Source organism: Bos indicus, chromosome 7 (genome assembly GCF_029378745.1).
Source record: "Bos indicus isolate NIAB-ARS_2022 breed Sahiwal x Tharparkar chromosome 7, NIAB-ARS_B.indTharparkar_mat_pri_1.0, whole genome shotgun sequence".
Taxonomy (NCBI): domain Eukaryota; kingdom Metazoa; phylum Chordata; class Mammalia; order Artiodactyla; family Bovidae; genus Bos; species Bos indicus.
Genome location: NC_091766.1, coordinates 700036 through 772124, shown reverse-complemented (window position 1 = coordinate 772124; position 72089 = coordinate 700036).

The following is a 72089-nucleotide window of genomic DNA, read 5'->3' as shown; positions in this document are numbered from 1 at the left end:
ACATGTGCGTAGGAATATACACTGACAAAAATCCACCAAGAAGGTAATAGTGTTTATCACTGGATGATGAAATTGTGCCAAGTAATATTATTTTTCATACTTGTCATAGATACTATTTTGTTCCTACTCTTTCTGCTTTCGCCTGTGAGATGTCTCTGCCCACTGCCTGTGACTCTGCAGTGCCTCCCTCTGGCACAAGCACACTACCCAGCTCCCCTGACATTGAACTTGGCCATTGACTTGCTTAACCAGTGGAGTGTGAACACAAGTGGCATGTACAGTGTCAGAGGAGACACTTTAAAGCCGTTGTGTGGCTTGGCTGGTTCTGTCTTCCTTGCTATGTGAACTGCATGTCCCAGTGCGACTAATCCTTCAGCCTGCATTTGGAATGAAGATACACAGGACAGAGCCTGTTGGCCCACTGCCAATGAGTGAGAAATACATTTTTGCTGAGATTTGGGGGATCATTTGTTACTGTAGCATATCTCAATGAAAGCTGATTAATTCATTCCATAAGTAATATACATGAGATTTATAATCACAATACATATTACTCTCTAGGTATTTAATATTTTATTCTAAATCTTTGTATCTGTGCAGAGTCTGTGTGGTGACAACAAGCCTTGAATACTCTCACTAAATTAGATTTTGATGGGCCACAGGGTGAGTGATCAAGGTGAGTGATCACTATAAATTAATCTATAAAGAAAGTGGGTGCCAAAGAATTGATGCTTTTGAACTGTGGTGTTGGAGAAGACTTTTGAGAGTCTCTTGGATTGTAAGGAGATCAAACCAGTCAATCTTAAAGGAAATTAGTCCTGAATATTAATTGGAAGGACTGACGCTGAAGCTGAAACTCCAATACTTTGGCCACTTGATTGGAAGAACTGACTCACTGGAAAAGACCCTGATGCTGGGAAAGATTGAAGGCAGGAGGAGAAGGGGACGACAGAGGATGAGATGGTTGGATGGCATCACTGACTTGATGGACATGAGTTTCAGCAAGCTCCAAGCGTTGGTGATGGACATGGAAGCCTGATGTGCTGCTGCAGTCCACAGGGTCGCAAAGAGTCAGACATGACTGAGCAACTGAACTGGACCACAGGGTATAAAATTTATTTGAGAATAATTTAAATAAAATCCAAGTGTTCTGAGACCTTTTGCCAGCTTGACCCTGTAAAGATGCTCAGAAGGAGTCTACTGGCCCTGAGTGAAGCTGAAGAGAAGCAACACCTAGATATTAGAGGTTGGCATTATTTGTGCTTGCCCAGTGTACTCCCCACTTATGGTAATTGTGCTCTCATGTTCCTGCAGGGAAGCAGGCATCCTCCACAGTCAGCCCAGGAGGTTTGATGGGCTGAATTGCTTCCCTGACTTCAGGGCTACATGTGTAACCTAGACCTGGCCAATCAGAACAGTGAGCTTCCTGGCCTCAGTGACCAATTCAAGGAGTTATATAGCACTCAGCAACCTGTAACACTACTTTATCCTCCTCCTGTGCCAGCTCTGGCCAATGGCAATTGGGAAGAAGTAATGGGTGCCCCTTGTAGACTTGTACCCTAACACATCTGTCACATGGGATATGCTCTCTTTCGCTTTTCTCTGTTAACCATAAAACCTCACATTGACATGAGCCCAAAATGGAAGGAGCCTGGACACTTTGGTAACTACTCAGAGCAAAGCCCCCATTGTCTCAAAGACATTGGACTATAATATGAATAAGCAGTAAGTGACTTCAGGATTGACCTGATACCACGGCCAAGTCTAGCCTACTCTGACAAATACATGATGCAAATCCAGGCCAGACTAATTAGAGTCAACCCTGAGGACTGGTTTGGAAAGAGTCACTTACTGTCTTTTCCCTGGAATTGCTAAGCTAATATAAGATATAAAGCTGGAATGCTAAGCCGATCATTCATTCATTCATTCATTCCACAACTATTTCTCAAACCCCTAAAGTACTCTTCGCATCAGTCTAGGGCCATAGGCCAGGACAACGCAGTGGGGAACAGCAAGTCTGAGAATGAGGCTAACGGGAAAAAGCCAGGCTGAGAAAGAGAGGATTGGTTTACACTGCCGGATCCACCATCTGTAACCATCTGGTTACCATCTGTAACCACTTGCACTCCTTTTTAAAACCATTTTGAGTGGGGTTTCTGACACTTGCATATAATAATTCAAGGATAATCCTGAAATGAAAGCAAGGTTGCAGGTCTGTGTTATCATCCAGGTGGGCTGTTAGAGGTAAAGTACATATTTTGGCCCAGACAGAGCATGCCAGAGCAGTCATGTGGGTACACAAATGATACACTGTGCATAAGTGGGCATGCCCTGGGTCCCTGGAACACGTTTCAAGGATGGGGGAGGGAAGAGCAGTCTGGCACTGAACCTGTACCAAGGTTTGCTCTGGTGCGCAGCCACTGTGCTGACTGCTCAAGTCAGGTCCACCAGCACTGACCTTGCTCTTGACCTCAGGCTTTCAAGCTGTGCTTTTCTGGGCTCTCTGGCTGTGGGCTTGCATTTGACAAAAAATCTACAAGTCAAAACTGGAAGGGACAAAAATACAAGTCAATTCAATTGCAGCTAGCTTATGGTGCTCCTGTTGCATTCCATTTTCATGCTGGTTTGGAAAAACTCTGAAAACACTTTCTACATGTCAAGGACTTTATCCTTTCTCCCTTCCTTCTCTCTTTTTCCCCTTCCTTCCTCGTGTCTTTCTTTTATTTGGCAGTAACTATACATAATCTCAGCCAGGCCCTGTGCTGTGTAGTGACCCCTGAAAGGAAAATGTAATATCCTGCCTCTGGATTCACAGAAAGTGTGCTAGTTGTTAATGCTGTTTACTCAATATTTTTAGCTCTTCACCTTCTGTACAGATGATAGAGTCACACTTCCTCCCCTCCTTGTTTGAGTAGGTTTGAATGACTAGTGAGACAGACAAATGAGTCTGGAAATTTAATTGCTTATGTTCTTTCCTCTGTCATGATGACTATTAATATCTCAAATGGTGCCTGCTTCTTCAGCCTGAATCATGCAGACAGAAAATATGGAGCAGAACCCACATATAACCCAATGTAAATGTGAAATAAGAGAAAAAATAAACCTTTGTTGTTATAATTCACAGAGTTTAGGGTTCTTTGTAATTTCAGCCTGGCCTTCCCTATTCTGACTGATATTCACATTTGCCAAAGGATGTAATATTCAGTTGAATAACATTCACGACGGAGATCCTTCCCATAGGGTAGCTCCACAGGTATACCAAGAATATCTCCTCAGAAGACACTGGGTTTCTCCCTGGTTATAAGTCTTCTCTCCTGCTAGGGCCTCTGTCTGCCCTCTTCCGCTCTTCCCACAGCAGATTGCAACTGACTTCTCAGTCTGCCTGGGGTCTGACTTCTAGATGGAGAAGGCCTGGGCAGGGTTACTTGCCAACAGCTGGGCCTCTCTAAAGATGCACTTTTTCCCTGGGACTGCTGTAACAAATTGCCACAAACAAGCGATATTTATTCTATTACAGTTCTGGAGGCCAGAAACCCCAAAGCAAGGCTCAACAGAGATACAATTCCCCTCCAAGGTTCTAGAAAAGAATCCATTCTTTGTTTCTTCTAACTATTGGTGGTTGCCATCTTCCTTGGCTTTTGGCCATGTCATTCCAATATCTGTCTCTATGTTCATGTCACTTTCTCCTTTGTGTTGGCCTCTCTTCTTTTACAAAGTCATCTGTTATTGGATTTAGGGCCCACCCAGATAACATAGAATGAGCTCCTTGTCTCATGACCCTTAACTTAATTATATCTGCGAAGACTCTTTTTGGTAAATGAGGTCATATCCACAGGTTCTAGGGATTTGGGCATAGATGTATCTTTTGGGAGGCCACCAATTAAGTACTACATGTGTCCACAGTCCCAAGGAGGAGGGTAAGGGAATGTCAGAGCCTATGGCAATGACTCTTTTGTTTGGTTTTTACATTTTTATTATAATGGAATATTTAGGTAATATAAAGTAGACAGTGAAAAGTAAAATAAACAAAGTCTTAGGGATCTGTTCCTTGAAAGAGGAAGGGCCAGCATCTGCACTTGCTCTCTTCCTTCCACCTGAGCAGATGTGGTATCCAAGGCTGGAATGAGAATGTTCACATTATCTGGATGCTGTCTTTCCCCTACAACATGCTTCATATAACCTCTCCATCCATCCAAATAGTCTATAACTTATGCCTTAGAAATGATTCTGACCATTAAATGGGAGTTCATTACTACTTGGGTTATTTTAAGAATGCTTAATGATTTTTTCTAATTTTACAAGCAATAACATTCGTTAGAGAAATGTTGGAAGTGATCAAAAAGTGAGTAAGTGGCTTCCCAGGTAGCACTAGTGGCAAAGAACCTGCCTGCCAATGCAGGAGACATAAGAGATGCAGGTTCAATACCTGGATTGGGAAGATCCCCTGGAGAAGGAAATAGCATAGGTCACACAGACCCTATGGACTGTGAATAAGAAAGTGGATAAGAATAAGAAAGTGAATAAGAAATCTCCCCAAATCCTACTACCAGAAATAATTGGTAAGATTTTGTTAAATATTTTTCTCAGTGTCTTATCCAACCATATATTTATTGCATTGTATTCCAAAAACTAAGTTCTAATGAAGATGGAATAAGCACACTATTCTGCTTCGCCCACTAAATGCAATTAAAAGTGAATAAAATGAGTGGAGCAGCTGAGGACTCTAAAAAACAAATCAGATGCCCAGTTTCCAGCCTGGCATGTAGGGAGCTTGGAAGCCATCACTCTATCTGAATGACAAATAAAAACTTAGACAAACTGAAAATTCAAAAACTCTTCTTAGATCTGTCAGAGAAATGAGGTCATAGGGCAGAGTACTGTCTCCCCAATTGGACAGACAGGCTGATACAGTCATAAATTAGAGTAGAAACCCCAGAGTAGAAACCTTTACACAGAAACCAGTGTCTAAACTGCAGTTGATGAGTTGGAAGCTCAGTGTGGACAAGCCTGAGAGTTAAAAGCTCCAGGCAACCCAGTACTGGAGGGGGCATCCACACTTTTGTGAGTTTTACCTCCAGGAATTCTACTAGGTTCTCACGGTGAATATCAGAGAAAAGTCCCCTTGTGCTTCTTGCAAAGGAGGGAAAAGTAACCATTAAAAAATATGTCAGAGTGTAACTATTTTGCCAGAGCCTTGCCAATTGGAGTTATCTGATTCACCTGGAGGAACAAATATAACTATTATCATTTCCTTAAAGGTAGCCTTAGACCTGGGGGAAGGGAAATCCCTAACTCTGTCATTCTCTAGTCATCCTATCTTACCTGAGGGAGTGAAAAACTGAGAAGCACTTGTGAAGTTCACAGTCAAGGGGCATAGTCTCATTTAAAGACTGAAACCTAATCATAAAGCTATGGAACACTTCCCTTTCCCCTCATACCTTACCATTACATTACTAAAATCTATTTACCAGTGTTCCTTTTATCCATCAGGTCTGACTTTCAACAAAAAAATACAAGGCATACAAGAAAGCCAAAACAGAGTTTGAAGAGATAAAGAAAGCATCAGATATGGCAGAGAAGTTGAAATGATCATATTGAGAATTTTAAGCAATTATGATTAATATGCCAAGAGCTTGAATGGAAAAAGAGGACAACATGCAAGAACAGATAGGAAATGTAAGCAGAGAGATGGAAATTCTAATAATAAAAAAGAAATGCTAATGATGGAAACTGCTGTAACAAAAACGAAGAATGACTTTGATGGTCCCATTAGTGGACTGGACGTGATGAAGAAAGATTCTCCTTCTTAAGAACGTGTCAATAGGAATTTAAAAAACTGAAAGGGAAAGTAAAAGTAGTAGTCACTCAGTCATGTCCAGCTCTTTGTGACCCCATGCACTATAGCCCACCAGGCTTCTCTGTCAATGGAATACTCCAGGCAAGAATACTGGAGTGGGTTGCCATTCCCTTCTCCAGGGGATCTTCCGGACCCAGGGATAGAACCCAGGTCTCCTGCATTGCAGGCATATTCTTTACCATCTGAGCCACGAGGGAAGCCCAAAACTGAAAAGTAAAGAGGAAAAAGATAACATTCAAGAGCTGTGGTACAACTACGAGAGATGTAATATATGTGTAATGAGACTACCAAAGAGTGGTCAACTTGGTGGAACAGGAGGACCTGGGTCACTTCTCCCCACAGATACATCAAGAATACATCTACAAGTGGAAAAATTCTCACAGAGCACCTACTAAATGCTAGCAGAGGGCCCTGATCACCTCTAAGTATAAGAAAAGCTTCCTGTGTAATCAGGTAGGGCAAATGAGAGAAAGGGAAGGAAAAGAAAAAAGGAAAGGGGATGGAATCCTCACCACTTGAGGGATGGGAGCTGAAGGAAAGAAGTGGTTACTGCACCGGGGGAGGCTCCCCTCACCAGCAGTGAAATATGCTGTAATAAAGATAGGGGGTGCTTTGAGGGCTATTAGAAGAAAGTGCAATGGCCAGTCTTTGGCAGGCAGGATAGAGTGAGACTTGCACAGATTGTATGTATAACAACCCAGCATGCTCCAGCCTGAGACAGGTGTCCACCAGTGTGGGTAGGGACTGGGTGCTGGAGCGTGGCGTTAGCAGAGCAGACCTAGGAAGAAGACTGCTGTTGGCTGCGAGGAGACAGCTGAAGGGATGGAAGTAAGGAGCTCAGCTGCATGGAGACAGTCTGAGGGGACAGGAGTAAGGAACTCTACAGCCAGAAATGCTCCTGGAGGTGGTGTAGACTGCCTTGGAAGTCAGGTGCCACTGTTGTGTGGCACAGAAGGGACAGGGTCACCATCACAGACCCTTTCCTTACACAAGCACTGGGAGGGATTTCCAACAGAGGGAATCCCCTCCTGCTTGAGCAAGAATGTGCACTCCCGTTAGTTGCCACCTCTTGCCCTTGCCACTTAAGTGAGTAGGCATGCCCCAGTCAGTTGCTGCCTTTGCTTCCTCTTACCTGGGCATGGGCTTCCCTGGTGGCTCAGATGGTAAAGAATCCACCTGCAATGTGAGAGACCTGGGTTTGATCCCTGGGTTGGAAAGATCCCCTGGAAGAGGGCATGGCAGCCCACTCCAGTATTCTTGCCTGGAAAATCCCCATGGACAGAGGAGCCTGGCGGGCTACAGTCCATGGAGTTGCAGAGCTGGACATGACTGAGTGACAGCATAGCACAGCACCTGGACATGGAACAGACACCTGAGGCCACACACAGAGGTGGGGCTGAAACCACAGCTGAGCCCCAGGGGCTGTGCAACTAAGGTAGAGGAACTGGAATCTGTCCACACAGCTGCACAGCCAGTAGACTAAAACCCCATGATTAGTTTGGTATGAAAAGTGAAAATGAAAGTCACTCAGTAGTGTTCGACTCATGCCAGAATACTGGAGTGGGTACCCTTTCCTTTCTCCCGGGGATCTTCCCAACCCAGGGATCAAACCCAGGTCTCCTGCATTGCAGCAGATTCTTTACAAGCTGAGCCACCAGGGAAGTTCAAGACTACTAGAGTGGGTAGCCTATCCCTTCTCTAGTGGATCTTCCTGACCCAGGAATTGAAGTGGTGTCTCCTGCATTGCAGGTGGATTCTTTACTAACTGAGCTGTGAAGGAAGCCTGCCTGGTATACCCAATACCTGCGGAACATCTGAATGGATAATAAGTGCTCCCTCAGCAATGACCAGTCTAGCTGTAGCAGCTGTGGATTTTGGGGGCACGTGCATGAAGGAATTGTGTCAAGTCAGAGTCTCAGCTGTCCCAGGGTGGGTTCAGAGACTTACCTAGAGGTCTTGAAGGACTTCCTGGGGAGGTGGGGGTTGGCTGTGGCTTACTATGAGGACAAGGACAATGATAGTGGAGTCCCCAGGGACTTTGTGTTTGTTTTGTTATCGTTTTAATTTTTATTTTTCAAACATATTTTTATTTGTCTTTATTTTATTTTATTGTTTCCTTTTCTGTCTTTCTTGTTTTTGTTTTTTAGCTCCCCCCGCCCCCTACCTGGCCAGTTTTTGGTTGTTTTTTGGTTTTGTCGTCCTTTTGTGTGTTTATATTTTGTTTTCTTTGCTTTCTGCTTTTCTGTTTCCTTTTTTTCTTGCTTTGTTGATTTTGTTTTTACTGTGTGTTTTGGTTTTTGTGGGGTTTTGTTTATTTGTTTGCTTGTTTTATTCTTTCTTGTTTTCTTTGTGTTTTTGTTTGGTTAGTTTTTTTATTTTATTTTTATTTTTTTAGGGTTTTAAAAAAAATTTTATTTTATTTTTAAACTTTACAGTATTGTATTAGTTTTGCCAAATATTGAAATGAATCCGCCACAGGTATACCTGTGTTCCCCATCCTGAACCCTCCTCCCTCCTCCCTCCCCATACCCTCCCTCTGGGTCGTCCCAGTGCACCAGCCCCAAGCATCCAGTATCGTGCATCGAACCTGGACTGGCGACTTGTTTCATACATGATATTATACATGTTTCAATGCCATTCTCCCAAATCTCCCCACCCTCTCCCTCTCCTACAAGAGTCCATAAGACTGATCTATACATCAGTGTCTCTTTTGCTGTCTTGTATACAGGGTTATTGTTACCATCTTTCTAAATTCCATACATATGCGTTAGTATACTGTATTGGTGTTTTTCTTTCTGGCTTACTTCACTCTGTATAATAGGCTCCAGTTTCACCCACCTCATTAGAACTGATTCAAATGTATTCTTTTTAATGGCTGGGTAATACTCCATTGTGTATATGTGCCACAGCTTTCTTATCCATTCATCTGCTGATGGACATCTAGGTTGCTTCCATGTCCTGGCTATTATAAACAGTGCTGCGATGAACATTGGGGTACACGTGTCTCTTTCCCTTCTGGTTTCCTCAGTGTGTATGCCCAGCAGTGGGATTGCTGGATCATAAGACAGTTCTATTTCCAGTTTTTTAAGGAATCTCCACACTGTTCTCCATAGTGGCTGTACTAGTTTGCATTCCCACCAACAGTGTGAGAGGGTTCCCTTTTCTCCACACCCTCTCCAGCATTTATTGCTTGTAGACTTTTGGATCGCAGCCTGGTTAGTTTTTTTTTTTTTTTTTTATTGTTTGTATTGGTTTTGTTTTCTTTTCCTCTTTGTTTTGCTATCCTCTGTGTTTAATTTTTGTTTGCTTTACTTTCTTTTGCTGTTTTTGCTAGTTTTATTTTCACTATTTGTTTTGGTTTGGGTTCCTTGTTTGTTTTCTTCTTTTTGTCTTCTTTGTGGGATTTTTGTTTGGTTTTAATTGTTTTGATTTTTGTTTGCCTATTTTCTTTTCCTTTTTTTTTTTTTTTGGTTTGGCTGCATTTTATGGCTTGCAGGGTATTTGTTCCCCAGACAGGAGTTGAACCTGAGCCCCTGTGATGGGAGTGCTAAGCCCAGGCCCCTGGAACAACAGAGAATTCTTGGTCCCGGGGAATAATCAGCATGAGCTTTCCTGGAGGCCCCATCTTGGTTCCAAGACCTTGCTCCACCCAACAGCCTGCAAGTTCCAGTGCTGAGTGCCTCAGGTAAAACAACCAGCAAGACAGGGACACAGCGCCACCCACAGGCTGCCTAAAGTCATACTAAGCTCACAGACTCCCGGAAACACATCCCTTGAAATATGGCCCTCCCCACCAGAGGGACAAAACTCAGCTCTACCCACCAGAGTGCAGGTCCCAGTCTCTCCCACCAGGAGTTCACACATCCCTGAACCAACCTCACCCACCAGGGACAGACACCTGAAGAGGAACTATAACCCTGCAGCCTGTGGAAAGAAGACCGCAAACACAATAAGTTAGACAAAATGAGACAACAGAGGAATATGTTGCAGATGAAGGAGCAAGGTACAAACCTATAAGACTAACTAAACAAAGAGGAAATAGACAATCTACCAGAAAAAGAATTCAGAGAAATGATAGTAAAGATGACCTAATATCTTGGAAATAGAATGGAGGCACAAATTGAGAAGATACAAGAAATGTTTAACAAAGACCTAGAAGAACTAAAGAACAAACAGTGATGAACAATACAATAACTGGCATGAAAAATATAATAGAAGGAATCAATAGCAGAATAACTGAGGCAGAGGAATGAATGAATAAGTGAGCTGGAAGATAAAATGGTGGAAATCACTGTCATGGAACAGAATAAAGAAAAAAGAATGCAAAGAAATAAGAATAGTTTCAGAGACCTCTGGGACAACACTAAACACGTCAATATTTGAATTATAGGAGTCCCAAAAGAAGAAAAGAAAGAGAAAGGGTCTGAGAAACTGTTTGAAGAGACTATAGTTGAAAACTTCCCTAACATGGGAAAGGAAATAATTACTCAAGTCCAGGAAGCAAAGAGAGTCCCATACAAGACAAACCCAAGGAGAAACATGCCAAGACACATATTACTCAAACCAAAAAAAATTAAACACAAAGAAAAAAATATTAAAAGTGGCAAGGGAAAAGCAACAAATAACATACAAGGGAATAGCAACAAATAACATACAAGGGAATTCCCATGAGGTTATCAGCTGATTTTTCAGCAGAAACTCTACAGGCCAGAAGGGAGTGGCAGGATATATTTAAAGTGATGAAAGGGAAAAGCCTACAACTCAGATTACTTTACCTAGCAAGGCTGTCATTCAGATTCAAAGGAGAAATCAAAAGCTTTACAGACAAGCAAAAGTTAAGATAATTCAGCACCTAACCAGCTTTACAAAAAATGTTAAAAGAACTTCTCTCTAGATAGGAAACATAAGAGAAGAAAAAGAGCTGCCAAAGCAAACCCCAAACAATTAAGAAAATGGCAATAGGAACATAGATATCAATAATTACCTTAAATGCAAATGGATTAAATGCTCCAACCCAAAGACATAGACTAGCTGAATAGATATAAAAACAAGATTCTATAAATGCTGTCTACAAGAGACCCACTTCAAACCTAGGGACACACAGACTGAAAGTGAGGGGATGGAAAAAGATTTTCCATGCAAATTGAAATCAAAAGAAAGCTGGAGTAGCAGTACTCATATCAGACAAAATATAGACTTTAAAATGAAGACTATTATAAGAGAATACCAGAAGAAAGAGAGAAAGAAACTGAAGAAATATTTGAATCAACACTGATTGAAAATTTCCCAAATTAATGTCAGAGCCAACCACAGATCCAGGAAGTTCAGAGAAGAGCAAGCTGGATACCTGGCAAACAAACAAACAAACAAAATACACTTAGGCATATGTTATTCAAATTGTAGATAATCAAAGATCAAGGGGAAAAAATCTTTAAAAAAGAACTGCAGGTGGGGGGAATCTTACCTATAAGGAACAAATGTAATAATAAAATTTGATTTCTCTTCAGAAACTGTGAAGGAAAGAAGAGTGGAGTGAAATATTTAAAGTATTGAAAGAAAAATTCACTAACCTGGAATTCTATGTTCTGCAAGATAATCCTTCCAAAGTGAAGGTGAAATAAAGACCTTCTCAGGCATACAGAAATTAAAAAAGGATACATTTGAATCAGTTCTAATGAGGTGGATGAAACTGGAGCCTACTATACAAAGTGAAGTAAGCCAGAAAGAAAAACACCAATACAGTATACTAATGCATATATATGGAATTTAGAAAGATGATAACGATAACCCTATATGTGAGACAGCAAAAGAGACACAGATGTATAGAACAGTCTTTTGGACTCTGTGGGAGAGGGCGAGGGTGGGATGATTTGGGAGAATGGCATTGAAACATGTATATTTTCATATGTGAAACGAATCACCAGTCCAGGTTCAATGCATGAGACAGGGTGCTCAGGGCTGGTGCACTGGGATGACCCAGAGGGATGGTACGGGGAGGGAGGTGAGAGGTGGGTTCAGGATGGGGAACACATGTACACCCGTGGCAGAACTATGTCAACGTGTGGCAAAAACACTACAATACTGTAAAGTTTAATTAAATTTTATTTAATTAATAAATAAATTAAATAAATAAATTATTTATTTATTATTATAAAAAATATAATAAATAAATAAAATAAATAAATAAATAAATTAAATTAAAATTTAATTAAATTAATTAAAAACACTACAATTAAAATAAATAAATTTATATTAAAAAATAAAATAATTTGCTCTTATTCATGATTTAAAAACCATCAGAAATTTAGGACTAGAGGGGAACTCTTTCATCTTCTTAAATAATGTATACAAAAAACCCTACAGCTAATATTAGACTTAATGGTTAGAAACTTGAAGTTTGCCCATTAAGATTAGGAATAATCTTTAATCTTTCTCTGCTCTCTCTCACCACTGCTTTTCAACATCATATTGAAAGTCTTAGTCAATGCAATAAGACTAGAGAAGGAAATAAAAGGTTCACAGATTGGGAAGGAAGAAATAAAAATATCTGTGTTCACAAATTGTATGATTTTGTATTTAGAAAATCCAGTAGAATTGACAAGAACAGTCCTGGAACTGATAAGAAATTAGCAAGTTCGCAGGATACAAGGTTAACATTAAAAAAGTCAAACATTTCCCATCAAATTATTTCTTCCTAAATTTCTAAGGGTTTTTTTTTTTTATCCTATCATGAATAGGAGCAAATTATCTTAATTTTTGTATGCCTGAGAAGGTTTTATTTCACCTTTACTTTGCAAGGATTATCTTGCAGAACATAAAATTCCAGGTAGTGGATTTTTCTCTTGATACTTTAAATATTTCACTCTCCACTCTTCTTTCCTTCACAGTTTCTGAGGAGAAATCAACTCAGCAATGAACAAATGGAATTTGAAATTGTTTTAATTCAAGCAACCACACAAAAAGATGGTTTTACTATCATTAGATAGCTTACAGTTAGAATCGGACATGGACCAATAGATTGGTTCAAAATTCAGAAAGGAGTACGTCAAGGTTGTATATAATCACCCTGCTTATTCAACTTATGTACAGAGAACATCATGCAAAATGCTAGTCTGGATGATGCAGAAGCTGGAATCAAGATTGCCAGGAGAAATATCAGTAACCTCAGATATGCAGATGACACCACCCTTATGGCAGAAAGTGAAGAGGAACAGAAGAGCCTCTTGATGAAAGTGAAAGAGGAGGGTGAAAAAGTTGGCTTAAAACTCAACATTCAGAAAAGTAAGATCATGGCATCTCGTCCCATCACTTCATGGCAAATAGATGGGGAAACAATGGAAACAGTGAGAGACTTTATTTTCTTGGGCTCCAACTCACTAAAGATGGTGATTGCAGCCATGAAATTAAAAGATGCTTGCTCCTTGGAAGAAAAGTTATGACCATCCTCAGTTCAGTGGCTGTGTCCAACTCTTTGCAACCCCACGAACTGCAGCACACCAGGCTTCCCTGTCCATCACCAACTCTTGGAGCTTACTCAAACCCATGTCCATTGAGTTGGTGATGCCATCCAATCATTTCATCCTGTCTTCCCCTTCTCCTTCTACCCTCAATCTTTCCCAGCATCAGGGCCTTTTCCAATGAGTCAGTTCTTCTCATCAGGTGGCCAAATACAGGAATTCCAGCTTCAGCATCAGTCCTTCCAATGAATATTCCAGGATTGATTTCCTTTAGGATTGACAGGTTTGATCTCCTTGCTGTCCAAGGGACTCTGAAGAGTTTTCTCCAGCATCACAATTCAAAAGAATCAGTTCTTCCTCACTCAGCCTTCTTTATGGTCCAACTCTCACATCCATACATGACTACTGGAAAAAACCACAGCTTTGACTATATGGACCTTTGTCAACAAAGTGATGTCTCTGCTTTTAATATGCTACCTGGGTTTGTCATAGCTTTTTTTTTTTTTTTACAAGAAGCAAGGGTGTTGTAATTTCATGACTGCAGTCACCATGTGCAGTGATTGTAGAGCCCCCAAAAGTAAAATCTGCCAGTGTCTCCATTATTTCCCCATCAATTTGCCACAAAGTGATGGGACTGGATGCCATGATCTTCGCTTTTTGAATGTTGAGTTTTAAGCCATCTTTTTCACTCTCCTCTTTCACTTTCATCAAGAAGCTCTTTAGTTCTTCTATTTCTTCCATTAGGGTGGTGTCATCTGCATACCTGAGGCTATTGATATTTCTCCCAGCAATCTTGATTCTAGCTTATGAGTCATCCAGCTTGGCATTTCACATGATGTACTCTGCATTAAGTTAAATAAGTGGGGTAACAATATACAGCCTTGACTGTACTCCTTTCCTAATTTTGAACCAGTCTGTTGTTCCATGCCCGGCTCTAGCTGTTGCTTCTTGACTTGCATACAGGCTTCTCAGGAGGCACATAAGGTGGCCTGGTAGTCCTATCAATTTCAGAATTTTCCAAAGTTTGCTGTGATTCTCTCAGTCAAAGGCTTTAGTGTAGTCAATGAACCAGAGTAGATGGTTTTCTGACATTCTCTTGCTTTTTCTATAATCCTAGTGGATGTTGGAGTAGGAAATGGCAACCCACTCCAGAATTCTTGCCTGGAAAATCCCATGGAGAGAGGAGCCTGGTGGGCTACAGACCCCGGGATTGCAAAAAGTCAGACACAACTGAATGACTGAACAGTGGAAGTTGGCAGTTTGATCTCTGGTTTCTCTGCCTCTTCTAAATCCAGTTTGTACATCTAGAAGTTCTTGGTTCACATACTGCCGAAGCCTAGCTTGAAGGATTTTGAACATTACCTTGCTAGCATGTGAAATGAGTGCAATTGTGCGGTAGTTTGAACATTCTTTGGAATTGCCTTTCTTTGGGATTGGAATGAAAATTGACCTTTTCCAGTCCTGTGGCCATTGCTGAGTTTTCCAAATTTGCTGGCATATTGAGTGTAGCACTTTTACAGCATCATCTTTTAGGATTTGAAATAGTGCAGCTGGAATTCTATCACTTCCACTAGCTTTGTTTGTAGTGATGGTTCCTAAGGCCCACTTGACTTCACATCCCACGATGTCTGGCTCTGATTGACCACACTATCATGGTTATCTGGGTCAGTAAGACCTTTTTTGGTGGCTCACAGATTAAAGCATCTGCCTACAATGTGGGAGACCCAGGTTCGATCCCTGGGTTGGGAAGATCCCCTGGAGAAGGAAATGGTAACCCACTCCAGTATTCTTGCCCAGAGAATCCCATGGATGCAGAAGCAAAGTCGGACATGACTGAGCAACTTCACTTCACTTCACTTCATTTCTGTGTATTCTTGCCACCTTTTCTTAATCTCCTCTGCTTCTGTTAGGTTCTTGCCATTTTTGTCCTTCATTGTGCCCATCTTTGCATGAAATGTTCCCTTGGTAACTGTAATTTTCTTGAAGACATCCTCTACTGCACTTGATAAAGGCTTGAAAGTTAAAAGTGAAAGTCGCTCAGTTGTGTCTGACTCTTTGTGACCTCATGGACTATACAGTCCATGGAATTCTCCAGGCCAGAATACTGGACTGGGTAGCCGTTTCCTTCCCTAGTGGATCTTCTCAGCCCAGGGATCGAACCGGGGTCTCCTGTATTGTGGACCAAATCTTTACAAGCTGAGCCAGAAGGGAAGCCCAAGAATACTGTAGTTGGTAGCCTATGCCTTCTTCAGTGGATCTTCCCAACCCAGGAATTGAACAGGGGTCTCCTGCATTGCAGGCAGATTCTTTATCAACTGAGCTATCAGGGAAGCCCTGATAAAGACTTGAGAAGGAATATTAAGAAAAAAAAAAAAAAAGAATAGATGCAGAAATTGGAAAACATAAACTGAATGAAATAGGAGCACTGAATATGAAATAGAAAAAGTGAAACAAACCAGTTAAAAGTAAAAGATCATCATATAGTCTGGTTGCTTTTAAACATGTTTGTCATTAGAAATTTATCTGGAGCTTTGGAGACAAAAAGCAGTATCTGGGCATTTGTATTTTTCAAAAAATTCCAAGATAATTCTGATATGTATCTGGATTTTAAAAAGCGATTGCAGCTTTTTCTATTAAATGGCAGTTTTGGTGCTATAGAATTCTTTTATTTTTCTGTTGACCAATCATGATACAATGGTATTAAGTGAGTAATAGTTACATAATCATAGGAGTAAAAGATGTTTATAAGTTTTCACAATCAATAGGCAGACAAAAAATAGAAGACAATTACAATTGCAAGCCATAATGGGAACATAATTAGTCTAACAATATAAAATAACTATATAGAGTTGGGGGGGGGTGGATCAAGCAGAGTGATGTGGTTAAGTGGACGTGCATGTATGCCCAGTTAGTGTATGTTTTTTGGTTGGTGCACTTAATCCATTTACATTTAAGGTAGTTATAAATATGTTTGTTCGTATTACCATTTTCTTAAGTGTTTTGGGTTTATTTTCTGTAGATCTTTTCCTTCTCTTGTGTTTGTTGCCTAGAGAATTTCCTTTAGCATTTGTTGTAAAGCCTGGTTTGGTGGCGCTGAATTCTCTTAAATTTTGCTTGTCTGGAAAGCTTTTGATTTCTCTATCAATCTGAATGAGAGTCTTGCTGGGTAGAGTATTCTTTGTTGTAGGTTCTTCCCTATCATCACTTTAAAAATATCGTGCCATTCCTTTCTGGCTTGTAAAGTTTCTGTTGAGAAATCAGTGGGAACCTGATGGGAATTCCCTTGTATGCTATTTGTAATTTTTCCCTTGTTGCTTTTAATATTTTTCTTTGTCGTTAATTTTTGTCAGTTTGATTACTATGTGTCTCAGTGTATTCCTTCTTGGGTTTACCCTGCCTGGGACTTTCTGTGCCTCTTTGACTTGGTTGACTATTTTCTTTCTCATATTAGGGAAGTTTTCAGCTATTATCTCTTCAAATATTTTCTCAGGTCCTTTCTCTCTTCTCCTTCTGTGACCCCTAAAATATGAATGTTGGCTCATTAAATGTTGTCCCAGATGTCTCTTAGGCTGTTTTCATTTTTTAAATTCTTTTTAAAATATTCTGTTCTGTGGCAGTGAATTCCACCATTCTGTCCTCCAGGTCACCTATCAATTCTTCTGCCTCAGTTATTCTGCTATGGATTCCTTCTAGTGTATTATTCATCTCTGTTTGTTCTTTAGTTCTTGTAGGTCTTTGGTAAACATTTCTTGCATCTTTTTCATTGTTTTCCCAAGATCCTGGATCATCTTCACTATCATTATTCTGAATTATTTTTCTGGAAGGTTGCTTATCTCCACTTTCTTTCATTGTTTTTCTGGGGTTTTACCTTGTCCCTTTACCTGGGACATAGCCTTTTCATCCTGATTAAATTCTGTAAGATGGTTTTGGATCTAACTGTGAGATTGTGGTACTTCTTGCTTCTTCTGTGGACCCTCTGATAGAGGAGGCTAAGAGGCTTGTGTCAGCTTCCTGATGGGAGGGACGGGCAGTGGGAAAGACTGGGTCTTGTTCTAGTGGGCAGGGCCTTGCTTAGCAAAGCTTTAATCCAATTGTCTGCTGATAGGTGGGGTTGTGCTTCCACACTTTAGTTGTTGATCCAGCCGTGGGGTCTGCCTATTCTATCGTAGGGTTAATGGTGACTTCCAAGAGGGCTTACACCAAGTGGGTAAGGACTTCTAGGACTTCTGTTGCCAGTGTTCCCATCTCTGTGGCGAGCCCCTGTTAACCCATGTCTCCACAGGAGACCCTCCAACACTAGCAGGTAGTTTTGGTTGTCTCCTGTGGGGCCGCTGCTCCTCTCCTGTAGGTCTTGGAGTATGCAGTATTTTGCTTGTGACCTCCAAGACTGGAGTTTCTCTTTCCCCCAGTCCTTTGGAAGTCCAAGAATCAAATCACACTGGCCTTCAAGGTCAGATTCCTTGGGTATTCCCAATCCCTTTGTTGAATCCTCAGGCTGGGAAGCTTGACACCAGGTTCAGAAACTTCACAACAATGGGAGAACTTCTTTGGTATTTTTGTTCTCCAGTTTGTGGGTCACCCACCTGGCAGGTATGGGATTTGAATTTAATGTGACTGTGCCCTCCTACCATTTTGCTGCAACTTCTTCTTTGTCTTTGGACATGGGACATCTTTTTTTGGTGAGCTCCAGTGTCCTCCTGTCAATGGTTGTTCAACAGCTAGTTGTGATTTTGGTGCTGTCTCAGGAGCAGATGAGCATATTTCCTTCTACTCTACCATCTTGAACTGGAAGCCCCATAAGGGATTTGATTTAGGTCATACATGGATGTGAGAGTTGGACTGTGAAGAAGGCTGAGCACCGAAGAATTGATGCTTTTGAACTGTGGTGTTGGAGAAGACTCTTGAGAGTCCCTTGGACTGCAAGGAGATCCAACCAGTCCATTCTGAAGGAGATCAGCCCTGGGATTTCTTTGGAAGGAATGATGCTAAAGCTGAAACTCCAGTACTTTGGCCACCTCATGCGAAGAGTTGACTCATTGGAAAAGACTCTGATGCTGGGAGGGATAGGGGGCAGGAGGAGAAGGGGACGACAGAGGATGAGATGGCTGGATGGCATCACCGACTCGATGGACGTGAGTCTCAGTGAACTTTGGGAGGTGGTGATGGACAGGGAGGCCTGGCGTGCTGCAATTCATGGGGTCGCAAAGAGTCGGACACGACTGAGCGACTGATCTGATCTGATCTGATCTGAATGGCCTAGTAGATTTCCCTAATTTCTTCAATTTAAGTCTGAATTTTGTGATAATGAGCTCATGATCTAAGCGACAGTCAGTACCTGGTCTTGTTTTTACTGACTGTGTAGAACTTCTCCATCTTTGCTGCAAAGAATATAATCTATCTGATTTTGGTATTGACCATCTGATGATATCCATGTGTAGAGTCATCTCTTGTGTTGTTGGAAGAGGGTGTTTGCTATGACCAGTGTGTTCTCTTGGCAGAACTCTGTTAGTCTTTGCCCTGCTTCATTTTGTACTCCGAGGCCAAATTTGTCTGTTATTCCAGATATCTCTTAACTTCCTATTTTTGCATTCCCATCCTCTATGAAGAAAAGGATATCTGTTTTGGGTATTAGTTCTAGAAGGTCTTGTATTTCTTCATAGAACCATTCAACTTCAGCTTCTTCAGCATTAGTGGTTGTGGCAAAGAGTTGGATTTCTGTGATGCTGAATGGCTTGCCTTGGAAACGAGTTGAGATCATTTTGTTTTTGAGATTGCATCCAAGTACTGCACTTCAGACTCTTGTTGATTGTGAGGAATACTCCATTTCTTCTATGGAATTCTTGCTCACAGTAGTAGATGTAATGGTCATCTGAATTAATACCTAGAAGGACACACTATTCTATTTTGTTCTTCTATCAAGAATGATGAGGGAGGGGATATGTGTATGCTGTGCTGTACTGTGCTTATTCACTCAGTCGTGTCCAATTCTTTGTGACCCCATGAACTGTAGCCCACCAGGGTCCTCTGTCCATGGGGATTTTCCAGGCAAGAATACTAAGTGGGTTGCCATGCTCTCCTCCAGGGCATCTTCCCAACCCAGGGATCAAACCCAGGTCACCCACATTGCAGGTGGATTCTTTACCATCTGAGCCACCAGGGAAGCCCTGGTCATTTGAATTAAATTCTCCCATTCCCATCCATTTTAATTCACTGATTCCTGAAATGTTGATGTTCACTCTTGCTTTCTCCTGTCTGGCCACGTCCAGTTTAACTTAATTCATGGAGCTAATATTCCATTTCCCATGCAATATTGTTCTTTATAGCATCGGGTTTTCACCATGAGGCACATCTATGACTGGCATCATTTCCACTTTGGCTCAGCCTCTTCATTCTTTCTGGAGCTGTTTTTCCGCTTTTCCCCAGTAGCATATTGGACACCTACCGACCTGGGAGGCTCATGTTCCAGTATCATATCGTTTTGCCTTTTCATACTGTTCATGGAGTTCTTGAGGCAGGAATCCTGAAGTGGTTTCCCATTCATTTCTCCAATGGACCATGTTCCAACAAAATGTAGTCCATTGGAGGGTAAAAGTGGAGAGTGAAAAAGTTGGTTTAAAATTCAATATGAAAAAAACTAAGATTGAGGCATCTGCTCCCATCACTTTATGGCAAACAGAAGGGGAAAGAGTTGAAGCAGCGACAAGTTTTATTTTCTTGAGCTCCAAAATCAATGTGGATGGTGACTGTAGCCATGAAATTAAAAGATGTTTGCTACTTGGAAGAAAAACTATGACAAACATAGATATTATATTAAAAAAAAAAAAGCAGAGATATTACTTTACCAACAAAGGTCCATCTAGTCAAAGCTATGGTTTTTCCAGTAGTTATGTATGGATGTGAGAGTTGGACCATAAAGGCTAAGCTCCAAAGAACTGATGCTCTTGAATTGTGGTGCTGGAGAGTCTCTTGGACTTTAAGGAGATCAAACCAGTCAATCCCAAAGGAAATCAACTCTGAATATTCATTGGATGGTCTGGTGCTGGAATTGAAGCTTCAATACTTAGGCCCCTTGGTGAGAAAAACTGACTCATTGGAAAAGACTCCGATGCTGGGAAAGACTGAAAGCAGGAGGAGGAGGGGAACAGCAGAGGATGACATGGTTGGACAGCATAATCAACTCAATGGACATGAATTTGAGCAAACTCTGGGAGATTGTGAAGAACAGAGAAGCCTGGTGTCCCGTGGTCTGGGGGACCACAAAGAGTTTAACACGACTTTGCAATTGAACGGCAACAACATCAAAAAGAACTAAGTGGAAATTTTAGATTTGGAAAATTCAAGAGCCAAAATACGGAAATTCCCTGACTAGAAAAGGAGTCACTGAACCTGAAGACAGATCAACAGAATTTATCCAAAATGAACAACAGAGAGAAAAGTGTAGAAAAAAAGGAACAGTGTCTCCAGAACTTATGGAGCAATACCAAAAGGTCTAACATTTATGTCATCATAGTCCCAAAAGGAGAGGAGAAAGAATGTAGAAAATGTGTTTGAAAAATAACGACTGAAAATTCCCCCAAACTGGCAAAAGAAATTCAAGAGCTAAGTGATTTTCATTGTATATTCACATGTAATTCCCACAACTATGGCATTAAGTAAGTGAAGCAAAATCAAACATTTTAAAAATAAAGAAATTAAAGTAAAGGAAAATAAACTGACTTGTGCAGTGTTTAGAAATGCCATCTTGGCTAAGCCAGAACTGTTTACTAGAATTCCCTATCTTGTATGATATTGTATTTTTGGCCCAAACAAGAATTTTTTTTCAAGTTTTGGAAGGTGAAAGTAAAGCAGCACTTCAGAAATCTGTTGAGGCCATCAGCAACAAATAAAGAGATACAGGTGATTCTAAGTAGTTCTTGCTCTCTTTGGCTCCAGATTCATCTCATCTTCCCAAATGAAACTCTTGCTGATCAAGAGCAATTCAAGCCCATCAAATGTGTAGAGATAGAAGTCTTCCATAATCTTTTTAAAATATATTTTTAATTGGAGGATAATTGCTTTACAATGTTGTGTTAGTTTCTGCTGGACAACAACATGAATCAGCCGTAAGTATACATATGCCCCCTCCCTCTTAAACCTCCCTCCCCGCCATCCTACCCCTCTAGGTTGTCACAGAGCACGAGTTGACTCCCTGTTTTATATAGAAATTTCCCACTAGCTATCTATTTTACATATTATAATGTATACATTTCGATGCTACTCTCTAAATTCATTCTACCCTCTCCTTTCCCACTGTGTCTACAAGTTCATTGTCTGCATCTCTATTCTTGCCCTGCAAAAAGATTCATCAGTACCATTTTTTCTAGATTCTACATATATGTAATAATAGATGATATTTGTTTTTCTCTTTCTGACTTCATTCTGTATAACAGGCTCTAGGTTCATCCACTTCAGTTCAACTGACTCAAAATCATTCCTTTTCATAGCGGGGTAATATTTCACTGAGTGATGTTGTACCACAACTTCTTTATCCATTCATTTGTTGATGGACATCTATGTGGCTCCCATGTCCTGGCTATTGTAAATAGTGCTTCAGTGAACATTGGGGTACATGTGTCTTCTAAAAATTTATTTATTTTTAATTGGAGGATAATTTCATTACAATATTGTGTTGGTTTCTGCCATACACCAGCATGAATCAGCCATAGGTATGCATATGTCCCCTCATACGTGAACCTTCCTCCCACCTCCTACCACATCTTACCCCTCTAGGTTGTCACAGAGCTCCAGTTTGAGTTCCTTAAGTCATACAGCAAATTCCCACTGGCTATCTGTTTTACATATGGTAATGTATATATTTCCATGCTACTCTCTCCATTCATGCCACCCTCTCCTCCACACTGTGTCCACAAGTCTGTTCTATGTGTCTGCATCTCTATTGCTGCCCTACAAATCTTTCTAGATTCCATATACATGTGTTAATATAGTATATTTGTTTTTCTCTTTCTCAGTTACTTCACTCTGTATAATAGGCCCTAGGTTCATCCACGTCATTAGAATTTACTTGAATGCATTCCTTTTTATGGCCAAGTAATTTGTTAATGTTGTTCAGTCCCTAAGTTGTGTCCAATTCTTGTGACTCCATGGATTGCAGCATACCAGGTTTCCCTGTCCTTCACTATCTCTTGGAGTTTGCTGAAATTCATGTTCATTGAGTCAGCAATGATATCTAACCCTCTTGTCCTCTGCCACCCTCTTCTCCTTTTGCCTTAAATCTTTCCCGGCATCAGGGTCTTTTCCAATGAGTAGGTTCTTTGCATCAGGTGGCCAAAGTAGTGGAGCTTCAGCTTCAGCATTAGTCCTTCCAATGAATATTCAGGGTGAACTATATGGCTGAGTCATATCCCATTGTGTATATGTACCACAGCTTCTTTATCCATTTATCTGTCTATGGACATCTAGGTTGCTTTCATGTCCTAGCTCTTGTAATAGTGCTACAATGAATACCAGGTACATGTATCTTTTTCAGTTATGGTCTTCTCAGGATACATGTCCAGGAGTGGGATTGCTGGGTCATATAGTAGTTTTATTCCTAATTTTTAAAAAAGAATCTCCATGCTGTTCTCCATAGTGACTGTATCAATTCGCATTCTCACCAAAAGTGCAAGAGAGTTCCCTTTTGTCCACATCCTCATCAGCATTTACTGTTTGTAGATTTTTTATGATGGTCATTCTGATTGTTGTGAGGTGATATCTCATTGTAGTTTTGACTTGAATTTCTTTAGTTACAATAAGCCATGTTGAACATCTTTTCATGTATTTGTTGGCAATCCATATGTCTTCTTTGAAGAAATGGCTGTTTAGATTTTTTGCCCATTTTTTCATTGTGTTGTTTGTTTTTCTGATATTGAGCTGCATGATCTGCTTGTATTAATATGTTTTGGAGATTAATCCTTTGCCAGTTACTTCATTTGCAATTATTTTCTCCCATTCTGAGGACTGTCTTTTCATCGTGTTTGTAGTTTCCTTTGCTGCGCAAAAACTTTTAAGTTTAATTAGATCCCATTTGTTTATTTTTGTTTTTATTTCCACTACTCTAGGAACTGGGTCATAGAAGATCTTGCTACTATTTATGTCAAAGAGTGTTTTACTTATGTTTCCTTCTAAGAGTTTTATATTGCCTGGTCTTACATTTAGGTCTCTAATCCAGTTTTCTGTATAGTGTTAGGAAGTGTTCTAATTTCATTCTTTCACATGTAGGTGTCTAGTTTTCCCTAAAGACAAAATCCAGAAGGGCAAATTGGTTGTCTGAGGAAGCCTTACAAATAGCTGAGAAAAGGAGAGACGCGAAAGGCAAAGGAGAAAAGGAAAGATATACATATTTGAAACCACAGTTCCAAAGAATAGTAAGGAGAGATAAGAAAGCATTCCTCAGTGATCAGTGCAAAGAAATAGAGGATAACAATAGAATGGGAAAGACTAGAGATCTCTTCAAGAAAATTAGAGATACCAAGGGAACACTTCATGCAAGATGGATTAAATAAAGGACAGAAATGATATGGACCTAACAGAGACGATATTAAGAAAAGGTGGCAAGAATACACAGAAGAACTGTACAAAAAAGATCTTCACGACCCAGATAACCACGATGGTGTGATCACTCACCTAGAGCCAGACATCCTGGAATGTGAAGTCAAGTGGGCCTTATAAAGCATCACTATGAACAAAGCTAGTAGAGGTGATGGAATTCCAGTTGAACTATTTCAAATCCTAAAAGATGCTGCTGTGAAAGTCCTGCACTCAATATGCCAGCAAATTTGGAAACTCAGCAGTGGCCGCAGAACTGGAAAAGGTCAATTTTCATTCCAATCCCAAAGAAAGCCAATGCCAAAGATTGTAGCAAAATAGCAAAGTGATGCTTAAAATTCTCCAAGCCAGGCTTCAAGAGTATGTGAACCCATGAACTTCCAGATGTTCAAGCTGGATTTAGAAAAGGCAGAGGAACCAGAGATCAAATTGCCAACATCTGTTGGCTCATAGAAAAATCAAGAGAATTCCAGAAAAACATCTACTTCTGCTTCATTGACTATGCTAAAGCCTTTGAATGTGTGGATTACAAGAAACTGGAAAATTCTTCAAGTGATGGGAATACAAACCACCTTACCTGCCTCCTGAGAAATCTGTATGCAGGTCAAGAAGCAACAGTTAGAACTGAACATGGGACAAGAGACTAGGTACAAATTGGAAAAAGAGTACGTCAAGGCTGTGTATTGTCACTCTGCTTATTTAATTTATATGCAGAGTACATCATGAGAAATGCTGGACTGGATGAAGCACAAGCTGGAATCAAGATTGCCGGGAGAAATATCAATAACCTCATATATGCAGATGACACCACCCTTATTGCAGAAAGCAAAGAAGAACTAAAGAGCCTCTTGATGAAAGTAAAAGAGGAGAGTGAAAAAGCTGGCTTAAAGCTCAACATTCAAAAAACTAAGATCATGGCATCTGGTCCCACCACTTCATGGCAAATATGTGGGGAAACAATGGAAACAATGATAGGCTTTATTTTCTTGGGCTCCAAATCACTGCAGATGGTGACTGCAGCCATGAAATTAAAAGACACATGGTCCTTGGAAGAAAAGCTATGACCAACCTAGACAGCATATTAAAAAGAAAAGACATTACTTTGCCCAAAAAGGCCCATCTAATCAAAGCTATGGTTTTTCTAGTAGTCATGTACAGATGTGAGAGTTGGACCATAAAGGCTGAATGCTGAAGAATTGATGCTTTTGAACTGTGGTGTTGGGGAAGACGCTTGAGAGTCCCTTGGACTGCAAGGAAATCAAGCTAGTCAATCCTAAAGAAAATCAGTCCAGAAAAATCATTTGAGGAACTGATGCTGAAGCTCCAATATTTTGGCCACCTGTTGTGAACTGACTCATTTGAAAAGACCCTGATGCTGGGAAAGATTGAAGGTGGGAGGAGAAGGGGACAACAGAGGATGAGGTAGTTGGATGGCATCATGGACTCAATGGACATGAGTTTGAGCAAGCTCCGTGAGTTGTTGATGGACAGGGAAGCCTGGTGTGCTGCCGTCCATGGGGTTGCAAAGAGTTGAACATGACTGAGTGACTGAACTGAACTGAACTGAACTGAGTTTTCCCAGCACCACTTAATGAAGAGGCTGTCTTTTCTCCATTGAATATTCTTTCTTACTTTGTCAGTGATGAGGTGCCCATAGTTGTATGAGTTTATGCCTGGGCTTTCTATCTTGTCCCATTGGTCTATATTTTGGTTTTCGTGCCAGTACCATGTTGCTTTGTTTAATGTAGCTTTGTAGTCTGTAGTCTGAAGTCAGGAAGTTTGATTCCTCCAGCTCCGTTTTTCTTTCTCAAGATTACTTTGGCTATTTGGGGGGCTTTTGTGTTTCCATACAAATTGTGAAATTTTTTGTTCCAGTTCTGTGAAAAATGCTATTGGTAATTTCATAGGGATTGCATTGGATCTGTAGATTGTTTTGGATAGTATATTTTCACAAAAGTAATTCTTTCAATCCAAGAACATGATATATTTCTCCATCTTTTTTTGTTGTCTTGATTTCTTTCATCAGTGTCTTGTAGTTTTCAGAGCATAGGTCTTTTGTCTTTTTAGGTAGGTTTATTCTTAGAAATTTTAATCTTTTTGTTGCAATGGTAAGTGGAATTGTTTCCTTAATTTCTCTCTGTGATTTTTTTGTCTTTAATGTATAAGAATGAAAGGGATTTCTGTGTTTTGATATTGTATCCTATGACTTTACTGTATTCACTGATTAGCTCTAGTAATTTTCTGTGGCATCTTTAGGGCTTTCTATGTATAGTATCAAGCCATCCGCAAACAGTGAGAATTTTAATTCTTCTTTTCCAATCTGGATTCCTTTTATTTCTTTTTTTTTCTCTCATTGTCATGGCTTTATTCTTGTTTGGTTTCTCATTTGTGTCCAACTCTTTGCAACCCCATGGACTGCAGCACCTCACTCTTCTGCAGTCTTCAACATATTCCAGAGCTTGCTCAAACTCATGTCTATTGAGTTGGTGAATGCCATCCAATGGTCTTGTCCTCTGTCCTCCCCTTCTCCTCATGCCTTCTATCTTTCCCAGCATTAGGGTCTTTTCTAATGAGTGGCTCTTCTCATCAGGGGGCCAAAGCATTGGTGCATTGGCTTCATCATCAGTCCTTCCAATGAATATTCAGGACTGATTTCCTTTAGGATTCACTTGTTTGATCTCTTTGCAGTCCAAAGGACTCTCAAGAGCCTTCTCTAGCACCACAATTCAAAAGTATTGATTTTTTGGAGTTTAGCCTTCATTATGGACCAACTCTCACATCTGTACATCACTATTGGAAAAACCATAGCTTTGACTATCTGGACCTTTGTTTGCTAAGCAATGTCTCTGCTTTTTAATAAGCTGTCTAGGTTTTCATAGCTTTTCTTCCAAGGAGCAAGTATCTTTTAATTTCATGGCTGCAGTCATGGTCCAGGGTGATTGTGGAGACAAGAAAATAAAGTTTCTTACTGTTCGTTCCCATTGCTTTCCCATCTAAACTGATTGGACTGGATGCCATGATCTTAGTTTTGTGAATGTTGAGTTTTAAAACAGCTTTTTCACTCTCTTCTTTCACTTTCATCAAGAGGCTCTTTAGTTCCTTTTTGCTTTTTGCCATAAGGGTGGTATCATCTGTATATCTGAGATTATTGATATTTCTTCCTGCAATCTTGATCCACTTGTGATTCATCCAGCCTGCATTTCACTTGAGATACTCTGCATATAAGCTCAATAAGCAGGGTGACCATATATAGCCTTGACGTACTCCTTTCCCAATTTGGAATCGGTCTGTTGCTCCATGTCCAGTTCTAACTATTGCTTCTTGACCTGCCTACAGGTTTCTCAGAAGGCAGGTAAGGTGGTCTGGTATTCCCATCTCTTGAAGAATTTTCCACAGTTTGTTGTGATTCACACATTCAAAGGCTTTAGCATAGTCAATGAAGCAGAAACAGATGTTTTAATGGAATTCTCTTGCTTTTTCTATAATCCATCGGATGTTGGCAATTTGATCTCTGGTTCCTCTGCCTTTTCTAAATCCAGCTTGCACATCTGGAAGCTCTTGGTTCATGTAATGTTGAAGGCTAGCTTGAAGGATTTAAACATGACGTTGCTAGCATGTGAAATGCGTGCAATTGTGTGGCAGTTTGAACAATCTTTGGCATTGCCCTTCTTTGGGATTGGAATGAAAACTAATCTTTTCCAGTCTTGTGGCCACTGTTGAGTTTTCCAAATTTGCTGGCATATAGAGTGCAGCACTTTCATAGCATCATCTTTTAGGATTTGAAATAGCTCAGCTGAATTCCCTCATCTCCATTAGCTTTGTTCATATGATGCTTCCTAAGGCCCACTTGACTTTGCACTCTAGGATGTCTGGCTCTAGTTGAGTGATTACACCATCATGGTTATCCAGATCATTAAGATCTTTGTGTATAGTTCTTATGTATATCCTTCTTAATGTCTTCTGCTTCTCTTAGGTCCTGACTTCCAAAACTGTGCTGCATAATTATGGCAAATGTGGGCACTCTTGTCTTAATCCTGATCTTAGAGGAAATGCTTTCAGTTTTTCACCATTGAAAATAATGTTTGCTGAAGGTTGTCTTATATGATCTTTCTTATTTTAAGGTAGGTTCCTTCTCTGTCCATATTCTAAAGAGTTTTCTTTTTTTTAATTCATAAATGTGTGTTGAATTTTGTCAAAAGATTTTTCTGCATCTGTTTAGATTATCATATGATTTTTATCTTTCAATCTGTTAATATGGTGTATCACATTGATTAATTTTCATATATTGACAAATCCTTGCATCCCTGGGATAAACCACTCTTGAATATGGTGTATGATCCATTTAATGTGCTGTTGGATGTGTTTGCTAGTATTTTGTTGAGAATTATTGCATCTATGTTCACAATGATATTGACTTTTATTTTATTTTTTTCTGTGTGATATCTTTGGTTTTGGTACCAGGGTGATGGTGGCCTGGTAGAATGAGTTTGGTAGTGTTCCTCCCTCTGCAGTTGTTTTTTTGGAAGTTTTGCAGAAAGTTTTCACTTTCATCTCAGGTTCAAAGGATTTGTTAACAAAATAAGCCACTTGTTACATACAATTAAACAATATCAGTATTTATTAGAGAGTTATCAAGCTTACTTTCAATATACTAGCATTAAAAGAAAAGAAAAACAGAAACAGCAGAGGATACATCACCAAATTGGGATTTGACCAACACCCAAACAGCACTGGACAGTCCTGTGATACAGCACATCTGGAGTCCCAAATGATAAAAGGCTCCAGGAAGTACATCCATTTCGTGGTTGAGACTTTAAAAATTGCAGTTTGGGGTTCCCGCTTACAATCCCAGGATGCAAACTGATATCATCATTAACCTGTGAGCAAATTGGAGCCCTGGTTTCCTGTTAATGCTGTTTTGTTGTGTGAAACTTGGAATGTTAAGCCTTGGCTTGGTTGGCCAGACCCCCGCTATGGGCTCAGCAGTCTCAAGATTCATACCCTGTCCTATTTACAGAGCTGTAAGGTTTGCACTCACAGCAGTCAGTCAGGGAACTTATAGTCACAGCAGTATCCAGGCAGGTTAGAAGCAAGGTCAGAGGCCTATTCTGCTTTGTCTTGGAAGCCTTAACAAGACTATTTAATTTCCCTAACCTTGGCATCCCAGCAAACTGGAAAATTTTTAAAGAAATGGGAATACCAGACCACCTTACATGCCTCCTGAGAAACCTGTATGCAGAGGAAGAAGCAACAGTTAGAATCAGACATGGAACAAAAAGACTGGTTCCAAATTGGGAAAGGAGTATGTAAGGTTGTATATTGTCACCCTGCTTATTTAAACTATATGCAGAGTACATCATGCAAAATGCTGGACTGGATGAATCACAAGCTGGAATCAAAAATTGCCAGGAGAAATATCAATAACCTCAGATATGTAGATGACACAACCCTATGGCAGAAAGTGAAGAGGAACTAAAGGGCCTTTTGATGAAGGTGAAAGAGGAAAGGGAAAAAGCTGACTTAAAACCCAACATTCAAAAAACTAAGATCATGGCATAGGGTCCCATCATTTCATGGCAAATAGATGGGGAAACAATGAAAACAGTGAGAGACTTTATTTTCTTAGGCTCTACAGTCACTGCAGATGGTGATTGCAGCCATGAAATCAAAAGATACCTGCTCCTTGGAAGAAGAGCTCTGACAAACCTAGATAGCATACTAAAAAGCGGAGACATCACATTGCTGACAAAGTTTTTTTTTTTTTTTTTTTCCGGTAGTCATGTACAGATATGAGAGTTGGACCATAAAGAAGGCTGAGTATGGGAAAACTGATGCTTTTGAACTGTGGTGCTGGAGATTCTTGAGAGTTCCTTGGACTGCAAGATCAAACCAGTCAATCCTAAAGGAGCTCAATCGTGAATATTCATTGGAAGGACTGATGCTGAAGCTGAAGCTTTATTACTTTGGCCACCTTATTAAAAGAGCTGACTCATTGAAAAAAACCCTGATGCTGGGAAAGATTGAGAGCAGAAGAAAGGGCAACAAAGGATGAGATGATTGGATGGCACCATCAACTCAATGGGCATGAGTTTGAGCAAACTCTGGGATATAGTGAAGGACAGGGAAGCCTGGCATGCCGCAGGCCATGGGTTCCAAAGAGTCAGACATGACTGAGCCCAAGCGATTGAACAACACACCAACATTGGAAGAATTTGAGAAGGATCATACCAAGTGTCTTTTCTGACCACCATACTATCAGATTAGATATAAATCACAGGAAAAATAAAACCCTAAACAACACAAACACATGGAAATTAAACAATATAATTCTATAATAACCAAGAGGTTACTGAAGAAATCAAAGTGGAAATTAAAAAAAAAAAATACCTAGAGATAAATTACAACAAAAATACAATGACCCAAAACTTACAGGATGCAGCAAAATCAGTTTTAAGAGGGAAGCTAATAGTAATGCAATCCTACCTCAAGAAATAAGAAAAACATCAAATAGAAAACCTAACTTTACAGCTAAAGCAACTAGAAAAACAAAAACAACAAAAATTTTTTAAAAAACCCCAACATTAGTAGAAGGAAAGAAATCATGTAGATAAGAGCAGGGATAAATGAAAAAGAAATGAAGGAAATAAAGCAAAGGTCAATAAAACTAAAAGCTGATTCTTTGAGAAGATAAACAAAACTGACAAACCAATAGCCTGACTCATCAGGAAAAAAGGCAAGAAGACGCAAATCAGTAAAATTAGAAATGAAAACGGAGAAGTTACAATAGACAACACAGAAATACAAAGGATAATAGGAGACTACTATGAGCAATTTTATGCCAATAAAATGGACAACCTGGGAGAAATGAATGAATTCTTCAAAAAGTAAAATCTTCCAAGACTGAACCAGGACGAAAAAGAAATTATGAACAGACCAATCACAAGTACTGAAACTGAAACTGTGACCAAAAAAAACTCCCCCAAAATGAAAGCCTAGGGCCAGACGACTTTAAAGATGCATTCTATCAAATATTTAGAGACAAGCTAATGTCTATTTCACATTTTAAATAAAGTATCAGTTCAGTTCAGTTTAGTCGCTCAGTTGCGTCTGACTCTTTGCGACCCCATGAATTGCAGCACACCAGGCCTCCCTGTCCATCACCAACTCCCGGAGTTCACTCAAACTCATGTCCATCGAGTCTGTGATGCCATCCAGCCATCTCATCCTCTGTCGTCCCCTTCTCCTCCTGCCCCCAATCCCTCCCAGCATCAGAGTCTTTTCCAATGAGTCAACTCTTCGCATGAGGTAGCCAAATTACTGGAGTTTCAGCTTTAGCATCATTCCTTCCAAAGAAATCCCTGGGCTGATCTCCTTTAGAATGGACCGTTTGGATCTTCTTGCAGTCCAAGGGACTCTCAGGAATCTTCTCCAACACCACAGTTCAAAAGCATCAAATCTTCAGCACTCAGCTTTCTTCACAGTCCAACTCTCCCATCCATACATGACCACTGGAAAAACCATAGCCTTGACTAGACGGACCTTTGTTGGCAAAGTAATGTCTCTGCTTTTTAATATGCTATCTAGGTTGGTCATAACTTTCCTTCCAAGGAGTAAGTGTCTTTAATTTCATGGCTGCAGTCACCATCTGCAGTGATTTTGGAGCCCCCCAAAATAAAGTCTGACACTGTTTCCACTGTTTCCCCATCTCTTTGCCATGAAGTGATGGGACCAGATGCCATGATCTTCATTTTCTGAATGTTGAGCTTTAAGCCAACTTTTTCACTCTCCTCTTTGCCTTTCATCTAGAGGTTTTTTTGTTCCTCTTCACTTTCTGCTATAAGGGTGGTGTCATCTGCATATCTGAGATTACTGATGTTTCTCCCAGCAATCTTGATTCCAGCTTAGTAATTGCTAAATCAAATTACCACAAATTTTGTGGCTTAGGAACACAAAAATTTATTCTCTCACAGTTATGGAGTCTAGCAGTCTCTGAAATCAAAGTGTCAGCAAAGCTATTCTACCTCTGCAGTCTCTAGGGAAGAATCATTTTTTCACTTCTTCTAGCATCTCATGGCCCCAGTCATTCATTGTGTAGTGACTGAATAATTCCAATCTCTGCACACACCTATCTTCACCTTCTCTGTGTTTATTATCTGTGACCTCTATTATCCTCTTATAAGGATACCAATAATTGGATTTAGGGCTCACCCTAAATTGAGGATGATTTCATGTCGAGATCCTTAACTAATTAAATCTACAAAGACTCTATCTCCAAATAAAATCACATTCAGAATTTTTGGGTGTTTTTGAGGAGATACTGTTTCAACTCACTACATATGATCAGTAACATTGTTTAATTTTTGAATGTTAAATCAAACTTACTTTTTGGATAAACCCTTATTGGTCATAATTTATTAATATTTTTACAATTGTTAAATTGGATTTGGTAAACTTTTGTTTAAGAATCTTGCCTATATATTGGTAAGAAAGCTCAGTCTATAGCGTTCTTTTCTTGCAATGGCTTTGCCAGGTTTTGATATCAGGATAAGGCCAGTTCAGTTCAGTTCAGTCACTCAGTTGTGTCCCACTCTTTGCGACCCCATGGACTATAGCACACCAGGCTTCCCTGTCCATCAACAACACCCGGAGCTTGCTCAAACTCATGTCCAACAAGTCAGTGATACCATCCAACCATCTCACCCTCTCTTGTCCCCTTCTCTTCCTGCCTTCAGTCTTTCTCAGAATCAGGGGATTCTCCAATGAGTCAGTTCTTTTCATCAGATGGCTAAAATATTGGAGCTTCAGCTTCAGCATCAGTCCTTCCAATAAATATTCAGGACTGATTTCCTTTGGGATTGACTGGTTTGACCTTGCTGTCCAAGGAACTCTTAAGAGTCTTCTCCAACACCACAGTTCAAAAGCATCAGTTCTTCAGCACTCAGCTTTCTTTATAGTCCAACTCTTACATCTATACATGACTCCTGGAAAAACCATAGCTTTAAATAGATGGACCTTTTTTGGCAAAGTAATGTCTCTGCTTTTTAATATGCTGTCTATGTTGGTCATAGCTTTTCTTTCAAGGAGCAAGCATGTTTTAATTTTATGGCTGCAGTCACCATCTGCAGTGATTTTGGAGCCCCCCAGAATAGAGTCTCTTACTGTTTCCATTGTTTCCCATCTATTTCCCATGAAGTGATGGGACCAGATGTCATGATCTTAGTTTTTTGAATGATGAGTTTTAAGCCGGGTTTTTCACTCTCCTCTTTCACTTTCATCAAAAGGCTCTTTAGTTCCTCTTCACTTTCTGCCATAAGGGTGGTGTCATCTGCATATCTGAAGTTATTGGTATTTCTCCCGGCAATCTTGATTCCAGCTTGTGCTTCAAGTCCAGCATTTCACATGATGTACTCAGCATATAAGTTAAACAAACAATGTGACAATATACAGCCTTGACATACTGCTTTCCCAACTTGGAACCAGTCTCTTGTCCCACGTCTGGTTCTAACTGTTGTTTCTTGAGCTGCATACAGGTTTCTCAGGAGGCAAGTCAGGTTGTCTGGTATTTCCATCTCTTGAATAATTTTCCACAGTTTGTTGTGATTCACACATTCAAAGGCTTCAGCATAGTTAATAAAGCACAAGTAGATGTTTTTCTGGAACTCCCTTACTTTTTTCTATGATCCAGTGATGTCCACAATTTGGTCTCTGGTTCCTCTGCCTTTTCTAAATCCCGTGTGAACATTTGGAAGTTCTCGGTTCACATACTCTTGAAACCTGGCTTGGAGAATTTTGAGCCTTACTTTTGCTACATTGTGAGATGAGTGCAATTATGTGGTAGTTTGAACAATCTTTGGAATTGCCCTTCCTTGGGATTGAAATGAAAACAGACCTTTTCCAGTCCTGTGGCCACTGCTGATTTTCCAAATTTGCTGGCATATAGAGTGCAGCACTTTCATAGCATCATCTTTTAGGATTTGAAATAGTTCAGCTGGAATTCCATCACCTCCACTAGCTTTGTTTGTAGTGATACTTCCTAAAGCCCACTTGAGTTTGTACTCCAGGATGTCTGGCTCTAGTTGAATGATTACACCATCTTGGTTATCTGGGTCATTCAGATCTTTTTGTACAGTTCTGTGTATCCTTGCCACCTCTTCTTAATCTGTTAATCAGTTCATACCATTTCTGTCCTTTATTGTGCCCATCTTTGCATGAAATGTTCCCTTAGTATCTCTAATTTTCTTGAAGAGATGTCTAGTCTTTCCCATTCTATTGTTTTCCTCTAATTCTTAGCACTGATCACTTAGGAAGCCTTTTTTAAAATCTCTCTTTGCTATTCTGTGGAACTCTGCATTCAGATCAGTATAGCTTTCCTTTTCTCTTTTGCCTTTCCTTTCTCTTCTTTTCTCAGCTATTTGTAAGGCCACCTCAGACAATCGTTTTGCCTTTTTTGCATTTATTCTTCTTGGGGATAGTTTTGATCATGGCCTCTGGTATAATGTTGCAAACCTCCATCCATAGTTTTTCAGGCACTCTGTCTATTGGGTCTAATCCCTTGAATCTATTTGTCAGTTCAGTTCAGTTCAGTCACTCAGTCGTGTCCGACTCTTTCTGAACCCATGGGTTGCTGTATGCCAGGCTTCCCTGTCCATCACCAACTCCCAGAGCTTACTCAAATTTATGTCCATTGAATCGGTGATGCCATCCAACCATCTCATCCTCTGTCGTCCCCTTCTTCTCCTGCCTTCAATCTTTCCCAGCATCAGGGTCTTTTCCAGTGAGTCAGTTCTTGGCATCAGGTGCCCAAAGTATTGGAGTTTCAGCTTCAACATCAGTCCTTCCAATGAATATTCAGGACCGACTTCCTTTAGGATGAACTGGTTGGATCTCCTTGCTGTCCATGGGACTCTCAAGCGTTCTCTCCAATATCATAGTTCAAAAGCATCAGTTATTTGACACTCAGCTTTTTTTTTTTTTTAATAGTACAACTCTCACATTCATACGTGACTACTTGAAAAACCAAAGCTTTGATTGGATGGACCTCTGTTGGCAAAGTAATGTCTCTGCTTTTTAATATGCTGTCTAGGTTGGTCATAGCTTTTCTTCCAAGGAGCAAGCCTCTTCATTTCATGACTGCAGTCACCATCTTCAGTGATTTTGGAACCCCAAAATTAGATTCTCTCCCCATTGCTTCCCCTTCTATTTGCCATGAAGTGATGGGACCAGATGCCATGATCTTAGTTTTTTGAATGTTGAGCTTTAAGCCAACTTTTCCATTCTCCTCTTTCACTTTCATCAAGAAGCTCTTTGGTTCTTCACTATCTGCCATAAGGGTGGTGTCATCTGCATATCTGAGGTTTTTGTTATTTCTCCTGGCAATCTTGATTACAGCTTGTGCTTCATCTAGCCTAGCGTTTCTCATGATGTACTCTGCGTATAAATTAAATAAGCAGAGTGACAATATACAGCTTTGATGTACTCCTTTTCGTATTTGGGACCAGTCTGTTGTTCCATGCCCAGTTCTAACTGTTGCTTCCTGACCTGCATACAGATTTCTCAAGAGGCAGGTCAGGTGGTCTGGCATTCCCATCTCTTTCAGAATTTTCCACAGTTTATTGTGATCCACACTGTCAAAGACTTTGGCATAGTCAATAAAGCAGAAATAGATGTTTTTCTGGGACTCTCTTGCTTTTTCAATGATTCAGCGGATGTTGGAAATTTAATCTCTGGTTCCTTTGCCTTTTCTAAACCAGCTTGAACATCTGGAAGTTCATGGTTCACATATTGCTGAAGCCTGGCTTGGACAATTTTGAGAATTACTTTGCTAGCATGTGCGATGAGTGCAATTGTTTGGTAGTTTGAACAATCTTTGGCGTTGCCCTTCCTTGGGACTGGAATGAAAACTGACCTTTTCCAGTCTTGTGGCCAGTGTCTAGTTTTCCAAATTTGCTGGCATATTGAGTGCAGCACTTTCAAAGCACCATCTTTTGGATTTGAAATAGCTCAACTGGAATTCCATCACTTCCACTAGCTTTGTTCATAGTGATGCTTTCTAAGGCCCACTTGACTTCACATTCCAGGATGTCTGGCTCTAGGTGAGTGATCACACCATCGTAATTATCTGGGTTGTGAAGATTTTTTTGTACAGTTCTTCTGTGTATTCTTGCCACCTCTTCTTAATATCTTCTGCTTCTGTTAGGTCCATGCCATTTTTGTCCTTTATTGAGCATAAGTTATGGTAAATCCTCTGAGGGAGTAGAGAAGGGACATGGGAAGGGAGGAACGCCCAAAAAGAACATGCTAATAAGCAGGCTACTGCTGGGGCTCAGTCTCCTGGGGACCTCCAGAGACTTGAAGGCACACTGTTTGGCTCCCCACTGGCAAAGAGGCTGGGACACTGACACCCCCCACCATCATCCTGGGGAATCAGTTCCTCATTACCTCAGGACTGCCCTGCCGAGAGACAGTGATATGTCTGGAATAATCAAATGACCTCAGGTACAGAGATGCAGGGGTGCCAAGTGACCCTAGAGTAGGCTTCAGCTATGGATAGGGTACCCACCATCAGTGTCTGTACAGTTCCATCCCTGGAAAAGGTCAGGCCAAGGGATGCAAGCAATCAGCCTGACTTCATCATCACATCCTCCTTCCTCTTCATATCAAAGCATTTTAGACAAAGCATGTGGTTGCTAGTGGGGGCTAGTTGGCATCTCCTCTCTGCAGGGCAGTTTAGCAATAGGCCACTTTAGATGTAAGGAACAGATGTCCTCCCACCAGACTCAAACCACAGCAGTGAGTGGAAACCGAATTTCTGTGTCAGGGCTGTCAGAGGGCCTGCAATGCTGCTGAGCACCTGGGCTCACTCTTCTCTTTTACCTTGCAGCTTCATTTGGTCAGTTAGTCTCATTGCAGCCTTCCAGAACCCCCGGAGCAACTGCTCTAAGCTGAGCCAGGGTCCAGAGTGTGACTCAGGGGACAAGATGGCTACTTCTGAGGGAGGCTATGTCTTCCCAGGCTCTGCCTCCAGCAGTGTCCCTGAGACCAGATCTGGATCTGTTCTGACCAAGGCAGTGGTGTTGGGTTGGAGTTGATAGCAACTCCTCACCTGCTGGTCACAAGCTTGAACCTGGCCATAATGCAGATGGACTGCAGAGCCATTCCTAGCATACACTCAGCCAGAATGGGTGACCCCTCATTCCCCAGGTCCTTGTCCTTGGAAGGGAGAGAAGGCCCAGGGCAAGGGTCCCAGCCACTGGGCAGAAGGGCCTGCTGCAAGCCAGGATAGTTGCTGGGGGCCTGGCATGTGTCCTTGCTTTGCATTCCCTGGTGCTTAGGGGTAGTAGCCAGGGTCTGGGATTCAAGACCTGTCCATCTTGCTTTCCTCCATGCCTAGAGCATCCCCAGCCTTGGCAGTCTATGCTGACATAACAGTGGCTACCATGAAGTCTCTGAACAGCTTGCCATTTATAGTTAATTAATTTTAAATACTCAAGTAAGACATGAATGGATTTTTCTGATGCAAATAAAATTATTTCAGTAAAGCCAAGACTCCTTGACCACTTACTCTTTGCTGAATATCATGCCCCCCAGGTATCACTGTCTGGATTTGCTGACGGTACTTTCAGATCTTCCCAATGCACTGACAGACACTTGCACTCACCTGTACCTAGGCAAGCAACTCTCTGTATGTGTTACAAATGACATAATCTGTCCCTATTTTTCTGCAGCTTGATGTTTTTCACCATCAACCCTGTTGTTGAGTGGAATTAGTACACGCCTCTCTACCATTCGTTTAATGGCTGCTGTATTCCCCTGTATGACTGGACTGGCTGATGGAGTGTTTCTCCTACTGAGGGATATTTGGGGTCTGGGTAAGTTTCTGCAGTTCCTTTCCTTGGGCTAAATGGTTTCTTCTCTGTTACTTTGGGCCATGTCCAAGTCCCAGTGTCTCCTTCATCTCTACTTGCTCTGGGGCTGGTTCCTCCACTCCCTTGCCTCAGCTTTGAACTCTGCCAGCAAGCCCACATCTCAGGAACCTTACCTGGCCACCTCTACTGGACAGCCTCTGTGTGTAGCTACCAACAGACTAGCCTTTATGTTTTGTAAGGGACAGAGGCCAATAAGTATTTGTTGAGCCCAACACTCTTGGTCATGCTGTGTCCTTCTAGAAGAAAATTTTAAGGGCAGCCTTAAGGGGGCATGTTTACATACTGATGGATTCCTCGACTGCCACTCCTACAGGGAAGCCAGTGCTGGGGCTAGCTGTGATCCGTGACCCAGTCTGCACTGCAAGGAGGAGCCTTGCAGAAGGCAAGAAACCTGGGTCACATCCTACCCCGCTTCTTCCCAGCTCTGGGCCCTGTGGCCAGTCAGAACCATATCTGAGCCTTGAAGGGGAGATAAAGGATCCAGTTAAATGACATCCCTATACAGTCCAGACAAATTGGGAAGGAGGGAACACTCTAGAGGATGACTGACTTAGCTTATGCAATAAATAAAAGGCAAGAAAAGCAAAAGGGTGCAGGACATCTTACATTAAAAGAGAATTAAGAAATATAACATCCAAATATCCTGTGTGGCTTTTGAGGGGGGTCTTTTCTTCCCAAAAGAAAAGAGACTATTTCTGAGGCAGTAGGAAAATGTGATCAAGGATTGGTTATCAAATGACACCAGAGATTTCTTGACTATTTAGTGTTATTATGGTATATTACAGTTGTGTAGGAAAATGTCCTTCCAAGGTATACAGGGGATTTTAGTATTTTACCAGTGACATCTTTGTCTATAGTATATGAATATTACAACAAGCAACTTTTATTTCTAAGAGTGGAAGAATAAAGCTATTTGCAAACATTTTAAAAATTAAATAAGAGTCAAAGTCAGTAATACTGTAGTGAAGCCAAGTATATTCATTTATTGATAGCGAGAATATGCAAGCATATGGGAAGATAATTTGTCAATAAGTAGATAGAGCCATAAAAATATTTGTTCATGTTCTCTAGACCAAGAATTTCTCTGCTGGGAATTTATTCTGATGAAATAATCCAAAGAGGGGGAACCTCTCACAGCAAGGCGTGGGTTTTTGAGCTCACATACTTTGGCTTGATGGTGTTGGAAATCAAAGTGCTAAGAGCTATGTCGCAATCTGAAGGCCTGAGCAACTCATTGTGGGAAGAGCACTGTGATTACAGCCACATGAAGGCATGTGTGCTTGGGGCCCACCCCAGCAGACAGCCCAGAGAGTGAGAGGGCTGCCACTTCTGGGGAAGGGGAAATCCTGCTGGGAAGCAGGGACTGGAGGTTTTTTTCAAGCGGGTCCCATGCTGTCTTAGCCACAAACGTAACTTCCTTGGAAATAGATTGTGAGCCTGGAGTGGTCTGTGATTACTTACCAGTTGAGAATTCAGCTTTCCATAGGGCAAAGTTGGACTTTCAGGGGTCCTGGAAAGCCATGTCCTTGCCTCATTTCTCCCAAGTGCCCCTCTCTGTCAGTCTTGGAACTCTGTGCTTACACATAGGCCTTTCTCATTCGGGTGAGATTGTCAGACCCTCTCCTGAAATCTTAGGTGGAGAAGGAGTAAGATCACAAAGGCAGAGTGTCCAGGGAGAAGGGAGGGTCCATGGAGGGGAGAGGAAACAGAATAAAGGAAACTTACTGGTGCTAGGTCCTTGGCACACATTATCTTTCTGCCTCAGAACTTTAGAATGAGGCACAGCATAACATCTCTCATCACCATTTCTTCACCATAGTCCATAGTAGATATTATTATCCCCATGTCACAGATGAGGAAACAGAGGCTCCAAGGGATTGGTAATTTCACTAGGTTTACTGGTTTTATGTGTAGAGCTGAGATACTAACCCAGGCCCATATCTTTTGGGATCAGGCTTGGGAGCAGGGTTCCAATTTTTTTACATCCTCACTGACATTTGTTATTTTCTGTTATAGCTATTAGTTGCCATCCTGGTGGGTATGAAGTGGCATCTTGTGGTTTTGATTTGCATTTTCCTAATGATTAGTGATTTTGAACATGTGTCTCTTGGCCATTTGTATATCTTCTTTGGACGAATGTCTATCCAACTCCTTTGTCCATTTTTAAGTTGAATTGTCCCTTTTGTTGAATTTTAAGAGTGCCTGATATATTCTGGATACTAGACTCTTGTCAGATATATGAATTGTAATATTTTCTTCTAGCCTGTGGGTTGTCTTTACACTCTTTTTAAAAAAAATTAATTTCTAAATTGAAGTATAATTGAGGATTAAGAGTTTTATATATTTAAGATGATTAATTTAGGTACAATTTGATAATTTGGAATACACTAGGAAGCTGTCTCTTCATATAGTTACCACTCTGTGTGTGTCTGTCTGTCAGTGGTGAGAACACTTAAGATCTACCCTCTTAACAAATTTCAAGTATACAGTCAAGAATTGTTAATATGGTCACAGTGTTATACCATAGAATGGTAGTACTTTTTTATCTTGCATAACTAAAATTTTGTACTCCTTGATCAACCATCTCCTCTTTTATCCCTCTCTCCATCCCCTGATAACTACCATTTTACTCTCTGCTTCTGAGTTCAACTGTTTTAGATTCTACATGTAAGTGAGATCATGTAGTATTTGTCTTTGTGTCTGGATTAATGCACTTAACATAATATCCTCCAGGTTCATTCACATTTCCATGTTGTCACAAATCATAAGATTTCCTTCCTTTTTAAGGCTTGAAATATATAGACATATAACTAGCTGTATGTAATATATGTTTGTACGTACATATGCATTTATGACTGTGAAGAAGGCTGAGCACCGAAGAATTGATGCTTTTGAACTGTGGTGTTGGAGAAGACTCTTGAGAGTCCCTTGGACTGCAAGGAGATCCAACCAGTCCATTCTGAAGGAGATCAGCCCAGGGATTTCTTTGGAAGAAATGATGCTAAAGCTGAAACTCCAGTAATTTGGCTACCTCATGCGAAGAGTTGACTCATTGGAAAAGACTCTGATGCTGGGAGGGATTGGGGGCAGGAGGAGAAGGGGACGACAGAGGATGAGATGGCTGGATGGCATCACCGACTCGATGGATGTGAGTCTGAGTGAACTCCGGGAGTTGGTGATGGACAGGGTGGCCTGGTGTGCTGCAATTCATGGGGTCGCAAAGAGTCGGACATGACTGAGTGACTGATCTGATATATATATATATCACTTTCTTTATCCATTCATTCACTGATGGACATTAGTGTGTTTGCATAACTTGGTTTTTGTGAGTAATACTGAAGTGAACAAGGCAGTGCAGATACTGCTTTGACATTTGGATTTTATTTCTTTTGGATATATGCCCAAAAGTGAAGGTTTACTGGGTCATAAGATAGTTCTATTTTTAATTTTTTTAGTAACTTCATACTTCTTTCTATTAAGGTCATACCACTTTACATTTTGAAGAATTGATGCTTTTGAACTGTGGTGCTGGAGAAGACTCTTGAAAGTCCCTTGGAAAGCAAGGAGATGAAACCAGTCAATCCTAAAGGAAATCAACCCTGAATATTCATTGGAAGGACTGATGCTGAAACTGAAGCTCCAATGCTTTGGTCACCTGGTTTGAAGATCTGACTTATTGGCAAAGACCCTGATGCTGGGAAAGATTGAGGGCAGGAGGAAAAAGGGGCGACAGAGGATGAGATGGTTGGATGGTATCACTGTCTCAATGGACATGAATTTGAGCAAATTCTGGGAGATAGTGAAGGACAGGGAAGCCTGGCATGCTGCAGTTCATGGGGTTGCAGAGAATTGGACATGACGTACTGACTGAACAAGAACAACAAATTTACATTCCCACCAACAGTGTACAGGTGTTCTCTATTCTCCACATCCTCAACAGCACTTATTATCTTTCATCTCTAATAATAGCCATTCAACAGATATAAGGTGATATCTCACCAAAGTTTTGAGTTGCATTTCTCTAGGCTTTGTAGGTGGCTCAGTGGTAAAGAACCAGCTTACCAATGCAGGACATATATGTTCGATTCCTGGGTCAGGAAGATACTCTGGAGAAGGAAATGTCAACCCACTCCAGTGTTCTTCCCTGGGAAAATTCTATGGACAGAGGAGCCTGGAGGGCTACAGTCTGTGGGGTTGAAAAGAGTTGGACACAACTGACCAGCTGACCATGACTAGTGGTCAGTGGACGTACAATGACTAGCGAAGCTGAACATTTTTCATATACCTGTTGGCCATTTATATGCTTTCCTTTGAGAAGTGTCTATTCATATCTTTTGTCCATCTTTTAATTGAGTTATTTGGTTTTTTGCTACTGAGTTGTTCATGTTTCTTATTTATTTGGGGGTATTAACTCTCATTAGAAATAGGGGTTGCAAATATTTTATCCCATTCCATGGATTGCCTTTTCATTCTGTTGATTGTTTTCTTTGCTGGGCAGAAACTTTCTGGCTTGATGAAATCCCACTTGTTTCTTTTTGGCTTCATTGCCTTTGTTTTTGGTGTGATTTTCAAAATGACAGTGTTGAAGCTTTCCTTCTACATTTTCTTTTAGTAGTTTTGTGACTTCAGGTCTTACATTTAAGTCTTTAATCCATTTGGGGTTGATATTTTTGCATATGGTGTGATATGAGTATCCAACTTCATCCTCCTGCATGTGGATATCCAGTTTTCCCAACATTGTTTATTGAAGAAATTATCATTTTCTCATTTTGGATTTTTGGTACCTTAGTCAATTGATGTATATGTATGGACGTATTTCTGGGCTCTCTATTCTGTTATTGGTCTATATGTCTGTTTTTATGCCATCACCATACTGTTTTGATTATTGTAGCTTTATCATATATTTTGAAATGGTGAATTGTGATGCCTTCACCTTTGTTCTTCTTGCTCAAGATTGCTTTGTCTATTCAGGGTCTTTTGTGGTTCCATATGATTTTTCTATTTCTAAATCTTACATTTCTATTTCTAAAGAAAGCCATTGGAATTTTGATAGTATTGCATTGAATTTGTGTATTGCTCTTGGTAGTATTACCATCTTAACATTATTGTCTTCTAATCCATGAATACAAGTTGTTCCATTTATTTATATCTTCTTTAATTTCTTTCAGCAATGTTTAGTAGTCTTCAGTGTGCAAGTCTCGACTCTCCTTGGTTAAACTTATTCATAAGTATTTTATTCTTCTGATGCTATTGTAGATAAAATTATTTTTCCTAATTTCCTTCTTAGATTGTTCAGGCTCCTATATAGAAATATAACTGATCTTTGAATGTTTTCTTTTTGAGGTAGTTTTTGGCGTGTTGATTTTGTATCTTGCAACTTTACTGTATCCTCCCCCTTAACGGATTGCTGCCTTGTTACGACAAAGGGGATTGTGTAACTCAACGAAGGTATGACCTATGCTGTGCAGGGCCACCCAAGAAAGATGGACGGGTCAGAGTGGAGAGTTCTGACAAAACGTGATCCACTGGAGGAGGGAATGGCAAACCATCCCAGTATAATTGCTGTGAGAATCCCATGAACTGTATAAAAAGTCAAAAAGATATGACACCAAAAGATGAGCTCTCCAGGGAGGACAGTGTCCAATATGTTACTGGGAAAGAGTGGAGGACAACTGCTAATAGCTCCAAAAAGAATGAAGTGACTGGGCCAAAGTGGAAACGCCACTGAGTTGTGGATCTCTCAGGTGATGAAAGTAAAATCTGATGTTGTAAAGAACAATATTGCATAGGAATCTGGAATGTTAGGTCCATGAATCAAGGTAAATTGGATGTGGTCAAGCAGGAGATGGCAAGAGTAAAAAATTGACATCTTAGGAATGAGTGAACTTTATTTAATTTTTAAAAATTAAATTAATTTATTTTAATTGGAGGCTAATTACTTTACAATCTTGTAGTGGTTTTTGCCATACATTGACATGAATCAGCCATGGGTGTACATGTGTTCCCCATTCTGAACCCCCCTCCCACTTCCCTCCACATCCCATCCCTTAGGGTCATTCCTAGTGCACCAGCCCTGAGCACCCTGTATCGTGCATCAAACCTGGACTGGTGATCTATTTCACATATGATAGTATACATGTTTCAATGCTATTCTCTTAAATCATCCCACCCTTGCCTTCTCCCACAGAGTCCAAAATTCTGTTCTTTACATCTGTGTCTCTTTTGCTGTCTCTCCTACAGGGTCATTGTTACCATCTTTCTAAATTCCATATATATGCGTTAATATAGTGTATTGGTGTTTTCTTTCTGACTTAACTTCACTCTGTATAATAGGCTCCAGTTTCATCTACCTCATTAGAACTGATTCAAATGCATTTTTTAATAGCTGAGTAATATTCTATTGCATATGTGTAGTACCACAGCTTTCTTATCCATTTGTCTGCCGATAGACATCTAGGTTGCTTCCATGTCCTAGCTATTCTAAACAGTGCTGCAATGAACATTGGGGTACGTGTGTCTCTTTCAATTCTGGTTTCCCTGGTGTGTATGCCCAGCAGTGGGATTGCTGGGTCGTATGGCAGTTCTGTTTCCAGTTTTTTAAGGAATCCCCACACGGTTCTCCATAGTGGCTGTACTAGTTTGCATTCCCACCAACAGTGTAAGAGGGTTCCCTTTTCTCCACACCCTCTCCAGCAGTGATTGTAGACTTTTGGATAGCAGCCATTTCTGACTGGCATGAGAGGGTACCTCATTGTAGTTTTGATTTGCATTTCTCTGATAATGAGTGATGTTGAACATCTTTTCATGTGTTTGTTAGCCATCTGTATGTCTTCTCTGGAGAAATGTTTATTTAGTTCTTTGGCCCATTTTTTGATCGGGTCGTTTATTTTTCTGTAATTGAGCTGCAGGAGCTGCTTGTATATTTTTGAGATTAATTCTTTGTCAGTAGCTTTGTTTGCTATTATTTTCTCCCATTCTGAAGGCTGTCTTTTCACCTTGCTAATAGTTTCCTTCATTGTGCAAAAGCTTTTAAATTTAATTAGGTCCCATTTGTTTATTTTTGCTTTTATTTCCATTACTCTGGGAGGTGGGTCATAAAGGATCCGCTGTGATTTATGTCAGAGAATGTTTTGCCTACGTTTTCCTCTAGGAGTTTTATAGTTTCTGGTCTTACGTTTAGATCTTTAATCCATTTTGAGTTTATTTTTGTGTATGGTGTTAGAAAGTGTTCTAGTTTCATTCTTTTACAAGGTTTTCCCAGCACCACTTGTTAAAGAGATTGTCTTTTCTCCATGGTTACATTCTTGCCTCTTTTGTCAAAGATAAGGTGTCCATAGTTGTGTGGATTTATTGTGAGCTTTCTATTTTGTTACACTGATCTATAGTTCTGTCTTTATGCCAGTACAATACTGTCTTGATGACTGTAGCTTTGTAATATAGTCTGAAGTCAGGAAGGTTGATTCCTCCAGTACCATTCTTCTTTCTCAAGATTGCTTTAGCTATTTGAGTTTTTTTATATTTCCATACAAATTGTGAGATTATTTTTTCTAGTTCTCTGGAAAATACCATTGGTAGCTTGATAGGGATTGCATTGAATCTATAGATTGCTTTGGGTAGTATACTCATTTTCATATATTGAATCATGTATTGATTCTTCTGATCTATGAACATGGTATATTTCTCCATCTGTTTGTGTCCTCTTTGATTTCTTTCACCAGTGTTTTATAGTTTTCTATATATAGGTCTTTTGTTTCTTTCAGATCAGATCAGATCAGTCGCTCAGTCATGTCCGACTCTTTGCGACCCCATGAATCGCAGCACGCCAGGCCACCCTGTCCATCACCAACTCCCGCAGTTCACTCAGACTCACGTCCATCGAGTCAGTGATGCCATCCAGCCATCTCATCCTCTGTCGTCCCCTTCTCCTCCTGCCCCCAATCCCTCCCAGCATCAGAGACTTTTCCAATGAGTCGACTCTTTGCGTGAGGTGGCCAAAGTACTGGAGTTTCAGCTTTAGCATCATTCCTTCCAAAGAAATCTCAGGGCTGATCTCCTTCAGAATGGACTGGTTGGATCTCCTTGCAGTCCAAGGGACTCTCAAGAGTCTTCTCCATCACCACAGTTCAAAAGCATCAATTCTTTGGTGCTCAGCTTTCTTCACAGTCCAACTCTCACATCCATACATGACCACAGGAAAAACCATAGCCTTGACTAGATGGACCTTTGTTGGCAAAGTAATGTCTCTGCTTTTGAATATGCTATCAAGGTTGGTCATAACTTTCCTTCCAAGGAGTAAGCGTCTTTTAATTTCATGGCTGCAGTCACCATCTGCAGTGATTTTGGAGCCCAGAAAAATAAAGTCTGACACTGTTTCCACTGTTTCCCTATCTATTTCCCATGAAGTGATGGGACTGGATGCCATGATCTTCGTTTTCTGAATGTTGAGCTTTAAGCCAACTTTTTCACTCTCCACTTTCACTTTCATCAAGAGGCTTTTGAGTTCCTCTTCAATTTCTGCCATAAGGGTGGTGTCATCTTCGTATCTGAGGTTATTGATATTTCTCCCAGCAATCTTGATTCCAGCTTGTGTTTCTTCCAGTCCAGCGTTTCTCATGATGTACTCTGCATATAAGTTAAATAAACAGGGTGACAATATACAGCCTTGATGTACTCCTTTTCCTATTTGGAACCGGTCTGTTGTTCCATGTCCAGTTCTAACTGTTGCTTCCTGACCTGCATACAAATTTCTCAAGAGGCAGATCAGGTGGTCTGGTATTCCTATTTCTTTCAGAATTTTCCACAGTTTATTGTGATCCACACAGTCAAAGGCTTTGGCATAGTCAATAAAGCAGAAATAGATGTTTTTCTGGAACTCTCTTGCTTTTCCCATGATCCAGCGGATGTTGGCAATTTGATCTCTGGTTCCTCTGCCTTTTCTAAAACCAGCTTGAACATCAGGAAGTTCACGGTTCACATATTTCTGAAGCCTGGTTTGGAGAATTTTGAACATTACTTTACTAGCGTGTGAGATGAGTGCAATTGTGCGGTAGTTTGAGCATTCTTTGGCATTGCCTTTCTTTTAGGTAGATATATTTGTAAGTATTTTATTCTTTTCATTGCAATGGTGAATGGAATTGTTTCCTTAATTTGTCTTTTAGTTTTCTCATTGTTAGTGTATAGGAATGCAAAGGATTTCTGTGTGTTAATTTTATATCCTGCAACTTTACTATATTCATTGGTTAGCTCTAGTAATTTTCTGGTGGAGTCTTTAGGGTTTTCTGTGTAGAAAATCATGTCATCTACAAACAGGGAGAGTTTTACTTCTTCTTTTCGATTCTGGATTCCTTTTATTTCTGTTTCTTCTCTGATTGCTGTGGCTACAACTTCCAAAACTATGTTGAATAGAAGTGGTGAGAGTAAGCACCATTGTCTTATTCCTGATTTTAGGGGAAATGCTTTAAATTTTTCAGCATTGAGGATAGTGTTTGCTATGGGTTTATCATATATGGCTTTTATTATGTTGAGGTATGTTCCTTCTATGCCTGCTTTCTGGAGGGTTTTTATCATAAGTGGATGCTGAGTTTTGTCAAAGGCTTTCTCTGCATCTATTGTGATAATAATATGGTTTTTATTTTTCAATTTGTTAATGTGGTGTATCACACTGATTTATTTGTGAATATTGAAGAATCCTTGTGTTCCTGAGATAAAGCCCACTTGGTCATGATGTATGATCTTTTTAATATGTTCTTGGATTCTGTTTGCTAGAATTTTGTTAAAGATTTTTGCATCTATGTTTATCAGTGATATTGGCCTGTAGTTTTCTTTTTCTATGGCATTATTGTCTGATTTGGGTATTAGGGTGATGGTGGCCTCATAGAATGAGTTTGGCAGTTTACCTTCCTATGCAATTTTCTGGAAGAGTTTGAGTAGGATAGATATTAGCTCTTCTGTAAATTTTTGGTAGAATTCAGCTGTGAAGCCATCTTGTCCTGAGCTTTTGTTTGTTGGAAGATTTCTGATTACAGTTTCGATTTCTGTGCTTGTGATGGGCCTATTTCTTCCTGGTTCAGTTTTGGAAAGTTATACTCTTCTAAGAATTTGTCCATTTCTTCCAAGTTGTCCATTTTATTTGCATATAGTTGCTGGTAGTAGTCTCTTATGATCCTTTGTATTTCTGTGTGTCTGTTGTGATTTCTCCATTTCATTTCTGATTTGTTGATTTGATTCTTCTGCCTTTTTCCCTTGATGAGTCTGGCTAATGATTTGTCTATTTTATTTATCTTCTCAAAGAACCAGATATTAGCTTTGTTGATTTTTACTATGGTCTCCTTTGTTTCTTTTTCATTTATTTCTGCCCTAATTTTTAGGATTTCTTTCCTTCTACTAACCCTGGGGTTCTTCATTTCCTCATTTTCTAGTTGCTTTAGGTGTAGAATTAGGTTATTTACTTGATTTTTCTCTTGTTTCTTGAAGTAAGCTTGTATTGCTATGAACCTTCCCCTTAGCACTGCTTTTACTGAATACCATAGGTTTTTGGATTGTTGTGTTTTCATTTTCATTTGTTTCTATGGATATTTTTATTTCTTTTTTGATTTCTCCTATGATTTGTTGGTTATTCAGAACCGTGTTGTTTATCCTCCATATGTTTGTATTTTTAATAGTTTTTTCCCCCTGTAGTTGACATCTTACCATGTTATGATCGGAAAAGATGCTTGAATAGATTTCAATTTTTTTGAATTTACCAAGGCTAGATTTATGGCCCAGGATGTGATCTATCCTGGAGAAGTTTCCATGTGTACTTGAGAAAAAGGTAAAATTCATTGTTTTGGGCTAAAATGTCCTATAGATATTAATTAGGTCTGACCGGTCCATTGTATCATTTACAGTTTGTATTTCCTTGCTAATTTTCTATTTAGTTGATCTATCGGAGAAGGCAATGGCATCCCACTCAAGTACTCTTGCCTAGAAAATCCCATGGATGGAGGAGCCTGGAAGGCTGCAGTCCATGGGGTCGCTGAGGGTCAGACACGACTGAGAGACTTCACTTTCACTTTTCATTTTCATGCATTGGAGAAGGAAATGGCAACCCACTCCTGTGTTCTTGCCTAGAGAATCCCAGGGATGGCGGAGCCTGGTGGGCTGCCATCTGTGGGGTCGCACAGAGTCGGACACGACTGAAGTGACGCAGCAGCAGCAGCAGCAGCATCCATACGTGTGAGTGGGGTATTAAAGTCTCCCACTATTATTGTGTTACTGTTAATTTCCTCTTTCATACTTTTAGCATTTGCCTTGCATATTGCAGTGCGCCTATGTTGGGTGCATCAGTTCAGTTCAGTTCAGTCGCTAAGTTGTGTCTGACTCTTTGCGACCCCATGAATTGCAGCACGCCAGGCCTCCCTGTCCATCACCAACTCCCGGAGTTCACCCATATTCATGTCCATCGAGTCGGTGATGCCATCCAGCCATCTCATCCTCTGTCGTCCCCTTCTCCTCCTGCCCCCAATCCCTCCCAGCATCAGAGACTTTTCCAATGAGCCAACTCTTCGCATGAGATGGCCAAAGTACTGGAGTTTCAGCTTTAGCATCAGTCCTTCCAAAGAACACCCGGGACTGATCTCCTTTAGAATGGACTGGTTGGATCTCCTTGCAGTCTAAGGGACTCTCAAGAGTCTTCTCCAATACCACAGTTCAAAAGCATCAATTCTTTCACACTGAGCTTTCTTCACAGTCCAACTCTCCCATCCATACATGACCACAGGAAAAACCATAGCCTTGACTAGATGGACCTTTGTTGGCAAAGTAATGTCTCTGCTTTTGAATATGCTATCTAGGTTGGTCATAACTTTCCTTCCAAGGAGTAAGCGTCTTTTAATTTCATGGCTGCAATCACCATCTACAGTGATTTTGGAGCCACCCAAAATAAAGTCTGACACTGTTTCCACTGTTTCCCCATCTATTTGCCGTGAAGTGATGGGACCAGATGCCATGATCTTAATTTTCTGAATGTCGAGCTTTAAAACCAACTTTTTCACTCTCCTCTTTCACTTTCATCAAGAGACTCTGTAGTTCGTCTTCACTTTCTGCCATAAGGGTGGTGTCATCTACATATCTGAGGTTATTGATATTATTCCCAGCAATCTTGATTCCAGCTTGTGCTTCTTCCAGCCGAGCATTTCTCATGAGGTACTCTGCATGTAAGTTAAAAAATCAGGGTGACAATATACAGCTTTGAAGTACTCCTTTTCCTATTTGGAACCGGTTCTGTTGTTCCATGTCCAGTTCTAACTGTTGCTTCCTGACCTGCATTTGGTTTCTCAAGAGGCAGGTCAGGTGATCTGGTATTCCCATCTCTTGAAGAATTTTCCACAGTTTATTGTGATCCACACAGCCAAAGGCTTTGGCATAGTCAATAAAGCAGAAATAGATGTTTTTCTGGAAGTCTCTTGCTTTTTCAGTGATCCAGTGGATGTTGGCAATTTGATCCCTGGTTCCTCTGCCTTTTCTAAAACCAGCTTGAACATCTGGAAGTTCACGGTTCATGTATTCCTGAAGCCTGGCTTGGAGAATTTTGAGCATTACTTTACTAGCGTGTTGATAGAGTCATTTCCTAGGCAGGTTGATAGGGAGTCTAGGGGTCCCCAAGGAGAGAGGGGTCTGGAATTCTCAAGGAGGAAGAAAGGACAAACTTTTTTCTTTCTCCACATTCCTTAGGATTATATAACAATAATGTATCCTGCCTGAGGACAGTCTCTGGATTAAGGACAGTCTTTGGATTAAACCTTCTGGCTAATTCTGTTATTTTAAAATGTAAATTATGGGAGTAGGTCTGACGAGGTCTTTACAACCTCCAGACATTCTTTGGATTCATTAGAGAGTATATAACTTCATTGTCAACACTAGCAAGCGGGTACTCTTTCTGCCCCCTTCTGATGCCTATGTCAGAAGCTTTCTATATCTCCTTTATACTTTAATAAAACTTTATTACACAAAATCTCCGAGCGATCAAGCCTCATCTCTGGCCCCGGATTGAATTCTTCTCCTCCGGGGGCCAAGAATCCCGGTGTATTCGTGTGATTCAACAACAACCTTTCATCTTGGGGGCTTGTCCGGGGTCCTTCAGGACAAGGTAAGGATGCTTGGAGCTTTAGTTCTTTGTTCTCTTAGCGAACACGTTTTCTGCTATGCTTTACTAACTCTACCGTGTGCTTGTGTGAATGAATGGCATGCCCTGCGTGAAACAAGTAAGGAGCTCTGCTCTGCGGTTCCACGGTGATCTCATACAGCTTATGGCAGAAACCTGTCGGGGTGTTATACCGACCTGCCAATGCCAAGAGGCACCCAATGTCTCCTTTGGGAACCGACCAGAAATGGGCAAAGCGTGTGGACCAAACTCTCCTTTCTCAGTCAAACTTTTCGGTCTCTTTGACCATTTCATAACTCCTTGGGAATTAGAAGTACTAACCTAAGCTATCGGATCATAGACTTTCAAGGGACTTGTGATCTATACTGTTACTGTGTACTGTGGCTTAGGTCCCAAACTTGGATTGGTAGTCAAGAAAGTGTCTAGCCTCGCTAGCAATCGAAAGTTCAGAAGCTAGATGGAGCTCTAGCTCCCAGAACATCTCTGAGGTTAAAGGTTACTCAGATTGGGACTGCGATGGGTTTTTTTCCTTTGGTAACGCCGGCTCTTAGTGGATCAGAAGAGGCTGTTATACTGGTGTGGTGATGCTTGGAAAGAACATCTCAGTTTTATGTTCGCGTCGGTCTTATTGTGGTCAGGAAATACTCAGGGTCGTGCACAGGCACTCAGGTGACGAATGTTTCCCACAGCGGTCTTAGCTTGGGAGGCATTCCGGAAGGTTACTTTGATTCACCCCGGGTGACATCAGAGGCAAATGAGGTTAAGGGTGAAGAGCTGGACGTCAAGTAGGGATGCTATCAAGTCTACCCCTGGTACATCCCCACCCCATCTCGGTGGTAGAACCGGGAGGGACGAGTACGGCGCCTGCGTCGGTAAGGGACAGACTAAGTCCGACCAGGAAGGAAAAGCTTTTGGTGTAACGTCTGTCTACACCCCCATCGAGAGCAGGGAGGGACGCCTCCGGTAGAAAAATGGCCTTGGTCGCTTTTTTTCTCTCTTACAGATGGGAGCTAACAATTCCAGCCTCACTCCTTTGAACTGTATCCTGAAAAACTGGGATAGATTTGATCCCCAGGGCTTAAAGAAGACACACCTGGTCTTCCTATGTGATACTGCATGGCCACAGTATCCATTGGAGGACGGCGAACGGTGGCCAGTTAGAGGGTCTCTTAAGTATAATACTGTTCTACAATTTGACCGGTTCTGTAAGGAACAAGGGAAATGGGTAGAAGTAGCATATGTGTTGCCCTTTTTCTCTCTGCGAAATATGCCAGACTTAATGTCCTAAGGGTATAGATTTGGGTGTGAAACCTTCAGCTCCCTCCTGTCCTCTTACTTTGCCCCCGTACCTGGGACTCCAAACTGGGATTCAACTCCTGTCTCAGTACAACCTCAGACTACTCTGGTTTCAGTAGAAACTCAGACCATCGAAGTAAGAGATGAGATGGAGGACAGGAGACAAAGAGAAGAGGAGAAACAGGTTTCTCCAATCTATCCCTGGGATCATATGCGCAGAGCAGCCAGAGAAACTGAGGAACAGCCACACAAGTTGTTGCCTCTTTATGAAACACCCACCGGGAGAAATAATCAGTCTGTGAGAGTTAATAAGCCTTTTTCTTATCAAGAAATACAAAGAATCAAGGAGGATCTGGGAGACTATTTAGAGGACCCAGAAAAATATATCAGAGCTTTTAAAGGTGTTACTTTGCTTTATGACCTCACTTGGAAGGATGTGATGTATATCTTGGGACAAACACTGACTCCTGAGTCAAAGACTCAGTTTTGGGAAAAGCGGTTGCTTATGGAGATGAATGGCTTGGTAATGAATCAGTAGGGAAGAGGGAGAACAAGATAGTGGCCCTCCCCACTGGGAATCAGGCGGTCCCAACTATAGAACCAGACTGGGACTACAACACAGCTAAAGGAAGATGGGATCAGAGTCATTTTGTTAGATGTATTCTTGAGGGACTTAGGCAGGCGCGTTCTAAGCCTTTAAACTATGGCAAATTGGCAGACATAGAACAGGAGGAGAAAGAAGCTCCTGGTAAATTCCTAGATAGACTGAGAGAAGGCCTTCGCAGATTCACTGAGATTGATCCCGAAAGTGAAGAGGGAAAAGTGATCTTAAAGGATAGATTTCTCACTCAGTCGGCTCCAGATATCCGCCATAAGCTATTAAAACAGGCGTATGGACCAAATCAGTCTTTAGATACTCTGTTACAACTGGCTCAGACAGTCTATTATGGTAGGGAATATGAGGAAAAGAAAGGCAAAAAAAGACAAAGGAAAAGACGGAAGCCTTCGCCACGGCTATGAAAAACGTTCTTAAACAGCCTGAGAAAAATGCCCAGAGGGGCCCAGGTGAAAAGGGATGGGCTTGCTACTACTGTGGAAAGGAGGGGCACCTCAAGCGAGATTGCCCTCAGGCATCTAAGCTGCCCCTGGCTCCATGTCCGGTCTGCAAAGGACCACACTGGAAGAGAGACTGCCCCCAGAGGCGTAGGTCTCCCGGGTCGGACTCTCAAGACAATCAGGACTGAAGGTGCCCGGGGGTCCCCACACAAGCTCCCATCCTAATTACACCTGAGGAACCCCGGGTATTAATAGTTGTGGGAGGCCAATCCGTCGATTTCCTTTTAGATACTGGGGCAACTTATTCTGTGCTTACTGAAGCCCCTGGCCCACTTTCTTCTCGATCCGCTTCCGTAATGGGACTATCTGGACGAGCCAAAAGGTATTATTTCAGTTATTCTTTATCTTGCAACTGGGATTCTGTGCTGTTTTAACACGAGTTTCTGATCGTGCCAGAATCTCCCTCAGCCCTTTTGGAAGGGATATACTGAACAAGGTCCATGCCTCTGTTTTCATGAATATGGAGCCCTCCCTTTCTCTCCCTTTAGTTGAACAAAATGTAAATACTAGAGTATGGGCTGATGGAAAATCTGTGGGTCGAACACAAAATGCTATTCCTGTAGTTGTTAAGCTCAAAGACCCACACGTATTTCCACATAAGAAGCAGTATCCACTGAAACCTGAAGTTAAGGAAGGGTTAAAACCCATCATCGAAAATTTAAAGGAGCAGGGACTATTAATTCCCTGTAACAGTCCTTGCAACACTCCTATTTTGGGTATAAAGAAATCGAATGATAAATGGAGACTAGTTCAAGATTTACAAATAATAAATGAGGCTGTAGTTCCTTTACACCCCGTGGTGCCTAATCCTTATACTCTATTGTCTGAAATTCCTGAACAGGCCAAATATTTCTCAGTAATTGATTTAAAAGATGCTTTCTATTCAGTGCCTTTGGCGGAAGAAAGTCAATTCCTATTTGCCTTTGAAGACCCTACGCAGCCAGCTTCTCAGTTAACCTGGACAGTTTTGCCCCAGGGATTTCGTGACAGTCCTCACTTATTCGGACAAAGTTTGTCACGGGATTTACAAAACTTTAATAGCTCTGAAGCAGTGGTGTTACAATATGTAGATGATATTTTGCTCTGTGCTGAGACAGGAAGCTTGTTCGCGAGCCTCAGAAGATTTCTTAAACTTTCTGGCAGACTGTGGTTACAAGGCATCAAGAGAAAAGGCTCAGCTTTGTCAACAATCGGTTAGATATCTGGGCCTAATCATATCAGAAGGGACTAGGGCCATAGGCCCTGAGAGAATTAAACCTATACTAAATCACCCCCTACCTATGACTTTAAGACAATTGAGAGGATTTTTGGGAATCACAGGTTACTGTCACATTTGGATTCCGGGTTACGGGGAACTTGCTCGGCCTTTATATAAACTTATAGCTGAAACTCAGCAGGCCCAAACCGACAAACTGGTTTGGTCTCCAGAAACTCAAAAGGCTTTTAAGGTTCTTCAGACTGCTCTCCTGCAAGCTCCAGCTCTGAGCTTGCCCACAGGGTCAGAATTTAATTTGCTTGTCACTGAAAGAAAAGGTGTGGCATTGGGAGTTTTGACACAACCCCGAGGGCCTCACCAGCAACCTATTGCTTATCTAAGCAGAGAATTAGATGTAGTTTCATGTGGGTGGCCCCACTGCCTAAGAGTAATTGGGGCAGCGGCTTTATTAGCACCTGAAGCTTTAAAAATAATTAATGGATGAAACCTTACTGTACTGACTTCTCATGATGTGAGTGGAATCTTAAATTCTAAGGTTAATATTTGGATGACAGACAGTAGGCTTCTTAAGTATCAGTCATTGTTGTTAGAAGGACCAGTAACTAAGCTTAAAGTTTGTGGAAATCTAAATCCTGCCACTTTCCTTCCTGAGAAGAAAAACGAAACACCTGATCACGATTGTTCTCAATTCCTAACTTTAAACTATGCAGCTCGGGAGGATCTAAAGGATACCTCATTAGCCAATCCTGACATGGAAATATTTACAGATGGCAGTTCTTTTGTTCGGGATGGAAAGCGTAAAGCAGGTTATGCCATGGTGACTGCCGAACAGGTTTTGGGAGCAAAATCTCTCCCCCAGGGAACCAGTGCTCAGTTAGCGGAGCTTGTGGCCCTGACCCGAGCTCTAGAGTTAAGCAAAGGGCAGCAGATGGGCCTGATAATCTATGTGAGTCTACTTCTGCTGACTCCAAATATCCTGAGTCTGCCGTTGGATCCTCAAGACAATGTCCTCCTGTCCTGGGCTCACTCTTATGCTGCATTCCACAATCGGTCTAACTGCTGGGTCTGCGGAGCGCTCCCCTCTTCGTCAGTGAAAGGCTTCCCATGGTGGACATCCCCACTTCAAGGAAAAGACTTTCTCCAAGTCTGTGAATACCTTCGACAACAATCACATGCGATGCCTCTTCTTCATCTGATGACATCTACCAACCCCAAAATGGACTGGTGCAACACTTTGTACTTTAACTATGGACATAATGTGACTTTTAATTTTAATTCTGGTTGTTTTGTTTTTACTGTTTGCTCCCTGCATCTGTAATTGTATAACTGGATTTGTTTCTAGCCGCATGAAAGCTTTTAAGTTACAAATGGTTGCTCAAACTCCTGCTACTGCTGTAGCTTCCTCCAGCTACTATTTGGGGCCCCTGGATCAGATATCCTCAATATGAGGATTAGGAGAATATGTTGCCTCACCAATTTAGGGACAACGCCCCTTGTCAGCTCAGAAGTAGTTATGGAATGAGAACGACGCCCCTTTTCCCTAGGCAACATAATTCTCCTAAAAGAAAAGGGGGGAATGATAGAGTCATTTCCTAGGCAGGTTGATAGGGAGTCTAGGGGTCCCCAAGGAGAGAGGGGTCTGGAATTCTCAAGGAGGAAGAAAGGACAAACTTTTTTCTTTCTCCACATTCCTTAGGATTATATAACAATAATGTATCCTGCCTGAGGACAGTCTCTGGATTAAGGACAGTCTTTGGATTAAACCTTCTGGCTAATTCTGTTATCTTAAAATGTAAATTATGGGAGTAGGTCTGATGAGGTCTTTACAACCTCCAGACATTCTTTGGATTCATTAGAGAGTATATAACTTCATTGTCAACACTAGCAAGCGGGTACTCTTTCTGCCCCCTTCTGATGCCTATGTCAGAAGCTTTCTCTATCTCCTTTATACTTTAATAAAACTTTATTACGCAAAATCTCCGAGCGATCAAGCCTCGTCTCTGGCCCCGGATTGAATTCTTCTCCGGGGGCCAAGAATCCCGGTGTATTCGTGTGATTCAACAACAACCTTTCAGTGTGAGATGAGTGCAATTGTGCGGTAGTTTGAGCATTCTTTGGCATTGCCTTTCTTTGGGATTGGCATGAAAACTGACCTTTTCTAATCCTGTGGCTACTCCTGAGTTTTCCAAATTTTCTGGCATATTGAGTGCAGCACTTTCACAGCATCATCTTTCAGGATTGGAAATAGCTCAACTGGAATTCCATCATCTCCACTAGCTTTGTTCGTAGTGATGCTTTCTAAGGCCCACTTGACTTCACATTCCAGGATGTCTGGCTCTAGGTGAGTGATCACACCATCGTGATTATCTTCGTCATGAAGATCTTTTTTTGTACAGTTCTTCTGTGTATTCTTGCCACCTCTTAATATCTTCTGCTTTTGTTAGGTCCATACCACTTCTGTCCTTTATCAAGCCCATCTTTGCATGAAATGGTCCCTTGGACTGAGGTTCGTGACATTGTACAGGAGACAGGGATCAAGACCATCCCCATGGAAAAGAAATGCAAAAAAGCAAAATGGCTGTCTGGGGAGGCCTTACAAATAGCTATGAAAAGAAGAGAAGTGAAAAGCAAAGGGGAAAAGGAAAGATATAAGCATCTGAATGCAAAGTTCCAAAGAACAGCAAGAAGAGATAAGAAAGCCTTCCTCAATGATCAATGCAAAGAAATAGAGGAAAACAACAGAATGGGAAAGACTAGAGACCTCTTCAAGAAAATTAGAGATACCAAGGGAACATTTAATGCAAATGTATAATTGTAATATCTTCTTCTTGGATTGATCCTTTGATCATTATGTAGTATCCTTCTTTGTCTCTTTTCAAAGCTTGTATTTCAAAGTCTGTTTTATCTGATCTGAGTATGATCATTATGTAGTGTCCTTCTTTGTCTCTTTTCACAGCCTTTATTTCAAAGTCTGTTTTATCTGATCCGAGTATTGCTACTCCTGTTTTCTTTCGGTCTCCATTTGCATGAAATATCTTTTTCCAGGCCTTCATTTTCAATCTGTATGTGTCCCTTGTTTTGAGGTGGGTCTCTTGTAGACAACATATATAGCAGTCTTGTTTTTATATCTATTCAGCCAGTCTTTGTCTTTTGGTTAGGGTTTCAACCCATTTACATTTAAGGTAATTATTGATAAGTATAATCCTGTTGTCATTTACTTTGTTGTTTTGGGTTCAAGTTTATAAACCTTTTCTATGTTTCCTGTCTAGAGAAGATCCTTTAGCATTTGTTGAAGGGCTGGTTTGGTGCTGCTGAATTCTCTCAGCTTTTTCTTGTCTGTAAAGCTTTTGATTTCTCCATATTTGAATGAGATCCTTGCTGGATGCAGTAGTCTGGATTGTAGATTTTTCTCTTTCATCAATTTAAGTATGTTCTGCCATTCCCTTCTGGCCTGAAGAGTTTCTATTGAAAGATCAGCTTGAAAGGTTGTTGTTGAACCACAGAAAAGATGCCAGGATTCCTGGCCTCTGGAGGAGAAGAATTCAATCCGGAGCCAGAGACGAAGCTTGATTGCTCAGAGCTTTGTGTAATAAAGTTTTTTTAAAGTATAAAGGAGATAGAGAAAGCTTCTGACATAGGCATCAGAAGCGGTAGAAAAAGTACCCTCTTGCTAGTGTTAGCCATGGAGTTATATACTCTCTAATTAGTTATTACAGTGAATCAAAGAATGTCTGGAGGTTGTAAAGACCTCACTAGACCTACTCCCATAATTTACACCTTAAGATAACAGGATTAGCCAGAAGGTTTTTTCCAGAGACTGTCCTCAAGCAGGATACATTATTGTTGTATAATCCTAAGGAATGTAGAGGGACAAAAAAGTTTGTCCTTTTTTCCTCCTTGAGAACTCCAGACCCCTCTCTCCTTGGGGACCCCTGGACTTCTTATCAATCTGCCTAGGAACTGACTCTCTCAAGCTGTTATCCTTATTGAAATCCCCTTGTGTGTTATTTGTTGTTTTTCCCTTGTTGCTTTTAATATTTTAATATTCTTTGTGTTTGACCTTCATTAATTTGATTAATATGTGTCTTGGGGCATTTTGCCTTGAGTTTATCCTGTTTGGGACTCTCTGGGTTTCTTGGACTTGGGTGGCTATTTCCTTCCCATTTTAGGGAAGTTTTCAATGATTATCTCCTCAAGTATTTTCTTATGGCCTTTCTTTTTGTCTTCTTCTTCTGGGACTCTTATGATTCAAATGTTGGGGTGTTTAATATTGTCCCAGAGGTCTTTGAGGTTGTCCTCATTTCTTTTAATTCTTTTTTCTTTTTTCCTCTCTGCTTCATTTATTTCCACAATTGTATCTGCCACCTCACTTATCCTATCTTCTGCCTCAGTTATTCTACTGTTGGTTCCCTCCAGAGTGTTTTTGATCTCAGTTAGTGCATTATTCCGGAGAAGGCAATGGCACCCCACTCCAGTACTCTTGCCTGGAAAATCCCATGGACAGAGGAGCCTGGTAGGCTGCAGTCCATGGGGTTGCTAAGAGTAGGACACGACTGAGCAACTTCACTTTCACTTTTCACTTTCATGCATTGGAGAAGGAAATGGCAACCCACTCCAGTGTTTTTGCCTGGAGAATCCCAGGGACGGTGGAGCCTGATGGGCTGCCATCTATGGGGTCGCACAGAGTCAGACATGACTGAAGCAACTTAGCAGTAGCAGCAGCCTTGCATTATTCATTATTGATTGACTCTTTTATAGTTCTTCTAAGTCCTTGTTAAACCTTTCTTGCGTCTTCTCAATCCTTGTGTCCAGACTATCTGTAACTCCATTTTGTTTTCAAGATTTTGGATAATCTTTACTATCATTATTCTAAATTCTTTTTCAGGCAGACTCCCTATCTCCTCCTCTTTTGTTTGGTTTCATGGGCATTTATCATGTTCCTTTACCTGCTGAATATTTCTCTGCTTTTCATCTTGTTTAGATTGCTGTGTTTGGGGTGGCCTTTTGTATGCTGGAAGTTTGTGGTTCTCCTTTGTTGTGGAGATTCTTCCCTGTGGGTGAGGTTGGAAGAGTGGCCTGTCAAGGTTTCCTGGTTATGGAAGCTTGCGTTGGTGTTCTGATGGGTGGAGCTGGATCTTTTCTCTCTGGAGTGCAATGAAGTGCCCAGTAGTGAGTTTTGAGGTGTCTATGGGTTTGGTGTGACTTTTGGCCACTTGTATTTTAATGCTCAGGGTTATGTTCCTGCATTGTTGGAGAATTAGTATGGTATGTCTTGCTCTGAAACTTGTTGGCTCTTGGGTGGAGCTTGGTTTCAGTGTAGGTATGGAGGCTTTTGGATGAGCTCTTGTCGATTAATGTTCCCTGGAGTCAGGAGTTTTCTGGTGTTCTCAAGTTTTGGATTTAAGCCTCCTGCCTCTGGCTTTCAGTCTTATTCTTGCAGTAGCCTCAAGACTTCTCCATCCATACAGCACTGATGATAAAACATCTAGATTAATGGTGAAAAGATTCTCCACAGTGAGGGATATCCAGAGAGGTTCATGGAGTTACATAGAGAAGAGAAGAGGGAGGAGGGAGATAGAGGTGACCAAGAGGAGAATAGGGGGAATCAAAAGGGGAGAGAGCAATGTAGCCAGTAATCAATTCCATATGTGCTCTCCACAGTCTGGAACACTCAGAGAGATTCACGGAGTTACATAGAGAAAAGAAGAGAGAGGAAGGAAATCGAGGTGACCAGGAGGAGAAGAAGGGAAGTCAAAAGAAGAGAGACAGATATAGCTAGTAATCAGTTCCCTAAGTGTTCTCCACAGCCTGGAACACCCAAAGAGATTCACAGAGTTGGGTAGTGAAGAGAAGGGTGAGGGAGGAGATAGAGGTGACCTGGGTGAGAAAAAGGAGAGTCAAAAGGGAGAGAGCAATCAAGCCAGTAATCACACCCCTAAGTAAAAATGGGCACTGAAGATGGGATTCTGAAAGGTACAAAATTGGTAACAAATACTGAAAAGCAAAGATTAAAAATCTAGAGGTTAGACTCTCAAAAATACAATATTAAAAAAAATCACAAAAATTATAAAAAAATATATATATGAAATTTGATTTTAAAATGGGGTCTTTTTTTGCAAGGTAATAGGTTATAAAATGAAAATTAAAGGAGTAATAAAGAACTTAAAAATTAAAAAGTGATAATAGTAAAATATATCTAGGAATTTCTCTGGAGCTGTTGAGGGCAGTGTGGGGTCAGTTCAGTTTCAGATATTTCCTTGTTCCATCTTATACTTCTTCTCAAGGTCTATAGGCCCCTTCCAATGTAGTCAATGCTAACTACAGGGTTTTAATCTGTTGCACCTGTCACTTCCAAAGCAGTTCCCTCTTCTTTGTTTATTTTGGCTTCCTCTGTTTGCAAGTCTTTTCAGTGTCTGATTTCTGCCCTGACACAAGGGGGCAAAGGTGGTCATTTATTTAGGCTCACTTGTTCAGTTGTGCTGCGGGGAGGGATGAACACTGCTAACAAATATCACTGGCATGAGTGGGGAGTGCTTGCAGTGACTGGCCACACTGGGTTTGCCCCCGCTCATGGGGTGTGTGCTTTCAAGGTCTACACTGCTCAGGCTCCAGGTTTCTCTGCGTGGCAACTGTCTAAAGCAGGCCCTGGGTTGTGTGTACTTCCCAGGTCTAAGCCACTCAGGTTCAGATTCTCAGGTACTCCACAAAGGCACAGACTCGGTTGGGCCTGTGTTTTGTGCCCTTCCCAGGTCTGAGCAGCTCTGGTGGCTAGGTACTTGGCAAGTGCATTCTCCCAGGTGGACAGTGCGTCTTATCACCTCCCCAGTCCCAGCTCCTCGGTTTCCTGGGTGTGCAGCAAGAGTGCCATCTCAGGTGTGCTGTGTGTCTCCTCTGGGGAGCTGATCTCTGACTGAGACCCTCCTGGCAGATGTCAACCATCCAGGATCCCAGGAAGACTTGGTTAGCAACTGGGAGCCTGCTCACAATTTAGTGGAGGATGCACCCCAATCCACTACTCTTGCCTGGAAAATCCCATGGATGGAGGAGCCTGGAAGGCTACAATCCATGGGGTTGCTGAGGGTTGGACACGACTGAGCGACTTCACTTTCACTTTTCATGCATTGGAGAAGGAAATGGCAACCCATTCCAGTGTTCTTGCCTAGAGAATCCCAGGGATGAGGGAGCCTGGTGGGCTGCCATCTCTGGGGTCGCAAAGAGTCGGACATGACTGAAGCGATTTAGCAGCAGCAGCAGCAGTAGCAGCAGTTGTCTCTGTGGCCGAGATTGCCCCTTGCCTTCTGGCTCTGGCTGTCACCTGCCTGCCTCTCTGCCTCCAGCAGGATGAGGGGCCGGTCTGCAGTCGGCTAGCTCTCATCTGGTATTCACTCAATCCTTTGTTCCGTGAGCAGGCCAGGCTGTGCCTTACTCTCTCTCTCTTTTTTTCCTTCTCTCTATCCCACAGCTTGGGTTGCTATCTCACGTTAGCTCCCTCAGATTGTCCTCAGGGCATTCAGGTCTGGTCCTTACTCTAAGCATGCAGCCAGCACCTCCGTGTTCAGCCCCCACTCATTGTTGGTGGATGCGAGCATCTGGGCTACTTCTCCACTGGGAGTTGAGGTTAAGCGCGTAATCTGTGGGTTTTTTGTTTTGTTTTTTTTTCCTCCCAGTTATGTTGCCCTCTGAGATTCCAAAACTCCCCACAGTGAGAGGGTTTCCTGGCGTTTGGAAACTTCTTCTCCTTCACAACTCCCTCCCTGGGGTGGATCGCCATCCCTAACTCTTTTGTCTCTCTTTTTATCTTTTATATTTTGTCCTACCTCCTTTTGAAGAGAATGTGCTACCTTTTGGGGGGCCTGGTGTCCTCCACCAGCATTCAGAAGTTGTTTTGTGGAATTTACTCAGCGTTCAAATGATCTTTTGATAAATTTGTAGGGGAAAAGTGGTCTCCCCATCCTATTCCTCTGCCATCTTTGACCTGGCTCTGAGTGAACTTTAAAATGGATGGTAACTGGTGAATTTAATTCAGATGAAGTGTAGTAGCCCTCACAATCAACAAGAGAGTCTGAAATGCAGTAACTGGTTGTGTATTGATGATCCTGTTTGTGAGACAACTTACCTTGCTATTCACACTGTCTGCACTGTTTGTTGAACCCAAGGTAGATAAGGTGCAAGCAGGAAAGCTGGAAGAAAAATCAAAGAGCCATAGCAAGCACAGACATGTTTATTTCCTCCTGGCTGATGCAGCAGCCGTAGCAGTAGCCATAGCATAACCTAACATAACACAACCTCTCTCCTGGCTGGCACAGCAGCCATGAACAGTTTGCTCTCCTTGCTGATGCAACAGCTGTAGCAGTAGGCACACTATATTCTCTCCTCTAGTGGCTGACCCAATGGGCACAGCAGCGATGCAGCAGTAAATGCCACCACTTTCTAGGTGGAACTCATATATCCCTGCAGCACAAAGTATCCCATGACCAAGCAAGTACCTCATGATGTACACACACAGTGCTATAAGTGATCTCAGTTGTTACATAATCATTATTTACAAAACATGGGTGAGAAAGCCTGAACACATGATCTTGGCTAATTTGATCTCTCCCCACAGAGAACAGTCTCAAAAACTATAGAATGATCCCAATTTGTTTCCAAGGCAAACCATTCAACATCATGGTAATCCAAGTCTATTCCCCAAGCACTGATGTCAAAGAAACTGAAGCTAATCAGTTCTATGAAGACCTACAAGACCTAGAACTAACACCAAAAAAAAAAAAAAAAGAGGTCCTATACATCATAGGGGATTGGAATGCTAAAGTAGGAAGTCAAGAGATACCTGGAGTAACAGACAAGTTTGGCCTTGCAAAATGAAGCAAGGCAAAGGCTAACAGAATTCTGCCAATAGAATGCATTGGTCATAGCAAACACCCTTTTTCAACAACAGATGACTTTATATTTGGACATCATCAAAAGGTCAGTACATAAATCAGATTGATTACATTCTTTGTAGCTGAAGATAAAGAAGCTATATACAGTCAGCAAACATAAGATCTGTAGTTGACTGACTCAGACCATTTTGCCTTAAAGAAAATTCAGGCTTAAAATGAAGAAAGTAGGGAAAAATCACTAAACCATTCAGGTATGACCTAAATCAAATCCCTTATGATTATACAGCTGAAGCAAGAGATTCAAGGGATTAAAACCGATAGACAGAGTTCCTGAAGAACTATGAACACAGATTCATAATTTTGTACAGGAGGTGATAATCAAAACCATCCCCAAGAGAAAGAAATACAAGAAGGCAAAATGATTGTCTGAAGAGGCCTTACAAATAGTTGAGAAAAGAAGAGAAGTGAAAGGCAAATGAGAAGGGGAAAGATACACCCAACAGAATGCAGAGTTCCAGAGAGTAGCAAGGAGAGATAAGAAAACCTTCCTCAGTGATCAATGCAAAGAAATAGAGGAAAACAATAGAATGGGAAAGACTAGAAATCTCTTCAAGAAAATTAGAGATACCAAGGGAATATTTCATGCAAATATGGGCACAATAAAGGATAGAATCAGCAAGGACCTAACAGAATCAGATGAAATCAATAAGGGGTGTAAGAATGCACAGAAGAACTACATACAAAAAAGATCTTAATAACCCAGGTAACCACCGTTGTGTGGTCACTAAATTAGAGCCAGACATCCTGGAATGTGAAGTCAAGTGGGCCTTAGGAAGCATCCCTATGAACAAAGCTAGTGGAGGTGATGGAATTCCAGCTGAGTTATTTAAAATCCTAAAAGATGATGCTATTTAAGTGTTTCATTCAATAAGCCAGCAAATTTGGAAAATTCAGCAGTGGCCTCAGGACTGGAAAAGGTCAGTTTTCTTTCTAATCGTGAATAAAGTCAATGTCAAAGAAAGCTCAAACTACTGTACTATTGCACTCATTTCACATCTTAACAAGATTATGCTGAAAATCCTTCAAGTTAGGTTTCAGAAGTAACTGAACTGAGAACTTCCAGAGGTACAAACTGGATTTAGAAAAGGCAGAGGAACCAGAGATCAAATTCCCAACATCTGTTGGATCATAGAAAAAGAAGGGAATTCCACAAAACCCATCTACTTTTGCTTTCATGGTAAAGCCTTTGACTATGTGGATCACAACAAACCGTGGAATACCAGACCACTTACCTGTCTCCTGAGAAGCTGGTACATAGGACACGAAGCAACAGTTAGAATCAGACATGGAACAATGGACTGGTTCAAAACTGGGTAAGTAATGAATATGGCATTATATCCCATTACTTCATGACAAATAGATGAGAAAAAAGTGGAAACAGTGACAGATTTTATTTTCTTGGATTCCAAAGTCACTATGGATAGTGACTGCAGCAGTGAAAATAAAAGATGCTTGCTCCTTAGAAGAAATGCTATGACAAACCTAGAGGGCACATTAAAAAGCAGAGACATCACTTTGCTGATAAACATCAGTTCAGTTCAGTAGGGTTGTTCAGTCATGTTTGACTCTCTGCAACCCCGTGGACTGCACCATGCCAGGCTTCCCTGTCCATCACCAACTCCCGGAGCTTGCTCAGACTCATGTGCATCAAAGTGGTGATGCCATCCAACCCTCGCATCCTCTGTCAGCCCCTTCTCTTCCTGCCTTCAATCTTTCCCAGCATCAGGGTCTTTTCCAATGAGTCAGTTCTTCCCATCAGGTGGCCAAAGTATTGGAGTTTCAGCCTCAGCATCAGTCCTTCCAATGAACATTCAGGATTGATTTCCCTTAGGACTGACTGGTTTGATCTCCTTGCAGTCCAAGGGACTCTCAAGAGTCTTCTCCAACACTACAGTTCAAAAGCATCAATTCTTCATTGCTCAGCTTTCTTTATGGTCCAACTCTCACATCCATACATGATCACTGGAAAAACCATAGCCTTGACTAGACAGACCTTTGTTGGCAAAGTAATGTGTCTGCTTTTTAATATGTTGTCTAGGCTGGTCTGGATTGGAAAAGGTCAGTTTTCATTTCAATCTCAAAAAAAGCCAATGCCAAAGAATGCTCAAACTACTGAACAATTGCACTCATCTCACATGCTAGTAAAGAAATGCTCAAAATTCTCCAAGCCAGGCTTTAGCAATATGTGAACCAAGAACTTCCAGATGTTCAAGCTGGATTAAGAATAGGCAGAGGAACCAGAGATCAAATTGTCAACATCTGCTGGATCATAGAAAAAGCAAGAGAGTTCCAGAAAAACATCTATTTCTGCTTTATTGATTATGCCAAAGTCTTTGACAGTGTGGATCACAATAAACTGTGGAAAATTTTGAAAGAGATGGGAATACCAGACCACCTGACCAGCCTCTTGAGAAATCTGTATGCAGGTCAGGAAGCAACAGTTAGAACTGGACATGGAACAACAGACTGGTTCCAAATCAGGAAAGGAGTACATCAAGGCTGTATATTGTCACCCTGCTTATTTAACTTATATGCAGAGTACATCATGCAAAACCCTGAGCTGGATGAAGCACAAGCTAGAATCCAGATTGCTGGGAGAAATTTCAATAACCTGAGATATGCAGATGACACCACCCTTATGGCAGAAAGCCCAAGAAGAACTAAAGAGCCTCTTGATAAAAGTGAAAGAAGAGAGTGAATAAGTTGGCTTAAAGCTCAGCATTCAGAAAACTAAGACCATGGCATCTGGTTCCATCACTTCATGGCAAATAGATGGGGAAACAGTGGAAACAGTGTCAGACTTTATTTTTGGGGGGCTCCAAAATCACTGCAAATGGTGACTGCAGCCATGAAATTAAAAGACGCTTCTCCCTGGGAGAAAAGTTATGACCAACCTAGACAGCGTGTTAAAAAGCAGAGACATTACTTTGCCAACAAAGGTCCATCTAGTCAAGGCTATGGTTTTTCCAGGAGTCATGTATGGATGTGAGAGTTGGACTATAAAGAAAGCTGAGTGCCAAAGAATTGATGCTTTTGAACTGTGGTGTTGGAGAAGACTCTTGAGAGTCCCTTGGACTGCAAGGAGATCCAACTAGTCCGTCCTAAAGGAAATCAGTCCTGTATATTCATTGGAAGGAGTGAGGTTGAAGCTGAAACTCCAATTTTGGCCACCTGATGCAAAGAACTAATTAGAAAAGATCCTGATGCTAGGAAAGATTGAAGGCAGGAGGAGAAGGGGATGGCAGAGGATGAGATGGTTGGATAGCATCACCAACTCAATGGACATGAGTTTGAGCAAGCTCCAGGAGTTGGTGATAATCAGTGAGGCCTGGCGTGCTGCAGTCCATGGGGTTGCAGAGTCAGATATGACTGAGCGACTGAACTGAACTGACCTAGTTTGGTCATAACGTTTCTTCCAAGGAGCAAGTGTCTTTTAATTTCATGGCTGCAGTCATAATTTCAAAGCCTGCAGTGATTTTGGAGCCCAAGAAAGTAAAGTCTGTCACTGTTTCGATTGTTTCCCCATCTATTTTCCATGAAGTGATGGGACCAGATACCATGATCTTCATTTTTTTGAATTTTGAGTTTTATGCCAGCTTTTCACTCTCCTCTTTCACTTTCATCAGGAAGTTCTTTAGTTCCTCTTTGCTGTCTGCCATAAGGGTGGTGTAATCTGCCTATCTGAGTTTATTGATTTCTTCCAGCAATCTTGATTCCAGCTTGTGCTTCATCCAGCCCAGTCTTGACATCCTCCTTTCCCGATTTGGACCCAGTCAGTTGTTCTATGTCTGATTCTAATTGTTGCTTCTTGACCTGCATACAGATTTCTCAGGAGGCAGGTAAGGTGGTTTGGTAGTACCATCTCTTGACTAATTTTCCATAGTTTGTTGTGATCCACACAGTCAAAGGCTTTAGCATAGTCAATGAAGCAGAAGTAGATGTTTTTCTGGAATTCTCTTGCTTTTTCTATGATCTGACAGATGTTGGCAACTTAATATCTGGTTCCTCTGCCTTTTCTAAATCCAGCTTGAACATTTGGAAGTTCTCAGTTCATGTATTGTTGAAGCCTGACTTGGAGAATTTTGACCATTACTTTGCTAGCATGTGAGATGAGTGCAATTGTGAGGTACTTTGAACATTTTTTGACATTGCCTTTTTTGGGATTGGAGTGAAACCTGACCTTTTCCAGTTCTGTGGCCACTGCTTAGTTCTCCAAATGTTGGCGTATTGAGTGCAGCACTTAAATAGCATCATCTTATAGGATTTTATGCTTAAAGTATATTTTGTCTATTATTAGTAGAGGTACTCCCATTTTCCTTTGATTATTCTTTGTGTAGAATATTGCTTTCTATCTTTTTACTTTCAATTTGGGGCTGTATCTTTGAATCTAAAGTGAATCTTTTGTTGACAGTATATAGATTAATCACATTTAAAATAAATCCATTTTGCTACCTATACCTTTAATTTCAGAATTTAATTCATTTACAGTTAAAGTAGTGACTGATAAGAAAGAATTTCTGTTGCAATTTTTCTGATATTTCCTTATGTTATATTCTTTTTGTTTCTCAGTTCCTCCAATACTGCCTTCTTTTGTGTTCCATTGATAGTTCACAGTGTACTATTGATTCTCTTCTCATTTCCTTTTCTGTACATTTTCTAGTTAGTTTCCTTAGTGGCTGCTTTGGGGATTAAAATTAACATGTTAAATTTATAACAATGTAGTTTGAATTAATACCAACTTCTCTTGAATAGAATACAGAAACTCTGCTCCTAGACATCTCCATCCCTCCCGTTTTAAAATTTATTTATTGTCACCAATTACATCCTTATACATGTGTACTCAGTTAGATAGATTTATAACCATTGTTTTATGTATTTGTATTTTGAATCATATAGGGAGAAAAAGAGGCATTGCAAATCAAAATACAAATATGCTATCTTATATTTATCTATCTAATTACCTTTACCACTGTTTCTTAGCTCTTCATATGACTTTGACTTTTCATTTCAGCTAGAACAATTCTCTTTAGCATTTCTCATAGAGCAATGAACTCCCCCAGTTTTCATTTATTTAGAAATGTCTTAATTTTGCTTTCCGTTTTGAAGAATATTTTTCTAGATAAAAAATTGTATACCTGTGGTGGATTCATTTTGATATTTGGCAAAACTAATACAAATTATGTAAAGTTTAAAAATAAAATAAAATTAAAAATTAAAAAAAAAATTCTTAGTTGACAGTTTTAATTTTCTTTCAACACTTTAAAAATGTCAGTCTTCTGGAAGAGATCTATGAAGATCTATAAATCCAAAACAAATTAAGAAAATAGTAATAGGATTATGTATATTGATAATTACCTTAAATGTAAATGGGTTAAATACACCAGTCAAAAGACATAGACTGGCTAGGTGAATGAAAATATGTGCATGTATGCATTTCCACTTACCACATCACTCTACTTAACCCCCAACATGTATGTAATTATTTTATACTGTTAGGTTAATCATGTTTCCATTATGGTTTAAAATTTAATTATCTTTTTTTTGGTCTGGCTATTAATTGTGAAAACTGATAAACATCTTTTACTATTGTGATTAAGTAACTAGTACTGATTTAAATATCATTGTGTCATGATTGGTCAGTAGTAAAATAATAGAATTCTATATCACTAAAATTACCATTTAACAGGAAAATCTGTAATCACTTTTTAAAATATAGATGCACATTAGAATTATCTTGGAATTTTTATTTGAAAAATACAAATGCCCAGGTATTGTTTTTTTCTCCAAAGCTCCAGATGTGATTCTACTGAGTAGCTGTATTTAAAAACAACTGGATGATCTTTTGCTTTTATCTAGTTTGTTTCACTTTTTCTTTCATAGTCAGTGCTTCCATTTCATTAATTTATGTTTTCCAATTTCTCTCTCTGTTTTGTCTGTTCTTTCTCAAGTCTTATCAGGTGTAGCAGAAAAACTTTTTTTGTGTGTGTATAAAGTATAATATATAGTTTAGAAAACTTATTTTTGCTTAGCCAAAAATTTATGACTTTTTGGCTCCATTTGTTTGACTAAGTATGGATAGAATGTTAGATCTCTAATTTATATTTCCTCAAAATTTTGGTATACTTCTATTATTCTGGCATCTAGTATTACTGCTAAAAGTCTAAAAAGTTTATTATTTTAGCGATTAAATTTTTTTTTTTTGAATGAGGCTTGAAAGTTCTAATCCAATTCTGAAAATATAAAGAAATATTATGTTGTAAAAAACAAGAGGAAATTAACATGTGATACAATATTATTAACTGAAGTACAGATTTTGTTCAAATTTCAGAAAAATTTATGCTAGAGTCCATTATTTGTTTTTGTACCTTATTCAAGATTCCATATTGTATTTGCATTGAACAACTTCATCTGCATGCAACAGATTCTGATAAATTCTCTCTTCACTTTTATTCTATTACAAATACTTTCTAATTTTCCTTGTTAAAGCTTCTTAGATATACCCATAATTTAAAAGTAGACATTTAATTTCCAAATACATGGGGTTTTAAAAGTATCCTTGATATTAATTTCTCATTTTGATATTCATTTTTCATTTAAATGCTTTCTTCTCTGCAATCACCCTCTGTGTTTTTTCAGTCTTTTAATCTTCTTGAGGTTTTCACTGGCCTATTCAAAGATCTCTCTTGGTAAATGTCACTGCACTTGAAAATATGTGGCTTATTTTCAAATATCTTTTGATATTTATTTCTAACATCATTTCACAGTGATGGAACAGACTTCTATGATTTCAATACCTTTATACCAAGAAATTTTTGCACCTTGTTTTATGTCCCTGGATGTGTTTCAGTGTCTCCTGGTTTAAAACTTTGGGAACTTGAAGAGAATTTGTATCCTGCTGTTGTGCAAAAATTATATAAATCTTAATTATATATTGAATTGGTTCTTAGTGCTTTTCAGGTCTATTATATCCTTCTACTTTTCTGTCTATCTATTCTATTGTTTTTGAGAATTTTATATTGAAACTCCAACTAAAAGTTTTAATTTATCTACTTAAATAATTAATTGTAATCTATAGTGAACCTGGAGAAGGCAATGGCACCCCACTCCAGTACTTTTGCCTGGAAAATCCCATGGGCGGTGGAACCTGGTAGGCTACAGTCCATGGGGTCTCAAAGAGTCGGACACGACTGAGCGACTTCACTTCACTTTCACATAGTGAAACTACAGGTAACTTTGTTGTGTATTTTCCAAGTCTCCTAAAATGTGTTATCATACTTTCATAATTTAAAAAGTAAAAAAAAAAAAACACATTTTTTAAAATGTCAGCCTTGTCTCCATGCTTTTCAATGGGAAATAACTTGTTAATCTTATTGAGGGTCTCATATGTGACAGTTCAGTTCAGTTCAGTCACTCAGTCATATTGGACTCTTTGTGACCCCATGAGCCACAGCACGCCAGCCCTCCCTGTCCATCACCAACTCCCTGAGTCCACCCAAAGCCATGTCCATTGAGTCGGTGATGCCATCCAACCATCTCACCCTCTGTCATCCCCTTCTCCTCCTACCCCCAATCTTTCCCAGCATCAGGGTCTTTTCAAATGAGCCAGCTCTTCACATCAGGTGGCCAAAGTATTGGAGTTTCAGCTTCAACATCAGTCCTTCCAATGAACACCCAGGGCTGATCTCTTTAGGAGGGACTGGTTGGATCTCCTTGCAGTCCAAAAGACTCTCAAGAGTGTTTTTCAACACCACAGTTCAAAAGCTTCAATTCTTCGGAGCTCAGCTTTCTATCTTGCTGCTTTCAAGAATCTGTCTGTTTTTTGACAGTTTTGTTATAATGTATGTCAGTGTGTATTTCTGAGTTTATCACACCTGGAATTTGTTGAGTTTCCTGAATGTATAGATTTATGTATTTTTATTAAATTTGGTAAGTTTCTAACCATTATTTCCTCAGCTATTCTTTTTGCTCCTGGTACTTTCTGCTTCTGAGACATCTATGATACATATATTGGTATGCTTTATGATGTTGCTTAAGTCTCTTAAGAACTGCTAATTTTTCTTCATTCTATTTTCTTTCTAAATGTGAGATATTTAATTTATTTGAACTATTTTTAAATTCTCTGATTATTCTTTTGTTAGCTCAAATTTGCTTTTGTCCCCACTAACGAATTTTTCATTTTAGATTCTGTACTTCTCATGGAGAAGGCAATGACACCCCACTCCAGTACTCTTGCCTGGAAAATCCCATGGATGGAGGAGCCTGGTAGGCTGCAGTCCATGGGGTCATTGAGAGTCAGACTCGACTGAGCAACTTCCCTTTCAGTTTTCACTTTCATGCATTGAAGAAGGAAATAACAACCCACTCCAGTGTTCTTGCCTGGAGAATCCCAGGGATAAGGGAGCCTGGTGGGCTGCCATCTATGGGGTCGCACAGAGTGGGACACGACTGAAGCGACTTAACAGCAGCAGCAGCACTTCTCATCTCTAAGTCCATTTTGGTGCATTAACAGAATATTATAGACTGGGTGGCTTATAAACAAAATTTAGGGGGAATTT